Genomic DNA, 68,051 nt, shown 5'->3' on the forward strand with positions numbered 1-68,051 from the left:
AGTGTGGTCCGTTATTTCAACAGACAGCACCCGGACCAAAAATACAATCCTGTGAATGAGCCCCAATCCTGGCAAGAAATCAGACATGAATTGCAGCAGCTGCTTACTGATGGTCTCCTGGCCAATCTCCTGCCAGCTTCCAGGATTTAAACCACAGAGAGGAAGCAGTCAGCAGATTGTGTGCTGTGATGAGGGCCTTTATGAGAGGGTGTAAAGATGGCAGCTGTGATGACCAGGGTAAGTGGAAGTGTAGCACCCTGAGGATTCGGCTGCTACAGGGGTATTGCACCTCAACCCAGAGGTGTGATATTCCACTCCCGGGTAAGGATGGAGTGTGGATCTGAGCTCGGTAGGCTGCATGCACTACACACATCCCATTTCCGAGGAACAGGCCGACGGTACTCCCACTTAGAAATGTGCAGGTACGACCGAGTCTGTTCCTGGCTGGAGTGGGAGGGGGGTGGTACATCCCAAGTAGTGTAGGGGCAGATAGGGGGAGCAGCCTGGGTAAAGATAGGAGCTCATTGGGTGCTGGTCACCTGAGCTCACACATAGAGGGTGTATATAAGGTGGGCACCATCAGAGAACAGGGTCAGTCAGTCAGTCAGTCAGCCTTTGCAGAGGAGTCAGAGGAAGAGGAGCAGAGAAGCCCTAGAGAGAGAGAGAGAGGAGAAAGAAGGAAAGACCCAGTGAGGGGACAAAGAGAGGACTCTGAGAGCCCAAATTCAAGCTACGGGTGAAGAGTCGGCATCAGGGTACCGGAACCCAAGCTGGTGGGGGCAAAAACACACCCCAGCCAGAGACTGGAGGCCGTGGGCAGCGTCTGCCACGGCCACCCACCACATCCACCACGAAGGCATACCACGTGGAGGGTCAGGGAACCCAAGGCCAAGGGTCACCCAACAGAAGGCCCGAGGGAGCTGGACCTGGGTGGATCAATAGTGGGGACGGCCAGAGAAAGGACAGAAGGAGAGCTCAGGGTCACGCTCCGGACTCGCTTGGGGGTTGGCTGGATCCAGGACCTGGTGGACGCAGCACGGCTCGGGAGGTCACTTGAAGCTGGAGTGACCGGAACATCAGCAGTGAGTAAATACCCTAAACTGCACAACCCGACTCTGTCGTCCTTTAACACCTATGCTGCACCACCACAACCCCCATCCTCTGCACCTGACCCCCTGAGGCTATACCCCACCCGTTGGGGGTTATACCACCAAAAGCTGCACCTACACCATCAGCCTCAGCGGACCCTGCTGCAGCGGCGGCCATAGTGACCGCAATACAACGGGTGGCGTAGTCGACAATAAAGAACTTTATAACATCTGTAGGACTGCCACATACAACTGAGTTTGACACCCTGGGCACGGACCGGGTCACAGCCACTCGGAAGACTACAACTCCCATCTGATCCGGCTCCGGATATTCCCCCTAAAGAATATGGCCCAGGGGGCGCGTCAACTTTGGCGTAGTCGGCAGGATCTCGTGCCCGCAACACCCGGGTACTGCGTGCCTGAAGAAAAGAACGAATTTACCTCAAAAAGAAGTCTCCTGTCGGTTCCGGAGGGTCCATGCCATCGGACTCCATCACAGGTCGATTCCAGCCGGTTGTCCGCCATTAACAGCGTTTTCCCGCCATCTGCAGAGTTTCCCGCCACTGGGAAGCGATTCCCGCCATTTCCAAAGGTTTCCCGCCTTGGAAGAGCGGACGCCATTATGGGCGTGCCAGAGGGTGGTGAGAGGCCGCCTCCCATCGTGGGCCAGGACCGAAAATGGCGCCAAAAGTGGAAACCGCCCCCACCAACAGAGACTGTGATGCTAGAGGTGTCTGTCAGCGTGAAAGAACAGCCCCTGGAGCTGACAGTCACCAAGTGGCCCCGGGACCGCCCTCGAAGGGGGAGGAGACGAAAGAAGAGAACAAAGATGGGTGCCGCCTGGAGCAGTCTGGAGCGAGCGCACCCGGAGGCAAGAAGCCTGGAGAAGAATATCGGAGGAGCTTACCCGGAGATGGCGAGAAAGCAGAGCAGCACCGGCCCGTTGGCCAGGAGCCTGCTAGAAACAGAAGAGGGAGAGCAGAGCAGCACCGGCCCGCTGGCCAGGAGCCTGCTGGAAACAACTGTAGAAGAGCAGAGCAGCACCGACCCGTTGGTCAGGAGCCTGCTGGAAACAACGACCCCACTAGGCCTAGTGGAGGTCCTAGCACAGCTCCCCCGAGTCCGGGAGTGTGCACAGACCGCTCTGGAGGGCCTCGCAAGGAGGATGGCCCGGGTGCAGCGAGAGACGTTGGCGGAGTGGAGCCGAGAGATGGCCCAGCAGACCGAGACCCGTCAGCGGAGCACGCCACCCAAGACGAGGAGACCGACCGCCTCTGAGGATGGCGCGGGAGGACTGAAGGCCGGAGACGGCGCCGAGAAGGGAGCCGAACGAGTGGAGGCAGGTAAAGGGGACGTCTATACCCCAAACCGGGAAACCGCGAACCTGCCCCAGCTCCCCGTCGCAGAGCCCGAAGTCTATCCTGCCGTGCCCGTCGCTGCAACGTCACCGCCGCAGACTAGGCCTCAAACGGGAGCCGCGACCCCTGTGACGTCACACGCCTCGACCCCGAGCGTGACCAAGCAGGAAGTACCACCAGCCTGGTCGCAAGGCCTAGTACCCCCGGGCGCCGCAATACCAACAGCGCCCCCTACCTCCGCGGAGCCCCCGGCCTGGTCGCAGGGCCAAGTAGCCCAGGGCGCCGCCGTCCTTACGGTGCCCTTCACCTTCCAGATACCCCAGGCCTGGCCGCAAGGCCCGGGCAACCCGGACGCCAACACCACCGCGCCCATAAGACCTAAAGTGCCGCATCTGGGAGAGGACCTGTACGCCCAGCATACGTGCCTGGATGGGCAGCCATTTATATGGCCACCGGAGTTTCACCATCCCCGACTCCGGAGAGAGAGACCCCTGGATGAACCCCTGATCCCGGCTCCAAAGCCCGTAAAGAGGATCTCGCCCCCGCTAGCAGAAGCGCAGTTCGAGTGGGACCCCACCGGAGAAGATCTCATGGGGTTCACTCAAGAGACTCGGGCAGCTGCAGCGGAGCGTGCTGAGTGCTGCCGCCAACAGCTCGAGGACTTTGAGAGGGAGCGGAGAGAGAGGCGGATCCGGGAACAGCAAGCTCAAGTAAGGAGCGCGGAGCAGAAGAGCCGGGCCAGGAGAGACCCCCGTGCAGCGCATAGTCCCCGCACCACCGGGACTGTGATAAAGTTTAATATGCAGCATGGGTGGGGCTTCATCCGAGACCACCGCACCCTAGGCGACGTCTTCGTGACCAGGAGAGACGTTGAGTCCCACCTACCGGAGGGACACAGAGGTCGTGACCTTTACATCGGGGACGAGGTCACCTTCACCCGGCACAAGTGTGCCAAAGGACCCTACGCCCTCCATGTGCATCGTCTGACGGAGGAAGAGCTGCGGTGTGAAGAGGAAGAACAAGAGGACCCGGACGGGTCTGAAACTAGAGTTAGAGGTAACCATAAAGAAAGAGCAGGAGGACGCCGTCGCTAAGTACAGCGAAGCAGAAGCTGTATATAGTTGCCCGTCGGGGCACCATGAACTGAAACTGAAACTGTAACTGTTGCTAATATAGTCCCCGTTGGGACCAGCAAGTGTGAACTGTTACCCGATTAACCCCTAAATCCCACTGACCGAGGACTGAGAGCGGTCATTCCTCCCCAATACCTGGCCGAGGACTGAGAGCGGCCACCTTCCCTTTTTGTATATAGTTGCGCGTCCTAAAGCGCCCCTACCGGTTTTATAGGAAAACCAGTTTTCTAGAAAGACTGTCGCACTTTACCCGGTCACACGTTGCACAGTGACCGGAGGAGGAGCCAGAGGCGACAAGAATGTTTTATAAGAAAGAATGTTTTATCTGCTAATATATGTAGTTTTATATGTCTTATATGTTTATGCAAAAATTTGTATGTTTTTGGTGTTATGTCTTACAGCCCGAGGACGTGCTGTGATTTACCAGGGGGGAATGTAGCACCCTGAGGATTCGGCTGCTACAGGGGTATTGCACCTCAACCCAGAGGTGTGATATTCCACTCCCGGGTAAGGATGGAGTGTGGATCTGAGCTCGGTAGGCTGCATGCACTACACACATCCCATTTCCGAGGAACAGGCCGACGGTACTCCCACTTAGAAATGTGCAGGTACGACCGAGTCTGTTCCTGGCTGGAGTGGGAGGGGGGTGGTACATCCCAAGTAGTGTAGGGGCAGATAGGGGGAGCAGCCTGGGTAAAGATAGGAGCTCATTGGGTGCTGGTCACCTGAGCTCACACATAGAGGGTGTATATAAGGTGGGCACCATCAGAGAACAGGGTCAGTCAGTCAGTCAGTCAGCCTTTGCAGAGGAGTCAGAGGAAGAGGAGCAGAGAAGCCCTAGAGAGAGAGAGAGAGGAGAAAGAAGGAAAGACCCAGTGAGGGGACAAAGAGAGGACTCTGAGAGCCCAAATTCAAGCTACGGGTGAAGAGTCGGCAACAGGGTACCGGAACCCAAGCTGGTGGGGGCAAAAACACACCCCAGCCAGAGACCGGAGGCCGTGGGCAGCGTCTGCCACGGCCACCCACCACATCCACCACGAAGGCATACCACGTGGAGGGTCAGGGAACCCAAGGCCAAGGGTCACCCAACAGAAGGCCCGAGGGAGCTGGACCTGGGTGGATCAATAGTGGGGACGGCCAGAGAAAGGACAGAAGGAGAGCTCAGGGTCACGCTCCGGACTCGCTTGGGGGTTGGCTGGATCCAGGACCTGGTGGACGCAGCACGGCTCGGGAGGTCACTTGAAGCTGGAGTGACCGGAACATCAGCAGTGAGTAAATACCCTAAACTGCACAACCCGACTCTGTCGTCCTTTAACACCTATGCTGCACCACCACAACCCCCATCCTCTGCACCTGACCCCCTGAGGCTATACCCCACCCGTTGGGGGTTATACCACCAAAAGCTGCACCTACACCATCAGCCTCAGCGGACCCTGCTGCAGCGGCGGCCATAGTGACCGCAATACAACGGGTGGCGTAGTCGACAATAAAGAACTTTATAACATCTGTAGGACTGCCACATACAACTGAGTTTGACACCCTGGGCACGGACCGGGTCACAGCCACTCGGAAGACTACAACTCCCATCTGATCCGGCTCCGGATATTCCCCCTAAAGAATATGGCCCAGGGGGCGCGTCAGAAGGGCTCTGGCGGGTGCAAGGGTTAAGTTACTTGCATGTTGTCTGGTTATAGGTAAATTCCACTTTTACATTGTGCTGCTGTTTTATGAGATTTGCATTGCTGGGTTCTTCATGGTTTATGTGGAGGCATGTCATTGTATGATTTTCCAATTTTCTTTTTTTTGTCTTATTGCTGAAACTAGAACTTGGCTTCTTCACTCTTTTTAGGCCATTTAAAAAAAAAAAACCCTTGTTGCTTACTGAAATTCCTGCTGTGACTTTGCTGCTTGCCTACAGGACTGAGTACTGGGCTAGCTGAGGCCTAACCCTGACAGCACATGTAACTCCTTTAGTGATATGGGTTAGGATTAGTGATGAGCGAGCACAAAAATGCTAGGGTCGAGCAAATGGGAATACTCAGGTGCTCGACCCGAGCAACGAGCCCAATGTAAGTCTATGGGAAACTCGAACATTTTTCAGGCGGCTCCCCCCCGGCGGTCTGCAGAGGGCCTAAAAATTGCCCAAATCGATGGGAACAGTGCTCAAATGACATGGGGAAGACCCCTGGAAGCATTTCTGACTCCCAGGTCACTGGTGTCTACAACGCTGTCAGAGAATTACACCACTTTTACGGACTCACAATAAAACATACAAAAACAAAACCAAAATGGATTTTCCTGGGAAATATATTAAGGAACATCCTTTCCAGGGTAATGATTGTATATAAGGCAAAATAAATAACAAAAAATACTCCTCCACACCTTGGGCTATGTTCACACGTAGCGTTTTTGATGCGTTTTTGCACTTTAGCATTGCTTTCAACAAAGACAAATGCATTCACTGGGAAATGTAATTTTAACATTTTACAACCTTATCTGGCCATGTGGTGTATGACACATCATCAGACACATGCATACAGTGCTGAAAAGACATGGGAACAGCATGGGGAAGACCTCTGGAAGCATTTCTGACTCCCAGGTCACTGCCTAAAAGTGTGGCCATCATAAGTGATCCTTGGCACATGCGAAGATGCCTCCCGCCATGCACCTGTCGTTGCAGACTTGCAACAATCACTGTCCACGTCCTTGTCCCAGTGCAGCGTTCAGTTGTCCCTACCCCATTCCTTGGAATGCAAGCACAAGTATGCAGCCACCCACCCACCCACAGGCTGCAATACTATACTGCCAAATTTTTCACAGCTGCTTGCACTTGAAATTGTGGCCTTTTAGGCTCGTGGAGGCGGAAGCTTTTGATAACCTCATGCAGGAGGCGGCCGGGTGTCCATACTCCTCTCCCCAGCCGCCACTGTTTCTCCCGGTGTCGTCTCCTCCTTCCACAAGCACGGTTACCACAACATTACCCGTGCCCTCCCCAGTGCACTTACTGGGAAGGACCGCCTAACCACAAACACGTGGACAGGTGAATGTGGCCAGGGAAGGTACGGAGCCAGTCCACAGCTTTTTCTGCTGAGTTGTATTTCACCACAGCCATGTTCTTTAGCTTGGTGAAAGGACTTGGGAAACCATATCTACCCAGCTGTCATTTCTCCCAAGAAGTCCTTTAAAGCTGCTTTCACTTGAAATGTGGCCTTTTAGGCTCGTGAAGGCGGAAGCTTTTCATAACCTCAAACTCGGTCCCCAGCCGCCACTGTTTCTCCCGGGGTCGTCTCCATCTTCCACAAGCACGGGTCCCACAACATTACCCGTGCCCTCCCCAGTGCACTTACTGGGAAGGACCGCCTAACCACAAACACGTGGACAGGTGAATGTGGCCAGGGACAGTACAGAGCCAGTCCACAGCTTTTTTTGCTGAGAGCTGTATTTAGCTCGGTGAAAGGACTGGCATAGAGGGAAATCGAATTTAAAGACACATAGAGCAGGGCCACAATAAAGACAAATTCCCATAAGAAAAGAGAGAGTTTGCTATACAGTTATAGGGTATGCAGTGAGTCCAACGGCTGACCAATTTTAGGAAAAACCCCACTAAGAATTTAAAGACACATGGAGCAGGGCCACAGTAACAAGGTACGACATGTTCCCATTAGAAAGGAGAGGGTCTGCTATACAGTTATAGGGTATACAGTGAGTCCAACGGCTGACCAATTTTAGGAAAAACCCCACTAAGAATTTAAAGACACACGGAGCAGGGCCATAGTAACGACAAATTCCCATTAGAAAAGAGAGAGTCTCCCATAGTGTTGGCCTATGCAGTGAATGCAAGGGCTGCCAAAAATTTGGAGGCACTTCAATGCCCCTTGGAAGAGACGTGGAGGAGGGCCTCATAAAAAAAAAATGTTTCCATTAGAAAGGGGCGGGCCTCCTATACTTGTAATGCCCATGCACTAAGTGTATGGGCTGACAAACATTTACCCCTGGGGGGGTATACATGAACATACTGTATAAAAAAATTTTTTAACGGGCATCATAAACACCCTCTAAGAAAATTATGTGGGTGTTGCATCACGGACCACGGTCACCATGGAGATATGGTGGTGGAGGATGAGGAGAAGGAGGAGGAAAAGAACAAATAGCCAAAATCAGGAAGCGTATACCCATGTGTGGGTGTGAAAAGGTGCATGGGAATACACCTCCCAAGAAAAGACACTGGATTTGAGTTTCTTATGCTGCTATCATTCGGTGTTGTTGAGAAGCCTGGCCCAATCCAGCCCTTGTTCATTTTTATAAGAGTCAGCCTGTCAGCATTTTCAGTTGACAGGCAGATAATTGATTTTTGGGCCTTCTGTGTAACTGCCAGGTACCACTGACCTAGATGCTGTACCGAAATCTCGCACATCAATCTGCTCATCTCTAGTGTCTAGCAGTGGCTGTCCCTATTGACTACACGTAAACCCTCAGTCATACTGATCATTCTATTATAATGGGAAGTCGGAAAAGATAAGTGTTGGCAGGACAAGTGTCTTATCAATAGCCAACTCATGTCTATGGCCACCTTAGCATCCGGAAAGCCATTCTCCAACCTACCATAAAAATGGAGGATAGGTAAAGGCTGTTAGAGCCTCAGCTAAACCTCACGTAAAAGAAGTCATGTAACAGTTATTTTAAAATAATAATGTAAATAAAACACAAGTCCGGATAAATGTCATTTTCCAAAACTTTATTTAGCATTGACTTTTTAATTAAAATCATTAAAGTATAAACTCTATTTTAAATGTAAAAAAAGCTGCAGGGGCAACAGTTTTTCTTCTGAAACTCCTTTGTGGTCAAGTTGTTCTGCTGTCAAAGGCCCTGCTTGTTCTTGGTCTTCCCCATCGTGCAAATTCTGAAGACCAGGATTGCTCCTCGGGGTCAGGCTTTTGTTGACCAGTCATGAGGTCAGAATGCCATGGAGATATATAGCCTTCAGTTTAGGAAAGCAAGAGGGGAATAAGATGAATGTGATGTACAGACAAGACAGAGCTAAAAAAACAATATGTATGAAATAATATGTGACGTTGCAAGTTGCACAAAAACTGGGCCACAATGACCAAAGTGCAGTAGCATTTAAGAGCTTACAAAATGCATGTTTTAAAGAGAAGCTGTCATTTGACATTAATATGATTTTTTTTTCCAAAACAACTTCAGGGAAACAAAATCATTTAGACCAGGTAAAATATTTCCATATTTATGGCAAGTGAGAGATCCTCTTTAAAGAAGAACTCCCGACAAACATATTATCTTGTAAACCTTTCTAGATACAGGGAAGGAAATAATTATTTGATTAATTGCTGTTTTTGTAAGTTTGCCCACTGACAAAGACATGAACAGTCTATAATTTTAAGGGTAGGTTAATTTTAACATTGAGAGATAGAATATCCCCCCAAAAAATCAAGAAAATCACATTGTATAAATTAGATACATTTATTTGCATTTTGCAGTGAGAAATAAGTATTTGATCCCCTACAAACCATTATGAGTTCTGGCTCCTACAGACTAGTTAGACGCTCCTAATCAACTTGTTACCTGCATTAAAGACAGCTGTCTTATATAGTCACCTGTATAAAAGACTCCTGTCCACAGACTCAATTAATCCGTCAGACTCTAACCTCTACAACATGGACAAGACCAAAGAGCTTTCTAAGGATGTCAGGGACAAGATCATAGACCTGCACAAAGCTGGAATGGGCTAAAAAAACAAAAGTAAGACGCTGGGTAAGAAGAAGACAACTGTTGGTGCAATAGTAAGAAAATGGAAGAAGTACAAAATGACTGTCAATCGACATCGATCTGGGGCACCATGCAAAATCTCACCTCGTGGGGTAGCCTTCATCATGAGGAAGGTGAGAGATCAGCATAAAACTACAGAGGGGGAACTTGTTAATGATCTCAAGGTAGCTGGGACCACAGTCACCAAGAAAACCATTGGTCGGGCGAGTACAGAGTATCTTCAGCATGCTCGGTGATATGTTTGAATCACTCCCATGTGCATGATTTGCGACTGTTTGACAGCTTTAATACATGTGAAGAATGCTTGTTTCTTAAGCATTCCTCACATGTATTAAAACTGTCAAAGAAGCACGCTGAAGATACTTGGTACTCGCCCGAGCATACTCGTCGAAAGGGTTAACTGAACATACTCGCTCATCACAAGTGCAGGCCCACCTGAAGTTCGCCAATGAACAACTGTATGATTCTGTGAGTTATTGGGAGAAGGTGCTGTGGTCAGATGAGACAAAAATTGAGCTCTTTGGTATTAACTCAACTCGCTGTTTTTGGAGGAAGAGAAATGCTGCCTATGACCCAAAGAACACCATCCCCACTGTCAAGCATGGAGGTGGAAACATTATGTTTTGGGGGTGTTTCTTTGCTAAGGGCACAGGACTACTTCACCGCATCAATGGGAGAATGGATGGAGCCATGTACCGTAAAATCCTGAGTGACAACCTCCTTCCCTCCACCAGGACATTAAAAATTGGTCGGGGCAGGGTCTTCCAGCAAGACAATGACCCAAAACATACAGCCAAGGCAACAAAGGAGTGGAGGGAGTTGAAACTCCGAGTTGCCAATCGACAGCCTCAAAATCTGAATGATTTAGAGATGATCTGCAAAGAGGAGTGGACCAAAATTCCTCCTGACATGTGCGCAACCCTCATCATCAACTACAAAAAAAGTCTGACTTCTGTGCTTGCCAACAAAGGTTTTGCCACCAAGTATTAAGTGTTGTTTTCCAGAGAAATCAAATACTTATTTCTCACTGCAAAATGCAAATAAATTTATCTAATTTATACAATGTGATTTTCTTGATTTTTTGGGGGGATATTCTATCTCTCAATGTTAAAATTAACCTACATGCGGCCCGGCGTCTCTTTGCCACCAAAACACACGGCCTGGCATCGCGTGCCACCAGAGCACACGGCTCAACTCCCACGTGCCAACAAAACACGTAGCCTGGTTTCCGCTTGTCGCCGAAGCATATGACCCAGCATCTGTATGCCACTGAAGCATATGGCCACATAATCGAATGTCACTGAAACATATGGCCCCGTGTCCATGTGCCACCAAAGTACATGGACCAACATCCACATGCCACCGAAGCTCATTGACCGACATCTGCCTGACACCGAAGCACATGGCTAAATGTTTGCAGCACAGTTAAATCCACTGATAGAGAATATAATGTCATGCTATGGGTCATCTATGTACGTATATAAGAATATGACAAGCTATCAAAATATGAAATTATAACCAAACTGTAGATAATAATACAACCGCTAACATACAGTATGTTATCAGAAAATGAATTACTGGAGAGCTTACCCTCCAGGTCACACTCATTGGCAATTGGTCTGCCTCTGATTTTTTTTTCCACCAAAGCACAAGGCCTGACATCCGAGTACAAACGAAGCACACTGCCCAAAGTCCATGTGCTATTGAAGCACAAAGTCCGACGTCCGCGGGCCACCGAAGCACAAAGAACAGCGTCCATGTGCCATAGAAGCACAAGGTCCTCGAGTTTGAGTCCCACTGAAGCACAGGGCTCGGCATCCGGGTGCCACCGAAGCACACGGCCCCACGTCCAGGTACCACCGAAGCACACAATCCCGTGTACAGGTGCCACCGAAGAACACGGCCCGGCATCTGGTTGACACCAAGGTGCATGGCCCCGCGTACATGTGCCATTGAAGCACAAGGCACCGCGTACGGGTGTTAGAACTCTCCTGTTAGGTTTTTTCTATCTTGCTGGTCACATGACCTTTTTTGCCTATTTAGTCCTGCTCCACCCTCCTGGCCTTGCTGGACTTCATTGTAATTTCTACTCTTAAGCTAGCTTGGTGCTTAGTTACCTTTCTCAGTCAGTTTTCCTAGGTCTTCGGACCTTTGTTCTATGTTGTGTGTTTGTCTTTTACTGCTACAATTTCTGCTAGGAGGTGTCCAACTTTATCCCAGTCCCTAGTTCTTGTAGGGATCCCTTTCTTGCATCTATAGGTCTTCGTACAGACTAGCGAGGACTTTAGCGGGTCTGATCGCAGGATCAGGTTCCCCGTTACATCGTAGGGATCTAGCTTATTTCTATTGTAGGGACAGATCTCCTTTCTTTCCTTAGTACTTGTAGCAGATCATAACAGTAAGTCCAGCCCAAAATTATCTCTAAGGAAAGACTTCCAGTTTCCATCATGGTGTCGGTTCAGGATTTGGCTCAACGCCTGCAGGGACTCTCTCTGGAGGTGGCCGAGCTCCAACAACACGTGAGTAGCTGTTCTGGAGCACATTTTGTGGAGCCAAAGGTACGTTTGCCTGATTTATTTTTTGGTGATCAACAAGAATTTTTTTCCTTTAAAAATGCTTGTTTGTTGTATTTTCATTTGAGACCCAGATCCTCTGGTGATGAATCACAGCGCATAGGGTTCATAATGTCACTTTTGCGCAAGGAGCCTCAGGGATGGGCCTTTTCTCTCCAACCTAGTGATCCATGCTTTAGATCAGTGGATAGTTTTTTTTCTGCTTTGGGTTTGTTGTATGATGATCCTGATCGTGTCTCATCAGCTGAGACTGAATTGAGACGTTTGAGGCAGGGATCAGGTAATGTGGAAAAATATTGTTCTCACTTCCGTCGGTGGTCTGCCCAGGTGGGGTGGAATGATTCAGCTTTGAAAAGTTTGTTTCTTGCGGGGCTAGGTGATAGGGTTAAGGATTTGCTGATTGCTTATCCCACACCTGGAAACTTGCAGGAGGCAATGCAATTAGCTATACGGGTGGACAGGAGACTGCGTGCAAGGGTTAATGAGAGTAAATCCTCTGCCATGTCAGCTCCGAGTCTTGAGAGGGTCTGTACTGACATTGGAGAGCCGATGGAGATTGGGGCGATGGCACCCCGCTCTCAGGAAAAAGACCGCAGGTATTCTGAAGGTTTGTGCTTTTATTGCGGGAAATCTGACCATTTTATTAAGAACTGTGTGCAACGTATGAACAAAGAAAAAAAAAAGGTCATGTGACCAGCAAGATAGAAAAAAACTAACAGGAGAGTTCTAACAGTACCCCCTCTTCTATGAGGATCCTCCGGATCCCCTAGGCCCAGGCTTATCAGGAAACCTCTTGTGAAATGCTCTGACAAGTCTGGAAGCAGAAACATCATCCGCCCTCACCCATGAGTTATCCTCAGGTCCGAAACCCTTCCAAGCGACGAGATACTGCAAACTCCCTCTATACCGTCTAGAATTTAGGATGCGGGAAATTTCGTATTCCCCGTCCTCCACCACCGGAGGAACAGTGGTAGAGGCGTCACCATCCGACACACAAGCTCTTTTCAACAGAGAAACATGAAACACCGGATTAATCTTCCAGGAGGTAGGAACCTCCAACCTAACAGCAGATTGGTTAACTACCTGAAGCACCTTAAAGGGCCCTACAAACTTGGGACCCAATTTTTTAGAAGGAATCCTCAACCGCAGATTCTTAGAGGACAACCAAACCATGTCACCAATAGCAAACAAAACCTCTTGCCGTTTCCTATCAAAGTACCTCTTAGATTTTTTGTTAGCCTCCTGAAGATTACCACGCACATCCGTCCAAACTCTCTCCAAATCACCGGAAAAACTCTCCTCCTCAGGCACAGCCGATACCAATTTGGAGAATGACCCAAAAGACGGATGTCTCCCAGAACAACAAAAAAAGGCGAACAACCATACATCCTCTTCTGCTGGTTGTTCGTCTTTTTTTTGTTGTATTAAAACTGTCAAACAAGCACGCTGAAGATACTTGGTACTCGCCCGAGCATACTCGTCGAAAGGGTTAACTGAACATACTCGCTCATCACAAGTGCAGGCCCATCTGAAGTTTGCCAATGAACAACTGGATGATTCTGTGAGTTATTGGGAGAAGGTGCTGTGGTCAGATGAGACAAAAATTGAGCTCTTTGGCATTGTATAAATTAGATACATTTATTTGCATTTTGCAGTGAGAAATAAGTATTTGATCCCCTACAAACCATTATGAGTTCTGGCTCCTACAGACTAGTTAGACGCTCCTAATCAACTTGTTACCTGCATTAAAGACAGCTGTCTTATATAGTCACCTGTATAAAAGACTCCTGTCCACAGACTCAATTAATCCGTCAGACTCTAACCTCTACAACATGGACAAGACCAAAGAGCTTTCTAAGGATGTCAGGGACAATATCATAGACCTGCACAAAGCTGGAATGGGCTAAAAAAACAAAAGTAAGACGCTGGGTAAGAAGAAGACAACTGTTGGTGCAATAGTAAGAAAATGGAAGAAGTACAAAATGACTGTCAATCGACATCGATCTGGGGCACCATGCAAAATCTCACCTCGTGGGGTAGCCTTCATCATGAGGAAGGTGAGAGATCAGCATAAAACTACAGAGGGGGAACTTGTTAATGATCTCAAGGTAGCTGGGACCACAGTCACCAAGAAAACCATTGGTCGGGCGAGTACAGAGTATCTTCAGCATGCTCGGTGATATGTTTGAATCACTCCCATGTGCATGATTTGCGACTGTTTGACAGCTTTAATACATGTGAAGAATGCTTGTTTCTTAAGCATTCCTCACATGTATTAAAACTGTCAAAGAAGCACGCTGAAGATACTTGGTACTCGCCCGAGCATACTCGTCGAAAGGGTTAACTGAACATACTCGCTCATCACAAGTGCAGGCCCATCTGAAGTTTGCCAATGAACAACTGGATGATTCTGTGAGTTATTGGGAGAAGGTGCTGTGGTCAGATGAGACAAAAATTGAGCTCTTTGGTATTAACTCAACTCGCTGTTTTTGGAGGAAGAGAAATGCTGCCTATGACCCAAAGAACACCATCCCCACTGTCAAGCATGGAGGTGGAAACATTATGTTTTGGGGGTGTTTCTTTGCTAAGGGCACAGGACTACTTCACCGCATCAATGGGAGAATGGATGGAGCCATGTACCGTAAAATCCTGAGTGACAACCTCCTTCCCTCCACCAGGACATTAAAAATGGGTCGGAGCAGGGTCTTCCAGCAAGACAATGACCCAAAACATACAGCAAAGGCAACAAAGGAGTGGAGGTAGTTGAAACTCCGAGTTGCCAATCGACAGCCTCAAAATCTGAATGATTTAGAGATGATCTACAAAGAGGAGTGGACCAAAATTCCTCCTGACATGTGCGCAACCCTCATCATCAACTACGAAAAAAGTCTGACTTCTGTGCTTGCCAACAAAGGTTTTGCCACCAAGTATTAAGTGTTGTTTTCCAGAGGAATCAAATACTTATTTCTCACTGCAAAATGCAAATACATTTATCTAATATATACAATGTGATTTTCTTGATTTTCTTGGGGGATATTCTATCTCTCAATGTTAAAATTAACCTACCCTTAAAATTATAGACTGTTCATGTCTTTGTCAGTGGGCAAACGTACAAAAACAGCAAGGGATCAAATAATTACTTCCTTCACTGTATGTATGCTATGTAGTATTATCGTGTTACAATACTTACTGATCACCTTCTACCCCAGTTTTCAGTGCCGCCTAGGTTCATTAAAAGCTGTTAGAATTTTTTTGCGCACCGCCAAATCTTTGTTCAATTAGTCCATAACCCCAATCTTATGAAACCTTTTCTTCATCCCAATTGAGCTTAATGGCATATGGCTGAAAGAGATCTTCCCCATCAGAATCACCCTACATATAAACTTCAGGGAATCCAACAATGGCTAAAAATTTCTGACCATCACATCACACCACATTCACCTTTCCATCTTCCGGTAATCAACTTGACAGCCGGCAGCCTACACTGCCCTTTTAGCGAGTCCACTTGTATTCCTATATAGGACAGTCTTGAAAATGGAAAATATTTTTTTCGTGAATTCCATTAATAATTTCTCTTCTGCTTCCTCACTACCTGTCTAAGTCTGTCTTCGCTGCCAAGACTTAGGTTAAAAAAAACAAAAAACATCCACGTACTCTCCTTCCCTGATGCTCTTACTACAAATGTATAAGTGGATGACAATGAACATACCCTGCGCTGTGACTAGTATCTCACTGTTCTGAGCTTTCAGCCATGTAGTGATCACCTCTTTCTTATAACACTTCTCAGCTTTCAAACACTTTATTAACGTGTTAAACATATTTCCTTCCTTACTGCATGCATCTTCATCTGACAATACAGCCCCATCCAATGAATTAGAATAAGACTTACTTGGCTACTGCGGTGCTGCTTGGATTGTGTCCTTGCTGTGACTTGCTCTTGTTTGGCCACTGTTTGCTGCGTGAGACCTCCATGTCCCGGCCACCTCTTATCGTCTAGTGTCCACATCTTGTTGCACCTTGTCGCTGCTTTGATCTCTGCAACAGACACTGTGCGAGTATGCGTTCACATGTGATTTCACTGAGGACGCAACAAATTCCTGCCCACGCCAATTACTCCCTGTACGTGGCCTGTGCTGTGACTACTCACCTAATCCTGGATGCTGTCCATGCTTCCCAACCTAAATTTATCCTGGCCTCTGTTCCTTACATCTCCTAGTTCTGAGTCCATGATCTGCTCCTGCTATATACTGGTTATGTCCAAGGCCTATTTCTAGTTATAGCTTGTGGTCATGAACCTGATCCCGGCTGTGTCCCTGGTCCATGATCCTGCATGCAGCTCTTTGCTGTGTCCTAGTTATCCGTCACTCTGCTTACAGCTCCACATCTGGTACTTAAAGGGGTTTTCCAATGAACAAAAGTTCATTTTAATCAATACATCTTGGAATAATAATAATTTCCACAATTGGATGTGTTTACATAAAATGTTCCTGTGCTAAGATAATCTTATAAATGTGCCCCTGCTGTGTACTGTGTAATGACCCGACTTCTGTGTGCCACTGAAGCACATGGCCCAAACAGATGCCACATAAGCACATGGTCTGATGTCCACATGCTGCTGAAGCATGCGGCCCGGTGTCTCTTTGCCACCAAAACACACGGCCTGGCATCTGCGTGCCGCCAGAGCACACGGCTCAACTTCCACATGCCAACAAAGCACGTAGCCCGGTTTCCGCTTGTCATCGAAGCATATGACCCAGCATCCGTATGCCACTGAAGCATATGGCCACGTAATCGAATGTCACTGAAACACACGGCCCTGTGTCCATGTGCCACCAAAGTACACGGACCAACATCCACGTGCCACCCTAACACATTGACCGACATCTGCCTGACACCGAAGCACATGGCTAAATGTTTGCAGCACAGGTAGAGAATATAATGCCATGCTATGGGTCATCTATGTACGCATATAAGAATATGACAAGCTATCAAAATATGAAATTACACCCAAACTATAGATAATAATACAACCACTAACATACAGCATGTTATCTGAAAATGTATTACTGGAGAGTTTACCCTCCAGGTCACACTCATTGGCAATTGGTCTGCCTCTGTTTTTTTTTCCACCAAAGCACAAGACCTGACATCCGGGTACAAATGAAGCACACTGCCCAAAGTCCATGTGCTATCAAAGCACAAAGTCCGACGTCCGCGGGCCACCGAAGCACAAAGAACAGCGTCCACGTGCCACAGAAGCACAAGGTCCTCGAGTTTGAGTCCCACTGAAGCACAGGGCTCGGCATCCGGGTGCCACCGACGCACACGGCCCCACGTCCGGGTGCCACCAAAGCACACAATCCCGTGTACGGGTGCCACCGAAGAACACGGGCCCGGCATCCGGTTGCCACCAAGGCGCACGGCCCTGCGTACATATGCCATTGAAGCACAAGGCACCGCGTACGGGTGCCCCGACACACACGGTCCCGCTTACAGGTGCCATTGAAGCACATGTCCCGGCATCTGTGTGTCACCGAAGCACACGGCCCTGCGTATGGGTGTCATTGAAGCACATGGCCCTGCTTTGGGGTGCCACCGAAGCACACGGCCCCACCTCACGGTGCCAAGGAAGCACACGGCCTCGCGTCTGGGTGCCACTTAAGCACACGGCCTCCCTGTACGGGTGCTACTGAAGCACACAGACCCGCGTCTGTGTGCCACCGAAGCACTCTGCCCCGCCTCCGGGTGCCATCGAAGCACATGGCCCCGTGTCTAGGTGCTACCGAACACACAGACCCGCGTCCGGGTGCCACCGAATCACACGGCCCCGCTTCTCGGTGCTACCGAAGCACAAAGCTTGGCGTCCAGGTACCACCGAAGAACACGGCTCCACGTACGAGTGCCCCTGAAGCACATGGCCCTGCGTCTAGGTGCCACCTAAGAACACAGACCCGCGTCCGTGTGCCACCGAAGCACATGGCTCCTCGTCCGGGTGCCACCGAAGCACATGGCCCGTGTCTAGGTGCCACCAAAGCACACAGACCCACGTCCGTGTGCCACCGAAGCACATGGCCCCGCTTCTCGGTGCCACCGAAGCACAAAGACCGGCGTCCGGTACCTCCCAAGCACACTGCTCAATGTACGACTGCCACTTTAGCTCTCTGCCCCGCGTCTGAGTGCCACCGAAGCATACGACCCCCTGAATGGGTGCCACTGAAGCACACAGCCCCACATAAGAGTGCCATTGAAGCACATGCCCCTGTGTCTGGGTACCACCGAAGCACACAGACCCACGTCCATGTGCCAAATAAGCACAGGGCCCTGCGTACTGGTGCCACGGAAGAACATGGCTCCTGCTTCTCGGTGCTACTGAAGCACAAAGACCAGAGTCCGGGTACCTCCGAAGAACACAGCTCCACGTACGATTGCTCATGAAGAACACGGTTTCGTGTTTGGGTACCACCGAAGCACACGGCCCCGTTGAATGGGTGCCACCGAAGCACACAAACCTGCGTCCGGGTGCCACCGAAGCACACGACCTCCCTGTACAGGTGCCACCGAAGCACACGGCCCCACATGCGAGTGCCACCGAAGCACACAGACCCGTGTTTGGGTGCCACCGAATCACACAGACCAGCGTCCGGGTGCCACCGAAGCACATGGCCCTGCTTCTCGGTGCTATCGCAGCACAAAGACTGGCGTCCGTGTACCACCGAAGCACACAACTCCACATACGAGTGCCCCTGAAGCACATGGCCTGGTGTCTGGGTGCCACCGTAGCACACAGACCCGCATCCGGGTGCCACCGAAGCACATGGCCCCGGTGTCTAGGTGCCACCGTAGCACACAGACCCATGTCTAGGTGCCACTGAAGCACACAGACCAACGTTCATGTGCCACCGAAGAACATGGCTCCTCGCCCGGTTTCCAGCGAAGCACATGACCCCGTTTCTCGGTGCTACCGAAGCACAAAGACCGGCGTCCGGGTACCTCCAAAGCACAAGACTCCACGTACCAGTGCACATGAAGAACACGGCCTCGTGTCTGGGTGCCACCGAAGTACAGGGCCCCGTTGAATGGGTGCCACTGAAGCACACAAACCTGCATCCGGGTGCCCCCGAAGCACACAACCTCCCTGTACAGGTGCCACCGAAGCACACAGATCAGCGTCCAGGTGCCACCGTAGCACAAGTCCCCGCTTCTCGGTGCTACCGAAGCACACAGACCGGCGTCTGGATACAACCGAAGCACAGGGCTCCGAATACGAGTGCACCTGAAGCACAAGGCCTTGAGTCTGCTTGCCACCGAAACACACAGACCCACATCCATGTGCCACCGAAGCAAATGGCCCATGTCTAGGTGCCAACGAAGCACACAGACCCGTGTCCGGGTGCCACCAAAGCACACGGCCCCACGTCCGGATGCCGCCAAAGCACACAGCTCACATACGGGTGCCACCGAAGCACACAGACCTGAGTCCGGGTGCAACCGAAGCACACGGCCCCACGTCCGGGTGCTGCCAAAGCACACGGCCCCGCATCTAGGTGCCAAAGAAGCACACAGACCCGTGTCCATGTGCCACCGAAGCACTCTGCCCATGCGTCCGGGTGCCACCGAAGCACACAGACCTGCAATCGGGTGCCACCGAAGCACACAGACCCGTGTCCATGTGCCACCGAAGCACTCTGCCCCTTGTCTAGGTGCCACCAAAGCACACAGACCTGCAATCGGGTGCCACCGAAGCACACGGCCCCGCTTCCGGGTGCCATCGAAGAACACAGCCCCACATACGAGTGCCAATGAAACACAAGCCCCGTGTCTGGGTGCCACCGAAGCACATGGCCCCACATCTGGGTGCCACCAAATCACACAAACCCGCGTCCATGTGCCACCGATGCACTCTGCCCCGCGTCCGGGTGCCACCGAAGCACATGGCACCATCTCTAGGTGCCACCAAAGCTCACATAGCCATGTCTGGGTGCCACCGAAGCACACAGACTAACGTCCATGTGCCACCGAAGCACATGGCCCCACGTCCGGGTGGCACCGAAGCACATGACCCCGCTTCTCAGTGCTACCGAAGCACAAAGAACTGCGTCTGGGTACCTTTGAAGTACACGGCTCCATGTATGAGGGCCCCTGAAGCACACGGGCTCGTGTCTGGGTGCCACTGAAGCACACAGACACGCGTCCGTGTGCCACCAAAGCACTCTGCCCCGCGTCCGGGTGCCACGGAAGCACATGGCCCTGTGTCTAGGTGCCACCGAAGCACACAGACCCGCGTCCGTGTATACCACCGAAGCACACAGACCCCAGTCTGGGTGCCACCGAAGCACATGGCCCCGTGTCTAGGTGCCACCGTAGCGCACACACCCATGTCTGGGTGCCAGAGAAGCACACAGACCAACGTCTATGTGCCACCAAAGCATATGACCCCGCGTCCGGTTTCCACCGAAGCACACGGCCCTGCTTCTCGGTGTTACCGAAGCACAAAGACCGGCGTCCGGGTACCTCCGAAGTACACGGCTCCACAAACGAGTGCCCCTGAAGCACACGGCCTCGTGTCTGGGTGCCACCAAACCACTCAGCCCCGCGTCCGGGTGCCAACGAAGCACATGGCCCCGTCTCTAGGTGCCTCCATAGCAGACAGACCCGTGTCTGGGTGCCACCGAAGCACACAGACTAACGTACATGTGCCACCGAAGCACATGGCCCCACGTCCAGTTTCCACCGAAGCACATGGCCCCGCTTCTTGGTGCTACCGAAGCACAAAGACCGGCGTCCGGGTATTTCCGAAGCACACGGCCCCACATACGAGTGCCACAAAAGCACACGGCCCCACGTCTGGGTGCCACCGAAGCACATGACACCGCTTCTCAGTGCTACCGAAGCACAAAGAACGGCGTCCGCGTACCTCCGAAGTACACGGCTCCACGTACGAGGGCCCCTGAAGCACATGGCCTCGTGTCTGGGTGCCACCGAAGCACACAGACCCGCGTCCATGTGCCACCATAGCACTCTGCCCCGCGTCCGGGTGCCACCGAAGCACACGGCCCCACATATGAGTGCCACCGAAGCACACGGCCTCGTATCTGGGTGCCACCAAAGCACATGGCCTGGTGTCTAGGTGCCACCGTAACACACAGACCCGTGTCTGGGTGCCACCGCAGCACACAGACCAACGTCCATGTGCCACCGAAGCACATGGCCCCTCGTCCGGTTTCCACCAAAGCACATGGCCACGCTTCTCGGTGCTACCGGAGCACAAAGGCCGGCGTCCGGGTACCTCCGCAACACATGGCTCCACGTACGAGTGCCCCTGAAGCACACGGCTTCGTGTGTGGGTGCCACCGAAGCACTCAGACCCATGTCTGTGTGCCACCGAAGCACATGGCCCCTAGTCTGGCTTCCACCGAAGCACATGGCCCCACTTCTCAGTGCTACCGATGCACAAAGACCCACTGAACAGGTACCATCGAAGGACACAGCCCAGCATACGAGTGCCACCGAAGCACATGCCTCCGTGTCTGGGTGCCACCGAAGCACACAGACTCGCTTCCGTGTGCCAACTAAGCACGTGACCCAGCGTCCGGGTGCCCCCGAAGCACATGGTCCCGTGTCTAGGTGCCACCGAAGCACACACACCCGTGTTAGAGTGCCATCAAAGCACACGGCCTACCTGTATGGGTGCCACAGAAGCACATGGCCCTGCATCCGTGTGCCACCGAAGCACATGGCTCCGCTATTCAGTGCTACCGAAGCACAAACACCAGTGTCCGGGTACCACCGAAGCACACGGCTCCAAGTATCAATGCCCCTGAAGCACACGGCCTCGTGTCTGGGTGACACTGAAGCACACAGTCCCACATCCATGTGCCATCGAAGCACATGGCCCCATGTCTAGGTGCCACCAAAGCGCACAGACTCGTGTCAGGGTGCCACCAAAGCACAAGGCCCCGTGTCTGGATGCCAACGAAGCACACGGCTTCACATGCGAGTTCCACCGAAGCACACGGCCCCGTGTCTGGGTGCCACCGAAGCACAAAGACCCACGTCCGTGTGCCACTGTAGCACTCTGCCCCGCCTCCGGGTGCCACCGAATCACACGGCCCCGTGTCTGGGTGCCACCGAAGCACACAGACCCGCATCCGTGTGCCATCGAAGCACATGACCTTGCGTCGGGGTGCCACCGAAGCCACATGGCCCCATGTCTAGTTGCCACCAAAGCACTCAGACCCGCATCCGGGTGCCGCCAAAGAATACAGTTCCATGCACGAGTGCCCCTGAAGCACACGGCCTCATGTCTGGGTGCCACCAAAGCACACAGACCCACGTCCGTGTACCACCGAAGCACACAGACCCCAGTCCGGGTGCCACCAAAGCACAGGGCCCTGTGTCTAGGTGCCACCATAGCACTTAGACCCATGTCTGGGTGCCACCGAAGCACACAGACCAACATCCATGTGCCACCAAAGAACATGGCCTCGCGTCCGGTTTCCATTGAAGCACATGGCCCTGCTTCTCGGTGCTACCGAAGCACAGAGTCGGCGTCCGGGTACCTCCGCAGTACACGGCTCCACGTACGAGTGCCCCTGAAGCACACGGCCTCGTGTCTAGCTGCCACTGAAGCACACAGACCCGTGTCCGTGTGCCACCGAAGCACATGGCCCCACTTCTCGGTGCTACCGAAGCACAAAGATCGGCATCCGGATACCACCGAAGTACACGGCTTCACGTACGAGTGCCCCTGAAGCACACGGCCTTGTGTCTGGGTGCAACCGAAACACACAGACCCGTGTCCGTGTGCCATCGAAGCACTCTGTCCCGCGTCCGGGTGCCACCAAATCACATGGCCCCCGTGTCTAGGTGCTACCGAAGCACACAGACACGCGTCCGGGTGCCACCGAATCACATCGCCCCGCTTCTCGGTGCTACCGAAGCACAAAGCTTGGCGTCCAGGTACCACCGAAGAACACGGCTCCACGTACAAGTGCCCCTGAAGCACAAGGCCGCGCATCTAGGTGCCACCTAAGCACACAGACCCGCGTCCTTGTGGCACCGAAGCACATAGCCCCTCGTCCGGGTGCCACCGAAGCACATGACCCCCTGAATGGGTGTCACCGAAGCACACAGTGCCACATGAGTGCCATTGAAGCACACGCCCCCGTGTTTGGGTGCCACCGAAGCATACAGACCCTCGTTAATGTGCCAAATAAGCACAGGGCCCTGCGTACGGGTTCCACCGAAGCACATGGCTACCGCTTCTCAGTGCTACCGAAGCACAAAGACCGTCGTCCGGGAACCTCCGAAGCACACGGCTCTAAAGACGAGTGCCCATGAAGAACACGGCCTAGTGTCTGGGTGCCACCGAAACACACGGCCCCGTTGAGTGGGTGCCACCGAAGCACACAAACCTGCGTCCGGGGGCCACCGAAGCACACGACCTCCCTGTACAGGTGCCACCGAAGCACACGGCCCCACGTACGAGTGCCACCGAAGCACACAGACTAGCGTCCGGGTGCCACCGAAGCACAAGGCCCCGCTTCTCGGTGCTACCGAAGCACAAAGACTGGCGTCTGGGTACCACCGAAGCACACGGCTCCGCGTACGAGTGCCCCTGAAGCACAAGGCCTTGTATCTGCGTGCCACCGAAACACACAGACCCGTGTCCGTGTGCCACCGAAGCACACAGACCCGTGTCTGGGTGCCACCGAAGCACACAAACCCGCGTCCGAGTGCCACCGAAGCACATGGCCCCGCTTCTCAGTGCTACCGAAACACAAAGACCGACGTCCGGGTACCAACGAAGCACACGGATCCGCGTACAAGTGCCCCTGAAACACACGGCCTCATGTGGGTGCCACAGAAGCATACAGACCCCCGTTAATGTGCCAACGAAGCACTCTGCCCCGCGTCCAGGTGCCACCGAAGCACATGGCTCCGTGTCTAGGTGCCCCTGAAGGACACAGCCTCGCGTCCAGGTGCCACTGAAGCACACGGCCCACATACGAGGGCCACCGAAGCACATGGCCCCGTGTCTGGATGCAACTGAAGCACACAGACCCGTGTTCGGGTGCCACCGAAGCACATGGCCCTGCGTATAGGTACCACCGAAGCACACGGTCCGGAGTCTGGGTGCCACCGAAGCACATGACCCCACGTCTGGGAACCATAGAAGCACAAGGCCCCGCATACGGGTGCCACCGAAGCACACGGCCCCTGGTTTGGGTGCCACTTAAGCACACGGCCCCGGTTACTGATGCCACCGAAGCACACGACCTCCCTGTACAGGTGCCACCGAAGCACACGGCCCCACGTACGAGTGCCACCGAAGCACACAGACTAGCGTCCGGGTGCCACCGAAGCACAAGGCCCCGCTTCTCGGTGCTACCGAAGCACAAAGACTGGCGTCTGGGTACCACCGAAGCACACGGCTCCGCGTACGAGTGCCCCTGAAGCACAAGGCCTTGTATCTGCGTGCCACCGAAACACACAGACCCGTGTCCGTGTGCCACCGAAGCACACAGACCCGTGTCTGGGTGCCACCGAAGCACACAAACCCGCGTCCGAGTGCCACCGAAGCACATGGCCCCGCTTCTCAGTGCTACCGAAGCACAAAGACCGACGTCCGGGTACCAACGAAGCACACGGATCCGCGTACAAGTGCCCCTGAAACACACGGCCTCATGTGGGTGCCACCGAAGCATACAGACCCCCGTTAATGTGCCAACGAAGCACTCTGCCCCGCGTCCAGGTGCCACCGAAGCACATGGCTCCGTGTCTAGGTGCCCCTGAAGGACACAGCCTCGCGTCCAGGTGCCACTGAAGCACACGGCCCACATACGAGGGCCACCGAAGCACATGGCCCCGTGTCTGGATGCAACTGAAGCACACAGACCCGTGTTCGGGTGCCACCGAAGCACATGGCCCTGCGTATAGGTACCACCGAAGCACACGGTCCGGAGTCTGGGTGCCACCGAAGCACATGACCCCACGTCTGGGAACCATAGAAGCACAAGGCCCCGCATACGGGTGCCACCGAAGCACACGGCCCCTGGTTTGGGTGCCACTTAAGCACACGGCCCCGGTTACTGATGCCACCGAAGCACACGGTCCTGTACACGGATGCCACCAAAGCATTTGCCCCCAAGTACAGGTGCCACCGGAGCACACATCCCAGCATAAGAGTGCCACCGAAGCACGTGACCCCGCGTCCGGGTGACCCCGAAGCACATGGTCCCGTGTCTAGGTGCCACCGAAGCACACAAACCCGCATTAGGATGCCATCAAAGCAGACGGCCTACCTGTACGGGTGCCACCGAAGCACATGGCCCCACATGCGAGTGCCACTGAAGCACAAGGACCCGTGTCTGGTTGACACCGAAGCACACTGACCCACATCCATGTGCCACAGAAGCACATGGCCCTGCACCCGTGTGCCACCGAAGCACATGGCCCCGCTTATTGGTGCTACCGAAGCACAAACACCGGCGTCCTGGTACCACCGAAGCACACGGCTCCAAGTATGAATGTCCCTCATGTCTGGGTGACACCGAAGCACAGACCCACATCCATGTGCCATCGAAGCACATGGCCCCATGTCTAGGTGCCACCAAAGCACACAAACACGCGTCCGGGTGCCACCGAAGCACACGGCCCCGTGTCCGGGTGCCACCGAAGAACACGGCTTCACATGCTAGTACCACCAAAGCACACGGCCCCGTGTCTGGGTGCCACCGAAGAACACAGACCAGCATCCGTGTGCCACTGTATCACTCTGCCCCACCTCCGGGTGCCACCGAAGCTCATGACCCCACATACAAGTGCCACCAAAGCACACGGCCCAGTGTCTGGGTGCCACCGAAGCACATGGCCCCATGTTTAGGTGCCACCGAAGCAAACAGACCCGCATCTGGGTGCCACCAAAGAATACAGTTCCATGTACGAGTGACCTTGAAGCACACGGCCTCATGTCTGTATGCCACCGAAGCACACAGACCCATGTCTGTGTACCACCCAAGCACACAGACCACAGTCCGGGTGCCACCAAAGCACATGGCCCCGTGTCTAGGTGCCACCGTAGCGCTTAGACCCGTGTCTAGGTCCGCTTTCCACTGAAGCACATGGTCTAGCTTCTCAGTGCTACCGAAGCACAAAGCCGGCGTCCGGGTACATCCGCAGTACACGGCTCCACGTACGAGTGCCCCTGAAGCACACGGCCTCGTGTCTAGCTGCCACCGAAGCACACAGACCCGTGTCCGTGTGCTATCGAAGCACATGGCCCCGCTTCTCGGTGCTACCGAAGCACAAAGATCGGCGTCTGGGTACCTCGGAAGTACACGGCTTCACCTACGAGTGCCCCTGAAGCACACGGCTGTAACGGGTCTGGGAGGTGGAACCTCTGTGCAACTATACAAGGGGGCAGTCCATGTAAGGAAGCGGGTGGCTCCCAGGGAAGACGGGCAGGTAGTCACGGCAAGTGACAGGGACAGTCTCTGGGTAGAGGGGCAGGTAGTCACGGCAAGTGACAGGGACAGTCTCTGGGTAAAAGGACGGGTACTCACGGCAAGTGACAGGGACAGTCTCTGGGTAGAAGGACAGCAGGCAGGTGGCTGGTGAGCGCTCCCAGGTGAGCGGGCGAGAGTCTCTGGACGGGCAGGTGGTCACGGCAAGTGACAGCAGAGCCTCCAGGTAGGCTAGCAGACAGGTAGCAGGTGAGCGCTCCCAGGTGAGCAGGCAAGAGTCTCTGGACAGGCAGGTGGTCACGGCAAGTGACGGCAGAGCCTCCAGGTAGGCTAGCAGACAGGTAGCAGATGAGCGCTCCCAGGTGAGCAGGCGAGAGTCTCTGGACTGGCAGGTGGTCACGGCAAGTGACGGCGGCGCCTCCAGGTAGGCTAGCAGGCAGGTAGCAGATGAGCGCTCCCAGGTGAGCGAGCAGGCTGGTCCATAGACAGACTGACAGGTGTAGGAAAGCAGACCGTCGGACCGCAGGCTTGCAAGCAGGTAAACGGATATCAGGCAGGTATCAAGCAGGAATCAGGCAGGTAACTGGCAGGTAACAAGCAGGAATCTGGCAGGTGACTGGCAGGAAACAAGCATGAATCTGGCAGGTGACTGGCTGGTAACTGGTAACGGGACCTGAGGGCTGAAGCAGAGTGAAGGCTTTGCAACAACATTGCTCGGGCACCTCCATTTTGGAGGAGGTGCCTTAAATATGGGAGGTCCTCCGGCAATTGGCCCGGGGACTCCTTAGGACGGCGCGCGCGGTCCCTTTAAGAGAGGGGGAGCGCGCGCCCTAAGCACACTGCCGGGGAAGGAGCGCGTGCCGGAAGCAGCGGGGAGAGAAGCGCTGGAGGACGCCGCGCCAGGAGCGGGGAGGTGAGAGGGACGGCGTCTCTGCCTAGTACGGGGCAGAGACGCCGATGCTACAGTACCCCCCCCTTTAGGCCCCCTCTTTTTTTGGCCAGAAAGAAATTTTTCAAGGAGAAGCGGGGCGTTGATGTTCTCCCTGGGTTCCCAAGTTCTCTCCTCAGGACCAAATCCCTTCCAATCTACCAGAAAAAAGGTCTTTCCTCTTACCCTCTTGGAGGCCAGAATACTCTCTACCTCAAAGACGTCATCAGCGGAAACCGGAGCAGGAGGGGCACCTGGATTATTGGAAAAAGAGTTAAAGACAACGGGTTTGAGGAGAGATACGTGGAAGGAGTTGGGAATCCGTAGGGTGGCCGGGAGTTTTAATTTGTAGGCCACAGGGTTAATTTGCCTGAGGACTTCGAAGGGACCGATGAATCGAGGGCCCAGCTTGAAGGAGGGTACTTTGAGCCGCACATGTTTGGACGAGAGCCAAACCTTGTCTCCCGGACGGAATTGAGGCGGATCCAGACGTCTCTTATCAGCATATCTCTTCATCCGCTCAGAGGACAGAAGAAGAGCGGACCTGGTACTCTCCCAAATAGTAGAAAATTCGCTGACAAGAGACTCCGCAGCAGGGTTGTCCACAGAAACGGAGACAGGGAGCGGAATCCGGAGGTGCTGGCCATAGACAATAAAGAACGGGGACTTGGAAGAGGATTCGCTCTCGTGGTTATTATAAGAGAACTCGGCCCAAGGAAGGAGGTCCACCCAATCAGAATGGTGGGCATTAACAAAGTGCCGGAGATAGCTGGTAAGGATCTGATTGATCCGCTCCACTTGACCATTGGACTGAGGGTGGTAAGCGGAGGAGAAGTCCAGGGTGACGTCCAGCAGTTTACATGTGGCTCTCCAGAAGCGTGAGGTAAACTGAACCCCTCGATCCGACACGATGTGGAGGGGTAGGCCATGGAGACGGAAGATATGGCGAATAAAGTCCTTAGCCAGCTCAGGTGCAGACGGAAGACCAGGCAGGGGAATGAAGTGGGCCATTTTAGAGAAGCGGTCTGCGACCACCCAAATGACAGTACACCCGGCAAAGACAGGAAGATCGGTAATGAAGTCCATAGCGATGTGTTGCCACGGGGCAACAGGTATGGGAAGCGGCAGGAGATGACCAGCTGGTAAGTGTCTGGGAATTTTGTTGCGGCCACAAGATGAACAGGCAGAGACGAAGTCTACCACATCCTTACGCAGGGTAGACCACCAGTAATGCCCGGAAATGAGTAGGGAGGTCTTCTTTTGGCCGGCATGGCCAGCTAGTTTAGAAGAATGACCCCAGCGAAGAACCCTCTCACGGTCTGGAAGTGCCACGAACGTCTTGCCGGGTGGAAGACGAGTCAAATCCAAGGGGGCCACATTCATCACCTTGGAGGGGTCGATAATGTGCATAGGCTCCTCCTCTTGGTCGGAGGACAAGAAGGATCAGGACAAGGCATCAGCTTTGACATTTTTGTCCGCCGGGCGGAAATGAAGGATGAAATCGAAGCGGGCAAAGAACAAAGACCACCGGGCTTGACGTGGATTAAGTCTCTGGGCATTTTGGAGATATGCCAGGTTCTTGTGATCCGTATAGATGATCACCGGGTATAGAGCCCCTTCAAGCAGGTAACGCCACTCCTCCAGCGCCAATTTAACGGCAAGCAGTTCTCAGTCTCCTATGGAGTAATTGCGCTCAGAGGAGAAGATTTTAGAGAAAAAGCCGCAGGTTACCATTCTCCCGGAGGAAGACTTCTGGGTGAGCACCGCTCCGGCTCCAGAGGAGGAGGCATCAACCTCCAGGTAGAACTGTTTGTTGCAGTCCGGACGGTGCAGCACAGGGGCAGAGGAGAAGGCTTGTTTCAGGGAAAGGAAGGCCTCCTCAGCTTCGGATGACCATACCTTGGGATTTGCTCCCTTACGGGTGAGCGCAGATATGGGCGCAGTCCGTGACGAGAAGTGAGGAATGAAGAGACGATAGTAATTAGCGAAGCCCAGGAATCGCTGTATCGCCTTCAAGCCCTCCGGACGGGGCCACTTTAGGACAGCAGAGAGCTTCTCGGGATCCATTCGCAAGCCTGTCTGGGAGATAACATAGCCCAAGAAAGGAAGAGAGGTCTGCTCAAAAAGGCACTTCTCGTATTTAGCATAGAGGTGGTTCTGCCTGAGCCTAAGCAGGACCTGACGAACATCCCTCCGGTGTGTGGGAAGATCCGGAGAGAAGACCAAGATGTCGTCCAGGTATACCACCACGCAGGAGTAAAGAAGGTCACGGAAGATGTCGTTGACCAGTTCTTGGAAGACGGCGGGAGCATTGCAGAGACCGAAGGGCATCACACGGTACTCATAGTGTCCGTCCCGGGTATTAAATGCTGTTTTCCACTCGTCTCCCTGACGGATACGGACCAGGTTATAAGCTCCACGTAGATCCAGCTTGGAGAAGATCCTAGCGCCTTTAAGACGATCAAATAACTCAGAGATGAGCGGAAGGGGGTATTTATTTTTAACCGTGATCTGATTGAGTCCTCTATAGTCAATACAGGGGCGTAGCGAGCCGTCTTTCTTTTTGACGAAGAAGAATCCGGCTCCAGCCGGGGAGGTAGATTTCCGAATAAATCCCCTAGCCAGATTCTCTTCAATGTACTCAGACATGGCCCGGGTCTCGGCTGCAGACAACGGGTAGATACGCCCACGGGGAGGAGTGGCGCCAGGTACCAGGTCGATCGGGCAGTCATATGGCCTATGGGGTGGCAACGTCTCTGCTTCCTTCTTACCGAAGACGTCCGCATAGGGCCAGTAAAGAGCCGGGAGACCTGGTAAATTAGCTGGAGTAGGCGGAGGGCGAACTGGGCGGACCGGAACCAGGCAGGTCCTATGGCAATCTGGACCCCATCGGAGTACTTCACCGGATCGCCAGTTCAATACGGGTTCGTGTGTCTGGAGCCAAGGTAGACCTAGCAACAGGGAGTGAGAAAGTCCGGACAACACATGGAATGAGATTTCCTCAGAGTGCAGCATTCCCACCTGCAGGGTTATGGGTTCAGTGACGAGCAGGATGGTCTCCGAGAGAAGTCTTCCATCCACGGAGGCGACTGATAATGGTTCAGCCAGGGACTTGGTGGGAATACGGTATCTCTCTACCAGAGACTGGGAGATGAGGTTTCCAGCAGCTCCAGAATCCAGGTGGGCAAGTTCAAAGTGACGGTTTTCTCCCCAAGCAATAGAGACCGGTAAAGTCAGAGACGGAGAGGGCTTACTTTTGTCTAGGACGACCTCTCCGAGCGGTCCTAGACACTGGCGTTTCCCGGCTTCTCCGGGCAGGAACGGATGAAGTGCTCCATACTGCCACAATAGAAACAGATTCCCTCGGCTCGGCGAGATTCTTGGCGAGATTTGACCATCTTGGTCTGGTCGATCTGCATAGGTTCAGGCGAGGGCGCCCGCGGAGTGACTGATTGAGAGGCAGGTCTCAGGGAAGTAGGAGCAGAGCAAGAAAAGTCTTTCTCCCAGGTAGTCTCTTTGGCACGTTCTTGGAACCGAATGCCAATCCGGGTAGCTAGTGACACCAGGTCATCCAGAGTGGTAGGAATGTCCCGACCAGCTAACTCGTCCTTAATTCGACCGGAAAGACCCTCCCAGAAGACGGACACCAGAGCCTCATTTTCCCAGGCAAGCTCAGAAGCGAGGGTGCGGAACCGTATGGCATATTGGCCCACGGTGAGACTCCCTTGGCGGAGACGTAGCAGTGAGGAGGCAGAAGAGGTTTTCCGTCCAGGTTCATCGAAGACTTTCCGGAAAGCAGCGAGGAAAGACGGCAGGTCGGACACCAGGGGATCCCCTCTCTCCCACAGGGGATTTAGCCATGCCAGTGCCTCCCCAGTAAGATGGGACATGATGAAGGCCACCTTGGCTCGGTCGGAGATGAACTGGTATGCCAATAGCTCAAAGTGCAGGGTGCACTGGTTTATGAAACCCCGAGCTAAAGTAGGTTCACCGGCAAAGCGTGGAGGTGCCAGAAGCCGAGGTCCATAGTCGGGTACCAAGAAGGGACTGGATTGCGGTACCGCAGGAATGGGCATGGCTGGACCAGAGGTAGACATAGACAAGTCACACAATGCGCCTAGACGAGAGTTAACGGACCGTAGATAGGACAGTACCACCTCCTGCTGAGTTTTCTGACGTAAGACTTCCTGGTGCAGATCGGAGATCTGGGGGCCACCGGGTTCCATGGCCCGAGCAAACTGTAACGGGTCTGGGAGGTGGAACCTCTGTGCAACTATACAAGGGGGCAGTCCATGTAAGGAAGCGGGTGGCTCCCAGGGAAGACGGGCAGGTAGTCACGGCAAGTGACAGGGACAGTCTCTGGGTAGAGGGGCAGGTAGTCACGGCAAGTGACAGGGACAGTCTCTGGGTAAAAGGACGGGTACTCACGGCAAGTGACAGGGACAGTCTCTGGGTAGAAGGACAGCAGGCAGGTGGCTGGTGAGCGCTCCCAGGTGAGCGGGCGAGAGTCTCTGGACGGGCAGGTGGTCACGGCAAGTGACGGCAGAGCCTCCAGGTAGGCTAGCAGACAGGTAGCAGGTGAGCGCTCCCAGGTGAGCAGGCAAGAGTCTCTGGACAGGCAGGTGGTCACGGCAAGTGACGGCAGAGCCTCCAGGTAGGCTAGCAGACAGGTAGCAGATGAGCGCTCCCAGGTGAGCAGGCGAGAGTCTCTGGACTGGCAGGTGGTCACGGCAAGTGACGGCGGAGCCTCCAGGTAGGCTAGCAGGCAGGTAGCAGATGAGCGCTCCCAGGTGAGTGAGCAGGCTGGTCCATAGACAGACTGACAGGTGTAGGAAAGCAGACCGTCGGACCGCAGGCTTGCAAGCAGGTAAATGGATATCAGGCAGGTATCAAGCAGGAATCAGGCAGGTAACTGGCAGGTAACAAGCAGGAATCTGGCAGGTGACTGGCAGGAAACAAGCAGGAATCTGGCAGGTGACTAGCTGGTAACTGGTAACGGGACCTGAGGGCTGAAGCACAGTGAAGGCTTTGCAACAACATTGCTCGGGCACCTCCATTTTGGAGGAGGTGCCTTAAATATGGGAGGTCCTCCGGCAATTGGCCCGGGGACTCCTTAGGACGGCGCGCGCGGTCCCTTTAAGAGAGGGGGAGCGCGCGCGCGCACTAAGCACACTGCCAGGGAAGGAGCGCGTGCCGGAAGCAGCGGGGAGAGAAGCGCTGGAGGACGCCGCGCCAGGAGCGGGGAGGTGAGAGGGACGGCGTCTCTGCCTAGTATGGGGCAGAGACGCCGATGCTACAACGGCCTTGTGTCTGGGTGCAACCGAAACACACAGACCAGTGTCCATGTGCCACCGAATCACACCGCCCTGCTTCTCGGTGCTACCGTAGCACAAAGCTTGGCGTCCAGGTACCACCGAAGAACACGGCTCCACGTACGAGTGCACCTGAAGCACAAGGCCACACATCTAGGTGCCACCTAAGCACACAGACCCGCGTCCTTGTGCCACCGAAGCACATAGCCGCTCGTCCGGGTGCCACCGAAGTACACGACCCCCTGAATGGGTGTCACCGAAGCACACAGCCCCACATGAGTGCCATTGAAGCACACGCCCCCTTGTTTGGGTGCCACCGAAGCACACAGACCCACGTCTGTGTGCCAAATAAGAGAGCCCTGCGTACGGATTCCACTGAAGCACATGGCTACCGCTTCTCGGTGCTACCGAAGCACAAAGACCGGCGTCCGGGTACCTTCGAAGCACACGGCTCTACGTACGAGTGCCCATGAAGCACACGGCCCCGTTGCAAGGGTGTCATCGAAGCACACAAACCTGCGTCCAGGTGCCACCGAAGCACACGACCTCCCTGTACAGCTGCCACCGAAGCACATGGCCCCACGTACGAGTGCCACCGAAGCATACAGACCCATGTCTGGGTGCCACCGAAGCACACAGATTCGCGTCCGGGTGCCACCGAAGCACAAGGCCCCGCTTCTCGGTGCTACCGAAGCACAAAGACCGGCGTCCGGGTGCCACCGAAGCACACGGCCCCGTGTTTGGGTGCCACTTAAGCACACGTCCCCGGTTACTGATGCCACTGAAGCACACGGTCCTGCATACGGATGCCACTGAAGCATTTGTCCCCAAGTACAGGTGCCACCGAAGCACATGGCCCTGCGTCTGGGTGCCACCGAAGCACACGGTCCCGCATACGGATGCCACCAAAGCACATAGCCCCGAGTACGGGTGTCACCGAAGCACACAGTCCAGCTTCTCAGCGCCACCGAAGCACACGGACCGGCGGATGCCACTGTGCCACCGAAGCACATGGCTCCACATACGGGTGCCACCGAAACACACGGCCTGGCATCCGGGTGCCACCGAAGCACATGGCCCCACATACGCGTGCCACGAAGCACATGGCCATGCATCCAGGTGCCACCGAAGCACACGGCCCTGTGTCCGGGTGCCTACAAAGAACAAGCCCCGTGTACCGGTGCCACCGAAGCACAGGGCTCCATATCTGAGTGCCCCAAAGCATACGGTCCTGTGTCCAGGTGCCACTGAAGCACAAGACCCGGTGTCCACGTGCCACTGAAGCACAAGGCCCGATGTCTGGATGTCGCTGAAGCACACGGCCTGGCATTTATTTGCCATCAAAGCACATGCATCACCTTCCGCATTCCAGTGAAGCACCAAGCCCGACATCCACATGCCACCGACGCACATGGACCGATGTCCGTGTGACACCAAAGCATCTACTGGTACAGAATATAATATCATGATATAGGTCATCTACGTATATAAGAATATATATATATTCCTCCTATACCCTGTTTACAATGCTTTTGTTGGACAGAAAAAATGCATCAACAATTTGATTAGTAATGTAATAATGGCAATGGAGAACAGATGGGCATGTTAGCATTTATACTGGATTCCTGACAGATGCCACACAGACTAACGATTAGATTTGTTAATCCAAGGGAAATACACTATTGTGTTTCTGTTGACTTGTTATGTATGAGCATTTCTGTTACTGGTCAAGGGCAGACCAGTATTTGTATAACCCTGATTGTTGTCTTTTATTAGTCTGTGGAACAATTAATGTTGATTACGCTTTGTGTGGACACTGTGGCTTGTTGACTCCCAAGACAGGAGGACAAACTATGCAAATTCATTAAATGCTCAAACATTGAGACCTGAGCGCTGCCCTTTCCCCCAAACCGGTGAATGTGTACTTGCATGGAGAACTGTGACTATTTTAAGGGACATGTGCTTCTGTAGGAGAGACATGGGACAGAGATTGAAATAGACTTGGAACATCAGCTTGGTAGTATGGCTTTACCTAAAGAGACCCAGATTTGGATTCTACATGATTCTAGCCTAAGGGTATATAGCCCTGACTGGAAAGATACGGATCTGCTCCATTAACCATCAGAGAGCCCATGGATACATTTGTGGAGACCAGGTTGGGACGATGAAGTCACCTGGCCCCATGGATATGTTGTTTGGGGTTGCCAGGAGGGACCCATTGGTCGCCTGGAACTCATGGAGACATTCGTAAAAGCCAGATTGGGACTCACCAGTCATCTGGCCCCATGGAAACTCTCAGAGAGGCCAGGGTGGGACCCTCAGGTCTCTTGACCTTGTACCTTGATGGACTACTAACTTCCTAAGCTTGCCGCTACCTTCTCTATGTGGGGGTCCGCCAGTAGCCGGGGCCAACTGATTGAGGTAGTTGACCCTGGAAGTCTCAAAGTCGCAGCTGTTCTATCCCTGGCAGGCGGAGCGGAAGGGTGAGACTGTGTAATGTTGTACCATCTTGGGTATTTGCTGGGACTGTTCTATGTGTTTATTGTCCTATTTTGTGGTTCAATAAAGTATTGCCACGCTGTTTTACCCTCACCCCTGTGTTGTCTGAGTAGCATTACGCCCACTGAAGACCCCGGAACTTCACACCATACATTAAATGTTGAATAACAGTTGCTTAACTCCTTAAATGCCGTGGTGAAAAACAAGCATGGTATCTAAGTTGATAGACATAGGGAGGATCTCCTTTTCTCTCAGTATCTCTAAAATGCGCAATAATGGAGTATTCAGAAGTAGAAAAAAAATAAAGTGAAAACAACAAAAATAACTTTTTTTACATTAAAACGTGTTTTGACAAAAAAATCACAAGCAAAAAAATATAAACCTACGGTAATTTATATTGCAGCATCTGTAACTACCCAAACTATAAAGCCATCACATTATTTATCCTGACTGAAAAATGGCATAATAATAATAACACCACAATTGCTATTATTGATCATTTTGGCCTCACCCTAAAAAAAATCCACCAGAATATATTACCTATACTGCATTATAAACTCTGTACAGTTATATAAATAACCAAATGGAAAAGTTCATACCAGTCATCACCCCCCATGGATGAAGCGGAGAACGCTCTGGTGGTCTGCATCAGATCCGGAAGTGATGATTTCGCCATCCGGATGTTACTTGATCTCTGATTCACTGCACAGGTCAGGAAAGATCTAATGACACACTGGTTCAGACGCCTGTCCGGCCAATCTCAGGCTTCAGCATCGGTCACATCTGGGCGGCTTAGTCATCGTTTCTATCTAGAGTGAGTATAGCAGGGGGACGCACATTTGTTTGTTATTTTTAAAAGATCAACGCCAAAGAAAAAATATTGGATAACTCATTTAAAAGTAAAATAATGGTAGCTCTCAGAAAATGTAGACAGAAAAAATATTTTTATTTTTACAAAGTGATTTTATTGAGCAAAGCTTGAAAGCTTCAAAACCTTCTAAATTAGGTAAAGTGCTAAAAATAAAATAAATAACATTTTTTTTGTCACAAAATGCAGCTTTTTTTATTCATCTTTCCTACAAATAAATGGAATTAAAAAGTGATCAAAATGTTGTCTGTACCCTAAAATAGTACCACTTCTTTTTCCCTTTCCAGATTTCTGATGCACTTGTACGACGTACGTGGGGTGATTGTGTACGTGGCCCACTCGTTACAGGGTGGGTGCTGGCTGTGTTATACAGATGGCACCGGCCTCTAAACAGCAGCTGCTGAAAATAGCACCGATTGTTACTGTCAATTTATGATAGCGGCATTTAAATACCGTATATTCCGGCGTATAAGACGACCCCCCTACTTTCCTGTTAAAATATCGAGTTTAGGATATATTCACCGTATAAGACTACCCCTTTTCCAACGCATACCAAACACCGGTAAAAATTAAAAAAAAAACAGATTTGAATTTAACATGGTCCTTTTTTAATTTAAATTCTTATGACATGCAGGTATATAGCAGGAAAACTGTCACTCATAAACATATTAAAATAGGGGGGACCCCACGTCATTTTTTGGGGGGGTCCCCCATTCTAATAGCTAGTAAAGGCTAGGTATTCAGCTGGGGGCTGATATTAGTAGCCTGGGAAGCTCCGTGGGTATTACCCCCTTCCCAGGCTTCAAACATCTGCCCCAGCCGTCTGCTTAACCTCCGCTAGAGACTATAATGATGGTGGATCCCACGCCAATTTTCTTTTTAAAAAATCCTTTATTTTAACACTAAATGACAATTGAGGGGTTAATAAAGATGCAGTCCCTAAATTATTATTAATTTTGTAATTAATTTTTCCCAAAAATGTTGACGTGGGCTTCGCCATATTTTTGTGTCCAGCCAGGTACAGCAGGCAGGAACGGGCTGCCCCCAACCACCAGCTGCCTATTTGTACCTGGCCGGACACAACAATATAGGGAAGCCCTTTTTTTTTTAATTATTTCATGAAATAATTTAAAAAAAAAGACGTGGGGCTTCGCCCTATTTTTGTGTCCAGCCAGGTACAACTAGGCAGCTGGGGACTGGAATCTGCAGCGCAGGGAGACCCAAGCTTTCTGGGCCCCCCCCGCTGCAAATTGCAGTCCGCAGCCACCCCGGAAAATGGCGCGTTCATAGAAGCGCCATCTTCTGGCGCTGTACCCAACTCATCCAGGGCCCTGGTGCGGTGGCTCACTGGGTAATAAAGGGGTTAGGGCCAGCTTGGCATTATCAGCTGGCCCTAAGCCCGAAATTCATGGGGTCACGCCAATATTAGACATGACCACCATGAATTTCTAGTAAAGTAATTAAAAAAAACACAACACCCAGAATAAAGTCCTTTAATTGAAATAAAGACACAATTCTTTATTGTTCTAAATTAAACCATACTTACCGTCACGCCCATTCCAGCTGAAGCCAACGATCTCCTGCAATAAAAGTAAAATAATAAAGCAACCTCATCCTTACCTTTCCATGGTTCCCAGGACCGGTCCAGCTCTGCTACATTCACATGACATGCTGCACTGCAGCAGAACGCTGCCATCCATCCTGTCATCCCGCAGACACTGAGAAGCGCAGGCATACTTCCACTCCTCAGTGTCTGGCTGTGACGGCATCCAGATGAGCCGAGGTCATGTCCAATGAACTCGGCTCACCTCATGCACGTCACTGACAGCGTGGGAAAATTCTCCTGCTCCCCGCATGCGCAGTAGAAGTTTCCCACGCTGTCAGTGACGGACGTCCAGGAGGTGAGCTGAGTTCATTGTCGGCTCATCTGGATGCCGTCACAGCGAGACACTGAGGAGCGCAAGCATGCCTGCGCTTCTCAGTGTCTGCGGGATGACAGGCTGGATGGCAGCGTTCTGCTGCGGTCCAGCCTGTCATCTCGATGTAGCAGAGCTGGAGCTGTCCTGGGAACCATGGAAAGGTAAGGATGAGGTTGCTTTATTATTTTTCTTTTATTGCAGGAGATCGTTGGCTTCAGCTGGAATGGGCGTGATGGTAAGTATGGTTTAATTTAGAACAATAAAGGATTGTGTCTTTATTTCAATTAAAGGACTTTATTCTGGGTGTTTGTGTTTTTTTTAACTTTGACTATGGGGTTAGTAATGGGGGTGTCTTATAGACGCCTCTCCATTACTAACCTGGGCTTGATGTCAGCTGGCATTATAAGCTGACATCAACCCCAACCCTATTACCCCCTGCCACCGCACCAGGGCAGCGTGGAAGAGCGAGGCTAAGTGCCAGAATTGGCGCATCCTATGGATGCGCCATTTCTGGGGCGGCTGACGGCTGGTGTTTCTAGCCTGGGAGGGGGCCAATATTCATGGCTCCCTTCCTGGGCTATTAATATCAGCCACCAGCTGTCTGCCTAGCCTTTGCTAGCTATTAAATTAGGGGGGACCCCACGTCATTTTTTTTGGGGGGTCCCCCATTTTAATAGCTAGTAAAGGCTAGGTATTCAGCTGGGGGCTGATATTAGTAGCCTGGGAAGCTCCGTGGGTATTACCCCCTTCCCAGGCTTCAAACATCTGCTCCAGCTGTCTGCTTAACCTCCGCTAGAGCCTAAAATTAAGGGGAACCCCACGCCAATTTTTTTTTAAATAAATCCTTTATTTTAACACTAGATGACAAGTACAGTAACCAACACTATCACTGTACTTCATATATATGTGACTGACATGTTTCTATCTATCTAATCTATGTGTGAAGCTCTATTCTGTCTGTTATAAATTGTCGGGTACCGCTGCTGAATTGCCGGCCGGCTTTTTTAAAGAGACGGTGCATGAAAACACTATTATTTTTTTTGATAAATCCTTTACGCTAAATGACAAGTACAGTAAGCAACATTGTCACTGTACTTCATATATATGTGACTGACATGTTTCTATCTATCTAATCTATGTGTGAAGCTCTATTCTTTCTATTCTAAATTGTCGGGTGCCGGCTTATGCCGCTGCTGAATTGCCGGCTTTTCATATATTGTCACAGAAGCGATGGGAACTTCCCTGCTCCGGACACAGCGCAGCGCTTCTGTGACAAGTGAAAGCTGTCGGCACAGAAGCCCTGCGCTGTGTCCGGAGCTGGGAATACGCAGCGATGTGTCCGTTTCAGCACAGAAGCGCTGACTGTCTGGACCTACCGCCGCCGTATTTTAACTCCCTCCACCTTATATTAACTCCCACATGGCAGGGATACGGCCACGGCAGCTTATTAACACCCCCAGAGTATCCCCGCATGTCAATTTCTGAAAGTTCAAAAGCATTACCGGCGTATAAGACGACCCCAGACTAGACAGAAGATTTTTCAGTCTTCAAAAGTCGTCTTATACGCCGGAATATACGGTAATACTGGTGGATAAAACAAGACTGAGCACAAGACCTTCACAGCCGTCTACACATCATAGGGGAGATCTCATGACACCTTCTCTCCATCTACCTGATGATCCTGAGGAACATTGGGATCTTCTTGCTTACAGTCCTGTGGAAGAAGAGGACGGGGACATCTCTCTGGTGTTGTCCTCTTACTGGATAGATCTGGAGGAAACATACAGGGACTGAATTCATTCTTTCCATACGATAGTTATAGGCCGTGTGTATTTAGTCCTCCTGTCTATTACCTGGTGATGTGAGGGGCTGGGGAACCTCCATCATGACGTCCTTGTACAGATCTTTGCATCCTTCTAAATACTCCCACTCCTCCATGGAGAAATAGATGGCGACATCCTGACACCTTATAGGAACCTGACACATACAATGATACCGTCATCCCCCGATCCCTTCATAGCGTTACTGTATATATAATGTCCCAGCATTCCCAGCAGTGTCACCTCTCCAGTCAGCAGCTCAATCATCTTGTAGGTGAGTTCTAGGATCTGGTCATTGATGTTCTTATGTATCAGGGGGTGAGATGGAGGTCCCGTGATTGGGCGCTTGGGTCTTCCCCATCCCTCAGACACAGGGTCCTGACATCGCTCACTAGAGGTCTTCTTCACTACTGTGTAATCCTGGTTATGGAGAGACACATTAATAAATCTCCCTCCAGACATTTCCAGAGTCCTCACCTCTCCAGTTCTGTCCATCTGTTATTCCCATAGATAAGAATGATGTAATGTGAAGTCATCAGAATCTCTCACCTCTCCAGTAAGCCGGAAGAGGATCTGACCAGCCCCCGCTTCCCCAGTCCCACTAACAGGAGCTCTATGGAATGCTCTCTCCGTCTGCAACAAACGTTCCAAAATCCATGATCTTTTCATTACTAACAAACTTTCCTTCCTTGGCATCACTGAAAAGTGGCTCAACCCCTCTGACCCGTCCTCTCTAGCTGCACTTTCGTACGGTGGATTCCATCTTTCTCACACACCCCGCTCCAACACCAAGCATGGTGGAGTAGTAGGTTTTCTCCTGTCAGATAACCGCTCTTTCACCCAAATCCCACTGCCACCTTCCGTTGCTCTCCCCTCTTTTGAGGTGCATTCTGTTCGCATCTACTCCCCCTCCACCTCACCGTCATTTACCGCCCCCCAGGACCAGCCACCATTTTTTCAGCCACTTCACCACCTGGCTACTTCATTTCCTTTCCGCTGACATCCCCATCATTGGTGATTTCATCATCCCCATTGACACTTCCCACTCATCTGCCTCTAAGCTTCTATCCCTCACTTCCTCCTTCGGCCTTGCTCAATGGTCTTCAGCCCCCACCCACATAGATGGCCACACACTGGACCTCATCTTCACCCGCCTCTGTTTCCTATCTAACTTCTCTAACTCACACCTCTCTCTCTGTCTGACCACAATCTACTTACATTCTCCTCCCTCTCCTCTCCAGGTGCCAATCCTTACTCCACAAACTTGCAGACCATCGCAGAAATCTCAAACACCTTGACCTACATTCACTCTCTGAATCCCTCCTCCCTCTTACAGACATAAGTTCATTACACGATGCAGATGCAGCTGCCACTTTATATACTGTCATACTGTCTGTTCAGCGTCGATGGCCTGAGGACAGGGAGGAGCAGGAGCAGGAGGAGGAGGAAGAGGAGGAGAGCATGGTCAGTCGTCCTCTTGGTGAGGACATGGAAGTCTTGCCTCTTTGCAGTATGGCACACATGGCTGAGTTTATGTTATGCTGCCTTTCTCGTGACCCTCGCGTTCTCAAAATTTTTGGTAACAGTCATTACTGGTTGGTGACACTTCTATATCCACGCTACAAGGAGGACTTTCTAGCTCTTATTCATGAGGCGGACATGTCTACAAAAATGGGGCAGTACCAGGATGCCCTTGTTGCAGAACTATTAAAAAAATTCCCATCTGAAAACGCTGGCGGCAGAGAGCACAGTTCGTTGGACAACCAAGGAGTACAGGCGAGGGAGACACAATTCATGTTTCGACGGACTACACCGTCGATAAAGCAGCCACAGCCGGTGACTGAGTAAAATCTGTGACTTCTCTGCATTTAGTGGTCACTACTCACCTGGGTAGTCATATGTCGGAATCTCCTCCTTACACCGCTCATCACCCCTCACATATGTCTCTGTAGTATTAGTATGGGTCAGATCTTCACCCTGAAACAAATATTGTAAAAGTCACAGACAGATGGAGAAGTCCCATCTATGATCAGCTCTAATCCTGCCATCTCCACTGTTCTCATTACACAAGTATAAAACAAATAATACTGGTGGATAAAACAAGACTGAGCACAAGACCTTCACAGCCGTCTACACATCATAGCGGAGATCTCATGACACCTTCTCTCCATCTACCTGATGATCCTGAGGAACATTGGGATCTTCTTGTTTACAGTCCTGTGGAAGAAGAGGACGGGGACATCTCTCTGGTGTTGTCCTCTTACTGGATAGATCTGGAGGAAACACATACAGGGACTGAATTCATTCTTTACATACAGATAATTATAGGCCGTGTGTATTTAGTCCTGTCTATTACCTGGTGATGTGAGGGGCTGGGGAACCTCCATCATGAAGTCCATGTACAGATATTTGTGTCCTTCTAAATACTCCCACTCCTCCATGGAGAAATAGACAGCGACATCCTGACACCTTATAGGAACCTGACACATACAATTATACCGTCATCTCCTCGATCCCTGCATAGCGTTACTGTATAATGTCCCAGCATTCCCAGCAATGTCACCTCTCCAGTCAGAAGCTCAATCATCTTGTAGGTGAGTTCTAGGATCTTCTGGTCATTGATGTCCTCATGTATCAGGGGGTGAGGTGAAAGCTCAGTGATTGGGCTCAGGGGTCTTTCCCAGCTCTCAGACACAGGGTCCTGACAGCGCTCCCTAGAGGTCTTCTTCACTACTGTGTAATCCTGGTTATGGAGAGACACATTAATAAATCTCACTACAGACATTTCCAGAGTCCTCACCTCTCCAGTTCTGTCCATCTGTTATTCCCATAGTTAAGAATGATGTAATGTGACGTCATCAGAATCTCTCACCTCTCCAGTAAGCCGGAAGAGGATCTCTAGGGTGAGGCGTAATATCCTCTCCGCCATCTTGTCTCTGCCCAGATCCATCTTTGATAGGTAAATCAGGAAAATTCTCTCATATAGAAGATTTTCACTGAGAGGATCCGACACTGTAGAGAGAAGATGATGAGCTGATGAAACAGCATAAAAATCCTGTATAATAATACAATTACTGCAGATAATAAGGGAAACATGAGATTTATTATTTTAAAGTATTTAGTTTTCTTCTATACATCAAACTAATAAAACCTATATATTTTAGGCCACAGACAACAAGCAGTTTCTTCCTCGGAGTCGGCAGCTGAATACGTTTCTCATAGACTCATCGTCCATAACGCTAATTCTCGAATCATTTACCAACACTGGAATCGGTAATGGATTCCACATTCCTCTATTCCTCCTCATCCAGTGAGGAAGGACCCCCAACAAGGCGCCTTAGGACCTAGGCAATCCCTACCGCAATTGATCCCATATGGCCTGCACCCCTGAAAATTATCAGCCTGTTATTCTGGATTTCACCGGAAGCTGAGGAATCAAATTTGCTGTTACACGCCTCACTGAAATTGACTTTTTCAAATTCTTTTTCAGAGAGGAAATAGTAAATCTTATGGTGGCCCAGACAAATTTGTATGCCCATCAATTTTTTACCAAAAATCCCACGTCAGCATATGCCAGGTGGACCCCTGTAAATGCAGCAGAGATTAGGACATTTTGAAGCATGGTTCTGCATATGGGCATAGTTAGAAAACCAGAGATTCGGCAATACTGGAGTACTGATATTCTCTACAGCACACCGGTATTCTGTTTGGCTATGAAAAAAATGTTTGCATTAGGCCCCAGCCCCACTATCAGTATTTGGTCAGTATTCGGTCAGTATTATTTCTCAGGAGTTGGAGCCAAAACCAGGTGAGGAACAATCCAAGAAAAGGTATAATAGGAACAAGTCACCAATTCTGCATTTATCTCCCACTCCTGGTTTTGGCTCCCACTCCTGAGAAAAAATACTGACCGAATACGGATAGTGGGGCCATGGCCTTATAGTGATAATGCGCTATGTCCTCCTGAGACGATCCTAACTTTGATCGTCTATACACAATTCGGCCAGTAGTTGACCACTTCAGCAGAAAATTTGCTGAGGCGTACAACCCCCAAAGGGACATCTCTATAGATGAATCTCTGGTTCATTTCAAAGGGCGGTTAAATTTCCGACAATACACTGTGTGCAGAATTATTAGGCAAGTTGTATTTTAGAGGATTATTTTTATTATTGATCAACAACTATGTTCTCAATCAACCCAAAAGACTCATAAATATCCAAGCTTAATAGTTTTGGAAGTTGGAGTGGGATTTTTTTAGATTTGGCTATTTTAGGAGGATATCTGTTTGTGCAGGTAACTATTACTGTGCAGAATTATTAGGCAACTTAATAAAAACCAAATATAATCCCATCTCACTTGTTTATTTTCACCAGGTAAACCAATATCAGTGCACAAAATATAGAAATAAACATTTCTGACATGCAAAAACAAAAACCAAAACAATTAGTGATCAATATAGCCACCTTTCTTTATGATGACACTCAACAGCCTTCCATCCATAGATTCTGTCAGTTGCTTGATCTGTTTTCGATCAACATTGTGTGCAGCAGCCACCACAGCCTCCCAGACACTGTTCCGAGAGGTGTACTGTTTTCCCTCCTTGTAGATCTCAAATTTTATGATGGACCACAGGTTCTCTATGGGATTCAGATCAGGTGAACAAGGGGGCCATGTCATTATTTTTTCTTCTTTTAGACCTTTACTGGCCAGCCACGCTGTGGAGTAGTTGAATGCATGTGATGGAGCATTGTCCTGCATGAAAATCATCTTTTTCTTGAACGATACCGACTTCTTCCTGTACCACTGCTTGAAGAAGTTGTCTTCCAGAAACTGTCAGTAGGTCTGGGAGTTGAGCTTCACTCCATCCTCAACCCGAAAAGGTCCCACAAGTTCATCTTTGATGATACCAGTACCCCACCTCCACCTTGGTGGCGTCTGAGTCGGAGTAAAGCTCTCTGCCCTTTAGAGATCCAGCCTCTGGCCCATACATCTGGCCCATCAAGAGTCACTCTCATTTCATCAGTCCATAAAACCTTTGAAAAATCAGTCTTAAGATATTTCTTGGCCCATTCTTGATGTTTTATCTTATGTTTCTTGTTCAAAGGTGGTTGTTTTTCAGCCTTCCTTACCTTGGCCATGTCCCTGAGTATCGCACACTTTGTGCTTTTTGATACTCCAGTAACGTTGCAGCTCTGAAATATGGCGAAGCTGGTGGTGGATGGCATCTTGTCAGCTTCACGCTTGATTTTCCTCAATTCATGGGCAATTATTTTGCGCCTGTTTTGGCCAACACGCTTCTTGCGACCCTGTTGTCTATTTGCCATGAAACGCTTGATTGTTCGCTGATAACGCTTCAAAAGTTTGGAAATTTCAAGACTGCTGCATCCCTCTGCAAGACAGCTCACAATTTTGGACTTTTCAGAGCCCGTAAAATCTCTCTTCTGACCCATTTTGCCAAAGGAAAGGAAGTTGCCTAATAATTAATCACACCTTATATAGGGTGTTGATGTCATTAGACAACACCCCTCCTCATTACAGAGATGCACATCACCAGATTTACTTAATTGGTAGTTGGCTCTCAAGACTATGCAGCTTGGAGTAGGACAACATGTATAAAAAGTATCGAAGTGATCAAAATAAGCATTTGCCTAATAATTCTGCACGCGGTGTACTTGCCCAGTAAGAGGGCTAGGTACGGAGTTAAACTATAAAAGATGTGCGAGAGTACCACAGGGTACACCCACAGATTTAGGGTCTAAGAAGGAAAGGACGTCCAAATTAACAAGTGGGATAATTGTGTGGGAATTGATGCACCCACTAATGGAGAAGGGTTATCCCCTCCACATTGATACATTTTTACACCAGCATCCTACTCTTCAAGACCCTCTCTGTCAGAGGTACAGTTGCATGCGGCACCGAGTGAAAAAAAACAGACAGGCCTCTCTAAGCTGCTAATTGGGCAATTGCCGAAAAAGGGAGAAATAATTAAGCTACTCAACCAGTATAGGTGCTTCATAATAATTATTGTACAGTAAAAATCATCTGATTAGGTGCACTTGTGGACTACAGAGTAAGGGGACAAAATCGCTAGAAAACATCAGAACCACGGACTGAAAAAAAAAATGATCAAAAAAATCCCAAATGACAGAGTATCATATAAAAGATAAAGTCTTTGTTAAGGCATGTATAAAATCTACACAATACAGGTAATTGGAAATGGCGACAGAGATCGTGACATGCACATGAAAAAAGGATGTGCGTATCACCCAGAGATCACACAGGAAATATTTGTATAGTACAGATAATTATAAACATCAAAGCTCGCTCCATCTGCAACAAGTGTTCCTACATCCATGATCTTTTCATTACTAACAAACTTTCCTTACTCGGCATCACTGAAACGTGGCTCAACCCCTCTGACACGGCCTCTCCAGCTGCACTTTCGTACGGTGGATTCCATCTTTCTTACACACCCCGCTCCAACACCAAGCATGGTGGAAGAGTAGGTTTTCTCCTGTCAGATTACCGCTCCATTACCCAAATCCCACTGCCACCCTCCGTTACTCTCCCCTCCTTTCAGGTGCATTCTGTGTGCATCTACTCCCCCTCCAACCGGCCACCACTTTCTTTGACCACTTCACCACCTGGCTGCTTCATTTCCTTTCCGCTGACATCCCCACTATCATCATGGGTGACTTCAACATCCCCGTTGACACTTCCAACTCATCTGCCTCTAAGCTTCTATCCCTCACTTCCTCCTTCGGCCTTGCTCAATGGCCTTCTGCCCCCACTCACAAAGATGGACACACACTAGGCCTCATCTTCACCCACCTCTGTTCCCTAACTTCTCTAACTCACCTCTCCCCCTGTCTGACCACAACCTACTTACATTCTCTTCCCTCTCCTCTCCAGGTGAACAATCCTTACTCCACAAACTTGCAGACCTTCGCAGAAATCTCAAACACCTTGACCTACATTCACTCTCAGAATCCCTCCTCCCTCTTACAGGCATAAGTTCATTACACGATGCAGATGCTGCTGCCACTTTATATATTACTACTACAACAGCTGCAGCTCTGAACTCAGTCGACCCTGTCACTCTAAATGTGAGTGCAACACAGAGAGTCACGCCAGGTGTGAGTGCAACACAGAGGGGAAAGGGAAAGGGAACCCAGACACTAGGGAAAGGGGGAAGAGCTGACCTCCTAATCTGGACTAGCATCACCCTGTCTCCCCCTACCACCCTATACAGCCTCCACTGCTGTCGCCGATCACGTGCCTCACCCTACTATCCATGGTGTAAGGCTATAGCTGGGGGTGGAAGGAGATGCGCACTAGTCAACCTCCGCTAGCACTCTAAAGACAAAAAAGGGAAGACAACACAAGGGAATAACAACTTAGCTTAGAAGAAACTCCAAAAGGGCAAACGGCCTAAAGACTCCAGAAAGGACGTGATGCTACTTCAGCCAAGTTCCAAGTAGAAATGAGTATAACCGGCGACGCCCACCTAGGCACACCAGGTAAAAATACACCCAGACTAAAGGGAGGTAGTCGCTGGGTCCTAAACACAGCCTCCTATCTAGGCAGCTGTCTGCATTGCCAAACGTGGAGATCTCCTGCAAACCACTGCAGGGCGACTGTCACCTCTGACACACCCGTGACAGACCCCCCACACATACCACAGCTCGCATACTCAATAGGCAACCCTGGCACACCAACCTGACTAAAGAACTACGAAGGGCCTCAAGGGTTGCCGAGCAGAGATGGAAAAGGTCCCACTCCAATGAGCATTTCATTGCATTAAAATAGTCCCTCAATTCTTTCAATTCCACACTTACTGCAGCAAAACAAACCTACTTCTCATCTCTCATATCCTCTCCCTGTCTCACAACCCTAAGCAGCTATTCAACACTTTTAATTCTCTCCTCCCTCTCCTCTCATATCAGCCGAAGACTTTGCCTCATTCTTCAAGCAGAAGATTGACACCATCAGACAAAGCTTTTGCCTAAAGACCCCACAGCCCCTCCTCCTATCTACTCAACCCTTCTCCTCCAAAACCAGCTTCTTCACCATTACGGATGATCAAGTTTCCTTTTTACTCCTCGCCACCTGCGAACTTGACCCAATACGTCCCACCTCATCCCAAACCTCACCACAGTCTTCATCCCAAATCTAGCCCACCTTTTCAACCTGTCACAACTGGTATCTTCCCCTCATGTTTCAAACATGTCTCCATCACACCCATCCTCAAAAAGCCCTCCCTTGACCTATCCTCTGACTAGCTATTGACCCATACCACTTCTCCCCGATGCCTCAAAACTACTGGAACAACACGTCCATTCTGAACTGTCCTCCCACCTCTCCTCCTGCTCCCTCTTTGACCGCTTACAATTTGGCTTCCGACCGCACCATTCTACTGAAACTCCTCTGACTAAAGTCCCCAACGACCTACTAACTGCCAAATCCAAGCGACACTACTCTGTCCTCCTCCTCCTGGACCGGTCATCGGCCTTTGACACAGTGGACCATTCCCTTTTACCACAGACTCTCTTATGTCTTGGCATCACAGACTTGGCCCTATCTTGGAGCTCTTCATACCTAACAGACCGGACATTGTGTCTTCCACTTACACACCACCTCCTCATCTGACCCCCTATCTGTCCGTGTCCGCCGAGGTTCAGTTCTAGGACCTCTGCTCTTCTCCATCTACACCTTCGGCCTGGGACAGCTCATAGAGTCCCATGGGTTTCAGTATCATCTCTATGCTGATGACACACAGATCTATCTCTCTGGATCTGATATCACCTGCTTACTCATCAGAATCCCACAATGTCTGTCCGCTATTTCATCCTTCTTCTCTGACAGATTTTTAAAACTTAACATGGATAAAACTGAATTCATCATCTTTCCACCATCTCACTCAACCCCCTCATCTGACGAATCCATCATAGTCAATGGCTGCTCACTCTCCCCAGTCCCGCAAGCTCGCTGCCTTGGGGTAACCCTGGACTCTGACCTCTCCTTCAAACCACATATCCAAGCCCTTTCCACTTCCTGCCAACTCCAACTCAAAACAATCTCCTGGATCCGCACATTCCTCAGCCATAAATCTGCAAAAACACTAGTGCACACCTTCATCATCTACCGCCTCGACTACTGCAACCTTCTGCTCTGTGGCCTCCCCTCTAACACTCTCGCACACATCCAATCTATCCTAAACTCTGCTGCCCGACTAACCCACCTGTCCCCCCGCTATTCCCCCCGGCCTCTCCTTTCTGTCAATCCCTTCACTGGCTCTCCATTACCCAGAGACTCTGGTTCAAAACCCTAACCATGGCATAAAAAGCCATCCACAACTTGTCTCCTCCATACATCTGTGACCTAGTCTCCTGGTACTTACCTGCACACAACCTCCGATTCTCACAAGATCTCCTTCTCTACTTCCCTCTTATCTCTTCTTCCCACAATCGCATACAAGATTTCTCCCGTGCATCCTCCCTACTCTGGAACTCTCTACCTCAACATATCAGACTCTCACCTACCGTGGAAACCTTCAAAAGGAACCTGAAGACCAACAAGCGTACAACCTGCAGTAACCACCACTCCACCATACTGCTGCACGACCAGTTCTACCCTCACCTACTGTATCCTCACCCATCCCTTATAGGTTGTGAGCCCTCGCTCAGGGTCCTCTTTCCTCTTGCACCAGTCACTGACTTTTATTGTTCAAAATTATTGTAATTGTTTTTGCTCTGTATACCCCTTTCACATGTAAAGTGCCATGGAATAAATGGTGCTATAATAAATAATAATGATAATAATAATAATAATAATTAAATCCTATTACCACACTCCCCTTCAGCATACAATCACATTAGGTGATGGACTCCCTGACATCTAGGGTGTGGAACTCCCTTTCCCCCTCATTTTTAGGGTTCTCGCAGAATGACGGTAAAACTATATCCTGTGATCTATGAAAAGAGGACACTACCTTTGGAAGGAAGGCAGGGTCCGGGGAAAGAATAACCCTATCTGATAGGATTTGAGTGAAGGGCTGATTTACTGATAGGGCCTGAATCTCTCCTACCCGCCTAGCTGATAAAACGGCACTCCTGGTGGCTATTACAAGTGTCAAATTTTTAAGAGAACAATCTGATATGGGCTCAAAGGGAGTCTTGGAAAGAGCTTTGAGTACTAGGTCTAAGTCCCAGGGGGCTGCTCTCGGTTTTGGAACAGATTCCGAGCGGCTAAGTGCTCTAAAGAATTTTACTATCAAGGGGTGGGACGAGAGGTCTCCTCCAAAAAGGGCCCCTAAAGCTGCAGAGTGAACCTTAAGGGTGCTCTTTTTAGCCCCATCTCCCAACCTTTTTGCAGGAATTCTAAAATCCCCACGTATGGTACCCCTTGTTTTTTTAAAGGATTTATTCCTGAAAAAATTAGAAATTTACTCCATATTCTATAATATATAGTTGACATTTTCTTCCTTGCTTTAACAAGTGTGGAAATCACTCTCCCCGAGCACCCTTTAGCTTTCAGAAGTTGCCGCTCAAGCACCAAGCTTCTTTACGTCTGGGTGGTGAATGGGACCCTGGGAAAGGAGGTCTGGAATCTCTGGGAGTACCCATGGAGTTGCCACCGATAGGCGACGAACCCAGGAAAACCATGTTCTCCTGGGCCAAAAGGGTGCCACTAGAATTATCTCGGCCCTCTCCATACGTACATCCCTGAGAACTGCTGGAATTAGATGTACAGGGGGAAAGGCATAGAGCAGGCCTACTGGCCATTTGAGGACAAGGGAGTCTACCCCCCAGGGGAGATCTTTTGGATCTAAGAAGAATTTGCGGACTTTTTTGTTCAGCTTGTGCGCAAAAAAATCTATTTTTGGAACCCCCCCAGAGACCTACTGTTTTCTGGAAGATTCCTGAGTTCACGGACCATTCGTCCTGATCTACCCTGTGACGACTCAGGAAGTCTGCTTTTATATTTTCTGACCCCTTTAAATAGCCTGCCGAGATGGAACTTAGAATTCCTTCCGCTAACAACATAATTTTTTGAGTTTCTGCCATAAGACCTTCTTATTTTGTTCCCCCCTGTTTGTTTATATAGGTCACTGCAGTTTTGTTGTCTAAGAGGATTCTTAGATGACGATCTTTTACAACTGGCAAGATTTGTCGTTAGGCTAATCCTATGGCTGCTAACTCTTTCCTGTTGGAATATGCATCTATCAAGTCTCGAGGCCATCTCCCTTGCAGGATGCTTCCCTCTACAAGGGCACCCCACACCCCAGGAACTTGCGTCCGTAGTGAGTATAAAGGGATTTTTTATTTCCCATGGGACTCTTTGCGATAGATTTGACTCGTTTGTCCACCACATCATTGATAGTTGAGTGTCCTTGGATATCATTTTTGGCGTGTTCAGGTTCCCTCCTGCTTTCTGTTCTACTCTCAGGATATCCCATTGGAGAGGTCTGAAATGACACCTTGCCCAAATTACTGTCGAGATGCATGCAGGAGGGACCCCAAGGTGGACATGGCCCTTCTTAGTGTAGTCTCTGGTTTGTTTATTAGTTCTAAAGCTAGTCTTTCTAGTCTTTCCCTTCTTTCTTCTGGAAGGAAGGACATTTGTTTTCTTGAATCCAACCAGGTGCCTAAGAAGGTTTGTTTTTGTTTTGGCTCGAGCCTTTAATTTTTTTTGAGTTTATCAGCCACCCTAAAGAGGCTAAGATACTTAAAACCTTTGTGACTGCCAGGTTGCATTCGGACTCTGATCTTCCTACCACAAGAAAGTCGTCCAGATACGGGATGAATAAAACGTCAGTTTCCCTTATGTGTGCTGACATTTCCCCCACTATTTTTGTAAAGACCCTTGGGGCCATGGAAAGTCCAAAAGGGGAGCACTTGGAACTGTAGAGGTGTCAGATGGCCTTTAATGTAGACCGCCACTCTTAGGAATCTTTGATGAACTTGAAAGATGGAAACATGATAATAGGCATCTTTCAGATCTATAGTGGCCATGAAGCACTTTGGGAATAGGAGTTTTATCACTGACTCGGTGTTTTCCATCTTGAACCGTTTGAGAACCAGAAACTTTTTGAGGTTCCTTAAGTTTATGATGGTCCTGTAAGACTGATCTGTTTTTTATCTTAGGAATACGGGGCTGTAAAACCCTTTTCCCACAGGATAGAACTCCTTTTTGGATTAGAGACATAACCTCCTGTTCCAGGATATCCTGTACCAAACCCGAAGGTTGGATTTTGGTGACAATATAAGCGTCTGGAGGGGAAGAAAGAAATTCTAATTTCAACCCCTCTAGTATTGTGTGCAGGACCCAGGGACTTAGGGAAATTCTTTCCCAGGCGGGGAAGAAGAGTTTTAATCTTCCACCTACCGGGGACCTGGCGTCATTGTCTTCTCGCTCTTTTTGGGAACCCGGACAAAAAACGATCCACCTGTGAGGTTTTTCCCCTGTTTCTTTCTGGTTCATTCCATTTCGAGTCTTTTGGCTTCGCCCCCACATTTCAGAACGTGCGGAAAGGCCTCTTGAATTTTGGTGCACTTAACTGGGGAAACTTTTTTAGAGTCTCCTGTTTTGTCCAGAATTTTGGCAAGAGAGGACCCAATAAGGTAATTCCCTTCGAAGGGAATACCAAAAAGCCTGGACTTTGAGTCGAAGTCGCCCTTCCAGTTTTTTAACCAGAGGGCTCTTCTGGCTGAATTTGACAGGGCACAGGTTCGGGCTGTTAGACGGACGGCGTCTCCTGAGTAGTCCGCAAGGAAGTCTGCCGCTTTGGCTAAATTGGGTATACAGGCTAGTATCTCGTCTTTGGGGCATTTATTCCGGATCTGGTCTTGTAATTGAGCTTAAAGATCTTGCAGTGCATGTTGCCACTATGTTCGATTTAAATTCTGCGGCCCCTGTCTCCCAAGCTCTTTTTAGAAAACTCTCTACTTTCCAATCAAGAGGGTCTTTTAGTCCAGCATCATCAAATGGGAGGGATGAGTTCCTGAAGACTTTGCAGACCGCCACATCTATCTTGGGTGCTTTGTCCCAGGTCTCTGAGTCCTCTGCTCCGAAAGCGTATTTTCTCTTCATCAGCTCGGGAATATAAGCCTTCCTGTCTGCTTTTTTCCATTCCCTTTGGATCAGCTGGGAGATGGTTTTGTGGACTGGAACCCTTTGAACGATTTTTTAATTTCACTTCTAATCATGCCCTGCATGATATCCATTAGTGAGGGAAACGCCGCTGACAAAGTTCTTTCTATACAATCCTTACAAAGTCGTTTGGTGTAAGCTGACTCTAGTTTATATTTGCATAATGCACATTCCTTATGTTTCAATTTGGCTTGAGTCTTCCTAGGTCTTCCCTAAAGGAAATGTATAGAAAAAGTGTACTTTTAACAAAGTTTTTTCCCCAGGGTTTCACCCCTGACTTACCTCACCTGACGCAGGACTACACAGGTCGGAGGGGCAGCTTCCATGGGTTCTACAGGTTGAGCTGTGTCCTCCATTCTTGGGATGCAGCACTGAATGGAGGTGGGGGGGAGCTTATGTCCTCTTCTTGCTCCCCCCCCCCCCCGTGATACGCCCCATGGTGTTCTCTGGTGAAGCACTATGCCCCTCGGGCCGTGCCCCCAGATGACGCCCCCGCTCTCGTCCCGGGGACGCACCAACCAAACCAAGCCGTGACCCCGGGACCACCGCTGGCCGGCTCCCAGCAAAGCATCGCGCCACCGGATGTGACGCAAGACGCAGGCGGGGATTCCGGGGAAGCACTCTGCCACAATAGACCGTTCCCCCGGAACTGACGTCACGCCGCCCCGGAGATGCTTGCATGCGACTCGCCGGCCGGCATCCGGAACAGCGCCGCATGCCCCACAGGAGCCAGGAAACCCGGACTGACAAGGGAGCAGTAGCGCCGAGGTGAATTTTCACTCCCTCGGCAGCGCCTGAGGAGCTGTAGGGTCTCTTCGAGGACAGGAAACCACTGAGGCATAGTAGAGGGCTCCGCCTTTCAAACCTGTAGTGGTTTCCTGCCCTCGGAGCGGTTCCCTCTCTCCATGGGTGCTGTCGTGGGGAATGGGAAAAAAGAAACAGAACTAATAAATTTTATATTTAATCCAAAAGAGAGGCAGTGTTTAGGAAAAATATACAGAGATTTTACAAAAGGAGACAATACAATACATATGCAGTTACACAAAATAATACGGATTAAAGAAGAAACTTACTATAAGATCAGAGACGATTCAATATAGCTGGGGGGGTGGGGGCACCCCACTTTGATGTGAACGTTATGGAACGTGATCCGTTGCTTATAGTCTCTCTCTATACCCCCTGGCAATGAATACTGATCCATCCCTCAGTGGATTCTTTTATGTCGAAGGGTGAAACCTGCAAACAAACCCCATGTGCTGCCTTCACATTTTTATTAAAATATCTGGCTTTTGTGATAACTTATCGCTGGTTGATCGTAGAGGCCCGAAAATTATACAATTTTTTCCGTTGTGAATTTACCTTCTGTTAGAGACCACACACGATATAGCTGTGGTATGCCAGGTTGTTACTATTGCGTCACAGCTCCCAGGAGGGGCTTACATCAACGGAAAAATAAGCATATTGTTCCTTAACTGACCCTGTCACTAAAAATATGGGCCCCATTATTATCGAACTTATGGAACTTTAGCTATTCCATATTTTGTCCGGCTGCAGAGCTCTGTTGAATTCCCGGGAACTAATCTTCCTTGGCTAGATGTACATTTATCACAAGTCTCTGTTAATTGGGTTCGCCACCACTCTCAGTACTGGCATCTGCTTACAAGCCACTTTGCCTGCGAGTGCTAATTGGGTTTGTAGCACCTTTTGTGCTACCATTTCTCCTAGCTACTTCTGCTGTGGGTGATAATTTGCATACAGACAGATGGTGGATTGTCAGCTCCTCTCCTCTGACAAATACTATAGGGGAGAAGGGGTGAAGAGAGGGTTGGGGGAAATTCTTAATATTTTCTTAATACATACATGAAAACCACCATAATACTTCCATGACAACCACCATAATACTCGCCTGTCGGATGTAATCCCATCAGCAGTCACTGATGTGACTGCTCTACAAGACAGCCGGCTACACACTTACAATCACACTGCGGTCAGCGGCGGTGCCATGAGATCACTTGGGTTCATCAGCTGAACTGAACTTTCTCCCGGCAACTCAGCTCTACACACTGCCTGTCACTTATTTATTTAGACACTGACTGTGTCAGTATGTAGCCGGCTGTCATGTAGAGCAGTCACATTAGTGACTGTTGATGTGGATTACGCCCGACAGGTGATTATTATGGTGTTTTTTTATTTGTTCTCATTTACAGCGGACAAGGGCATGAGGCATTAGGTAAGTATAACTGTGTTGCTTATTTTTATATAAATGTGTAAAATGGTGTCTGTCTCTCCCGCTTTTCTACAAACAGAATACAAAATGTACTGTGGGGACCCTTTTTCCTGAATCTGGTGTTCATGTCTATTGCCTGTATATTAAAATCTGTGACATTACAGCAGTACCTTCTCAACCATAAAAATTGCCCCTTGGGTTTTCCTTTTTTTAGGGGGATGGGGTGGTGGCTATCTCACTTCAATAGTTTATTAGTGCTTGTAGGATAATGGTAGATGAGGGTCCCTAGGGTCCGTCCAGTTCTTTCTAGATTAGTACATCCAGGAAAGGCAACTGGTTATAGCTAAACTCTGATGTAAATCTCAACTCTACTGATTTCCCTGACAAATTCAAGAAATTGTTCACTCGTCTTTGACCAGAGGATATATTAATGATACTTTTATCTATACCCCAGTATATGGATCCCACACTTATGATCATCCCTGAATATTGTGGTTTCCTCCCACCAGCCCAGGAATAGGTTAGCATATGAGGGGGCACAGGTGCTCCCCATCGCAGTACCCCTGAGCTGGTGGAAGTACTGCCTGTCAAAAAGAAAGAAGTTCTGAGTAAGAGTGAATTTTAGAAGATCCTCCATGAAGTCATTATGTCTGCTACACTGTATTGATCTCGATTTAAAGAAATGTCTTACTCCTCTGATACCATCCTCAGGCCGTATATTACTGTACAAAGCCTCGATATCTAGTAAGGCCGGCTGCTCCCCTACATGCATGTATACATGCTCGAGGGTATACATGGAGGGGAGCAGGCAAAGGGAAAACCAACTCCAGAGGGATTATTCCAACTGCAGGACCTCAGGCGGTACTGTGGGGGCATCATACATACTGCATAAGGGGCATAATGGGGGCATCATACATACTGCTTAAGGGGCACAATGGGGGTATTACACTGTGTGGGGGCATTATACATACTGCATAAGGGGCATAATGGGGGCATTACACTGTGTGGGGGCATCATACATACTGAATAAGGGGCATAATGGGGCATTACACTGTGTGGAGGCATTATATATACTGCATAAGGGCCATAATGGGGGCATTACACTGTGTGGGTCTTCATACATACTGCATAAGGGGCATAATGGGGGCATTACACTGTGTGGGGGCATCATACATACTGCATAAGGGTCATAATGGGGGCATTACACTGTGTGGGGGCATCATACATACTGCATAAGGGGCATAATGGGGGCATTACATTGTGGGGGCATCATACATGTAGCATCGGCGTCTCTGCCCTCTGCCAGGCAGAGACGCCGTCCCCCTTACCGCCGCGGTCCTGCTCCGGCGTCTTCCGGCCTCCCTGCAGCTGCTGCTGGTGCACGCAGCTTCCCTGGTTCTGTGCTTAGGAAGCGCGCGCCATCCTAAAAATTCCCTGGCCAATGTCCGGAGGACTTTCCCTATAGAAGGTACCTCCACCAATATGGAAATCCCCGTGTAAGGTTGTTGCTTTGTGTTAATTACTTAGCTTCAGCCCTCAGGTCCGCTGCAAGTCAGTCCTGTCCGCCAGCCTGTTCTACAGTCCAGTCCACCAGTCTTACTACTATCCAGCCCGCCAGTCTGTCTATGGGCTCTGCCCACCTGCTTACCTGGAAGCACCGGCCTGTTACCTGCCGTGCACGCCAGCCAGCATTACCTGGAAGCATCTGCCTGTTACCTGCCGTGCCCGCCAGCCTGCTTACCTGGAAGCACCCGCCTGTTACCTGCGCTGCCCATCTGCCTGCTTACATGGAAGAACCTGCCAACTATCTGTTGTGCCCGCCAGCCTGCTTACCTGCAAGCACCTGCCAGCTATCTGTTGTGCCCGCCTGCCTGCTTACCTGGAAGCACCCGCCAGTTACCTGTTGTGCCCACCTGCTGGTCTACCCGGACCACCCGTCAGCCTGCGTGCCGAGCTCATCCGCTGTACCGGTCAGTTCCTGCCTTCTGACCCGTGGGAGTCACCTGCTCTCATACAAGGTCGGTCCCAGAGTGGCACCTGGTCCCTCTGCTCGGTTCCTCCCTGGTTCACGAAGTCGACTGAGCTGCCGTGCAACCTTGGTCGGGCCGAGTAGATACTTAGTCACGCCCCTCTGGTCCCTCCTTGCAGCGCAGCACAGAGGTTCCACCACTCGGATCCGTAACAGTTTGCATGGGCCATGGAACCAGGTGGCCCCGAGGCTCCTTCGCTCTCTGACCTGTACCAGGAGGTTTCTCGTCAGAGATCCCAACAGGAAATTATCCTGACCTACCTGCGGTCTGTCAACTTCCGCCTGGACACGCTGCCCACCCCATCTGTGTCCTTCTCGAGTCGAGCGGCAGCCGCTCCAGCGGCGCCTCAGCCTACTGGTGCCATGGCATTCAGCTCTGGACCCCGGCTCTCTGCGCCTCCACATTTTGGTGGTGACCCCGTCTTATGTCGGGGTTTTCTGAACCAGTGCACGCTGTACTTTGAACTCCTAGCACATCAGTTTCCCTCCGACCAGGCCAAGGTGGCGTTCATCATGTCTCACCTCACCGGGGAAGCATTGGCATGGCTAAACCCTCTATGGGAGAGAGGGGATCCCCTGGTGTCCGATCTTCCGGCTTTCCTCACTGCCTTCCGGAAGGTCTTCGATGAGCCCGGACGAAGGACTTCCACTGCCTCCTCACTGCTCCGTCTCCAAGGGAGTCTCACCGTGGGCCAGTATGCCATACAGTTCCGTACCCTCGCATCTGAGCTTGCCTGGAACAACGAGGCCCTGGTGTCCACCTTCTGGGAGGGTCTTTTCGGACGGATCAAGGACGAGCTAGCCGGCCGGGACATTCCTTCCACCCTGGACGACCTGGTGTCTCTAGCTACCCGGATTGACAACCGTTTCTTGGAAAGAGTTAAGGAGACTACCCGGGAGAGAAGGATTTCCTCGTCTCGCTCCTGTATTCCAGAAACCCACCTCCAGGCCAGCAATTCCTCGGGCACGCTGAACCAAACCCATGCAGATTGACCGGACCAAGATGGTCAAGTCTCGCCAAGAGACGCGCCGAGCCGAGGGGAGCTGTTTCTACTGTGGCAGTAAGGAGCATCTGATCCTTTCCTGTTCGGTGAAGCCAGGAAACTCCAGTGTCTAGGACCGCTTGGAGAGGTCGTCCTAGGCAAGAGTAAATCCTCTCCGTCCTTGACTTTATCCGTTTCTATTTCCAGTGGTGAGACCAGCTTCTTTGAGACCTCCCACCTGGATTCCGGAGCCGCTGGGAATCTCATTTCTCAGGCCCTTGTGGAGAAGTATCAGATTCCTACCAAACCTCTGGCCGAACCATTGGCAGTCGCTTCTGTGGATGGGAGACTCCTTCCGGTGACCATCTTGTTCGTCACACAGCCTGTAACCCTTCAGGTGGGAATGCTGCACTCGGAGAGGATCTCCTTCCATGTGCTATCCGGACTCTCTCACTCCCTTTTGCTAGGTCTACCCTGGCTACAGAAAAATGAACCCGTCCTGAATTGGCGATCTGGTGAGGTGCTCCGTTGGGGGAAGGATTGCCATGAGACCTGCCTGGTTCCGGTTCGCCCGGCTCGATCTCCGTCTAATCCGTGTTAAAGATCCGGGTGGTGGAACCTCTGTGCTGCGGTGCAAGGAGGGGCCAGAGGGGCGTGACTAAGTATCAACTTGGTCCGAACAAGGTCGCAAGGCGGCTCAATCGACTCCGTGAACCAGGGAGGAACCGAGCAGAGGGACCAGGTGCCACTCTGGGACCGACCTTGTATGAGAGCAGGTGACTCCCACGGGTCAGAAGGCAGGAACTGACCGGTACAGCGGATAAGCTTCGGCTGGCAGGCTGACGGGTGGTCTGGGTAGATAAGCAGGTGGGCACACAGGTATCTGGCGGGTGCTACCAGGTAAGCAGGCAGGCGGGCAAAACAGATAGTTGGCAGGTGCTTCCAGGTAAGCATGCAGGCGGGCACGGCAGGTAACAGGCGGGTGCTTCCAGGTAAGCAGGCTGGCGGGCACGGCAGGTAACAGGCAGGTGCTTCCAGGTAATGCTGGCTGGCGGGCACGGCAGGTAACAGGCCGGTGCTTCCAGGTAAGCGGGTGGGTGGAGCCCACAGACAGACTGGCAGACAGGACTGACTTGCAGGTGACCTGAGGGCTGAAGCAAGTAAGTAACTCAAAGCAACAACCTTGCACGGGCACCTCCATATTGGAGGAGGTGCCTTCACGGAGTCGACTGAGCCGCCGTGCGACCTTGGTCGGGCCGAGTAGATACTTAGTCACGCCCCTCTGGTCCCTCCTTGCACCGCAGCACACTGTGTGGGGCATTACACTGTGGGGGGCATCATACATACTGTATAAGGGGTATAATGGGGGCATTACACTGTGGGGGTCCTGTACTCTGAGAACAATACGTTTCCTCCCTTCCTGTCTCCATAGTTGGGTCGTATGTATCTATTACAGGAAACAGAACAGAAACCTTATGATTCTTATAAAGACCCCAAAAGAGCCTCCGTGCTGAAGGGGTTAATGCCCCCTGCGCCCAGTAATGGGGTCTCCACATACCTCCACCACATATATGGCTGTTGTGTGCGCACAGGAGCTGTGATGAGGTCACAGGAGGGGAGGAGTCAGGGGTCACATGATCAGGGGCCTCAGTGGATGCAGGACTCTGCTGTGCTGGTTGTCATGGTGCTGGATGAGCTGAAGTTTATGTGTGGGGTCAGGAGGGGTTTACAGTGTGGATGTAGCAGAGCCGCGTGTGTACGAGGTGTACGGAGCGGAGCCGTGTGTGTACGAGGCGTACGGAGCAGAGCCGCGTGTGTACGAGGCGTACGGAGCAGAGCCGCGTGTGTACGAGGCGTACGGAGCAGAGCCGCGTGTGTACGAGGTGTACGGAGCAGAGCCGCGCGTGTACGAGGCGTACGGAGCAGAGCCGCGTGTGTACGAGGCGTACGGAGCGGAGCCGCGCGTGTACGAGGTGTACTGAGCGGAGCCGCGCGTGTACGAGGTGTACGGAGCAGAGCCGCGCGTGTACGAGGTGTACGGAGCGGAGCCGCGTGTGTACGAGGTGTACGGAGCAGAGCCGCGCGTGTACGAGGTGTACGGAGCTGAGCCGCGCGTGTACGAGGTGTACGGAGCGGAGCCGCGCGTGTACGAGGTGTACGGAGCGGAGCCGCGCGTGTACGAGGTGTACGGAGCGGAGCCGCGCGTGTATGAGGTGTACGGAGCGGAGCCGCGCGTGTACGAGGTGTACGGAGCGGAGCCGCGCGTGTACGAGGTGTACGGAGCGGAGCCGCGCGTGTACGAGGTGTACAAAGCAGAGCCGCGTGTGTACGGAGCAGAGCCGCGCGTGTACGAGGTGTACGGAGCGGAGCCGCGTGTGTACGAGGGGTACGGAGCGGAGCCGCGCGTGTACGAGGTGTACGGAGCGGAGCCGCGCGTGTACGAGGTGTACGGAGCGGAGCCGCGCGTGTACGTGGTGTACGGAGCGGAGCCGCGCGTGTACGAGGTGTACGGAGCAGAGCCGCGCGTGTACGAGGTGTGCGGAGCGGAGCCGCGCGTGTGCGAGGTGTACGGAGCGGAGCCGCGCGTGTACGAGGTGTACGGAGCGGAGCCGTGCGTGTACGAGGTGTACGGAGCGGAGCCGCGCGTGTACGAGGTGTACGGAGCGGAGCCGCGCGTGTACGAGGTGTACGGAGCGGAGCCGCGCGTGTACGAGGTGTACGGAGCGGAGCCGCGCGTGTACGAGGTGTATGGAGCGGAACCGCGCGTGTACGAAGCAGAGCCGCGTGTGTACGAGGTGTACGGAGCGGAGCCGCGCGTGTACGAGGTGTACGGAGCAGAGCCGCGCGTGTACGAGGTGTATGGAGCAGAGCCGCGCGTGTACGAGATGTACGGAGCAGAGCCGCGTGTACGAGGTGTACGGAGCAGAGCCGCGTGTACGAGGTGTAGGGAGCGGAGCCGCGCGTGTACGAGGTGTACGGAGCAAAGCCGCGCGTGTACGAGGTGTACGGAGCGGAGCCGCGCGTGTACGAGGTGTACTGAGCGGAGCCGCGCGTGTACGAGGTGTACGGAGCGGAGCCGCGCGTGTACGAGGTGTACGGAGGGGAGCCGCGCGTGTACGAGGTGTACGGAGCGGAGCCGCGCGTGTACGAGGTGTACGGAGCAGAGCCGCGCGTGTACGAGGTGTACGGAGCAGAGCCGCGTGTGTACGGAGCAGAGCCGCGCGTGTACGAGGTGTACGGAGCGGAGCCGCGTGTGTACGAGGGGTACGGAGCGGAGCCGCGCGTGTACGAGGTGTACGGAGCGGAGCCGCACGTGTACGAGGTGTACGGAGCGGAGCCGCGCGTGTACGAGGTGTACGGAGCGGAGCCGCGCGTGTACGAGGTGTACGGAGCGGAGCCGCGCGTGTGCGAGGTGTACGGAGCGGAGCCGCGCGTGTACGAGGTGTACGGAGCGGAGCCGCGCGTGTACGAGGTGTACGGAGCGGAGCCGCGCGTGTACGAGGTGTACAGAGCGGAGCCGCGCGTGTACGAGGTGTACGGAGCGGAGCCGCGCGTGTACGAGGTGTACGGAGCAGAGCCGCGCGTGTACGAGGTGTATGGAGCGGAACTGCGCGTGTACGAAGCAGAGCCGCGTGTGTACGAGGTGTACGGAGCGGAGCCGCGCGTGTACGAGGTGTACGGAGCAGAGCCGCGTGTATGAGGTGTACGGAGCGGAGTCGCGCGTGTACGAGGTGTATGGAGCAGAGCTGCGCGTGTACGAGATGTACGGAGCAGAGCCGCGTGTACGAGGTGTACGGAGCAGAGCCGCGCGTGTACGAGGTGTACGGAGCAAAGCCGCGCGTGTACGAGGTGTACGGAGCAAAGCCGCGCGTGTACGAGGTGTACGGAGCGGAGCCGCGCGTGTACGAGGTGTACTGAGCGGAGCCGCGCGTGTACGAGGTGTACGGAGCGGAGCCGCGCGTGTACGAGGTGTACGGAGCGGAGCCGCGCGTGTACGAGGTGTACGGAGCAGAGCCGCGCGTGTACGAGGTGTATGAAGCGGAACCGCGCGTGTACGAAGCAGAGCCGTGTGTGTACGGAGCGGAGCCGCGCGTGTACGAGGTGTACGGAGCAGAGCCGCGTGTATGAGGTGTACGGAGCGGAGTCGCGCGTGTACGAGGTGTATGGAGCAGAGCCGCGCGTGTACGAGATGTACGGAGCAGAGCCGCGTGTACGAGGTGTACGGAGCAGAGCCGCGTGTACGAGGTGTAGGGAGCGGAGCCGCGCGTGTACGAGGTGTACGGAGCAAAGCCGCGCGTGTACGAGGTGTACGGAGCAAAGCCGCGCGTGTACGAGGTGTACGGAGCGGAGCCGCGCGTGTACGAGGTGTACTGAGCGGAGCCGCGCGTGTACGAGGTGTACGGAGCGGAGCCGCGCGTGTACGAGGTGTACGGAGCGGAGCCGCGCGTGTACGAGGTGTACGGAGCAGAGCCGCGCGTGTACGAGGTGTACGGAGCAGAGCCGCGTGTGTACGGAGCAGAGCCGCGCGTGTACGAGGTGTACGGAGCGGAGCCGCGTGTGTACGAGGGGTACGGAGCGGAGCCGCGCGTGTACGAGGTGTACGGAGCGGAGCCGCACGTGTACGAGGTGTACGGAGCGGAGCCGCGCGTGTACGAGGTGTACGGAGCGGAGCCGCGCGTGTACGAGGTGTACGGAGCGGAGCCGCGCGTGTGCGAGGTGTGCGGAGCGGAGCCGCGCGTGTGCGAGGTGTACGGAGCGGAGCCGCGCGTGTACGAGGTGTACGGAGCGGAGCCGTGCGTGTACGAGGTGTACGGAGCGGAGCCGCGCGTGTACGAGGTGTACGGAGCGGAGCCGCGCGTGTACGAGGTGTACGGAGCAGAGCCGCGCGTGTACGAGGTGTATGGAGAGGAACCGCGCGTGTACGAAGCAGAGCCGCGTGTGTACGAGGTGTACGGAGCGGAGCCGCGCGTGTACGAGGTGTACGGAGCAGATCCGCGTGTATGAGGTGTACGGAGCGGAGTCGCGCGTGTACGAGGTGTATGGAGCAGAGCCGCGCGTGTACGAGATGTACGGAGCAGAGCCGCGTGTACGGAGCAGAGCCGCGTGTACGAGGTGTAGGGAGCGGAGCCGCGCGTGTACGAGGTGTACGGAGCAAAGCCGCGCGTGTACGAGGTGTACGGAGCGGAGCCGCGCGTGTACGAGGTGTACGGAGCGAAGCCGCGCGTGTACGAGGTGTACGGAGCGGAGCCGCGTGTACGAGGTGTAGGGAGCGGAGCCGCGCGTGTACGAGGTGTACGGAGCAAAGCCGCGCGTGTACGAGGTGTACTGAGCGGAGCCGCGCGTGTACGAGGTGTACGGAGCGAAGCCGCGCGTGTACGAGGTGTACGGAGCGGAGCCGCGCGTGTACGAGGTGTACGGAGCGGAGCCACGCGTGTACGAGGTGTACGGAGCGGAGCCGCGCGTGTACGAGGTGTACGGAGCAGAGCCGCGCGTGTACGAGGTGTACGGAGCAGAGCCGCGTGTTCACGGAGCAGAGCCGTGCGTGTACGAGGTGTACGGAGCGGAGCCGCGTGTGTACGAGGGGTACGGAGCGGAGCCGCGCGTGTACGAGGTGTACGGAGCGGAGCCGCACGTGTACGAGGTGTACGGAGCGGAGCCGCGCGTGTACGAGGTGTACGGAGCGGAGCCGCGCGTGTGCGAGGTGTGCGGAGCGGAGCCGCGCGTGTGCGAGGTGTACGGAGCGGAGCCGCGCGTGTACGAGGTTTACGGAGTGGAGCCGTGCGTGTACGAGGTGTACGGAGCGGAGCCGCGCGTGTACGAGGTGTACGGAGCGGAGCCGCGCGTGTACGAGGTGTACGGAGCGGAGCCGCGCGTGTACGAGGTGTACGGAGCAGAGCCGCGCGTGTACGAGGTGTATGGAGCGGAACCGCGCGTGTACGAAGCAGAGCCGCGTGTATGAGGTGTACGGAGCGGAGTCGCGCGTGTACGAGGTGTATGGAGCAGAGCCGCGCGTGTACGAGATGTACGGAGCAGAGCCGCGTGTACAAGTTGTACGGAGCAGAGCCGCGTGTACGAGGTGTAGGGAGCGGAGCCGCGCGTGTACGAGGTGTACGGAGCAAAGCCGCGCGTGTACGAGGTGTACGGAGCGGAGCCGCGCCTGTACGAGGTGTACTGAGCGGAACCGCGCGTGTACGAGGTGTACGGAGCGGAGCCGCGCGTGTACGAGGTGTACGGAGCGGAGCCGCGCGTGTACGAGGTGTACGGAGCAGAGCCGCGCGTGTACGAGGTGTACGGAGCAGAGCCGCGCGTGTACGGAGCAGAGCCGCGCGTGTACGAGGTGTACGGAGCGGAGCCGCGTGTGTACGAGGGGTACGGAGCGGAGCCGCGCGTGTACGAGGTGTACGGAGCGGAGCCGCACGTGTACGAGGTGTACGGAGCGGAGCCGCGCGTGTACGAGGTGTACGGAGCGGAGCCGCGCGTGTACGAGGTGTACGGAGCGGAGCCGCGCGTGTGCGAGGTGTGCGGAGCGGAGCCGCGCGTGTGCGAGGTGTACGGAGTGGAGCCGCGCGTGTACGAGGTGTACGGAGCGGAGCCGCGCGTGTACGAGGTGTACGGAGCGGAGCCGCGCGTGTACGAGGTGTACGGAGCGGAGCCGCGCGTGTACGAGGTGTATGGAGCGGAGCCGCGCGTGTACGAGGTGTATGGAGCGGAACCGCGCGTGTACGAAGCAGAGCCGCGTGTGTACGAGGTGTACGGAGCAGAGCCGCGTGTATGAGGTGTACGGAGCGGAGTCGCGCGTGTACGAGGTGTATGGAGCAGAGCCGCACGTGTACGAGATGTACGGAGCAGAGCCGCGTGTACGAGGTGTACGGAGCAGAGCCGCGTGTACGAGGTGTAGGGAGCGGAGCCGCGCGTGTACGAGGTGTACGGAGCAAAGCCGCGCGTGTACGAGGTGTACGGAGCAGAGCCGCGCGTGTACGAGGTGTACTGAGCGGAGCCGCGCGTGTACGAGGTGTACGGAGCGGAGCCGCGCGTGTACGAGGTGTACGGAGCGGAGCCGCGCGTGTACGAGGTGTACGGAGCGGAGCCGTGTTTGTACGAGGTGTACGGAGCGGAGCCGTGCGTGTACGAGGTGTACGGAGCGGAGCCGCGCGTGTACGGAGCGGAGCCGCGCGTGTACGAGGTGTACGGAGCGGAGCTGTGTTTGTACGAGGTGTACGGAGCGGAGTCGCGCGTGTACGAGGTGTACGGAGCGGAGCCGCGCGTGTACGAGGTGTACGGAGCGGAGTCGCGCGTGTACGAGGTGTACGGAGTGGAGCCGCGCATGTACGAGGTGTACGGAGCGGAGTCGCGCGTGTACGAGGTGTACGGAGCGGAGCCGCGCGTGTACGAGGTGTACGGAGCGGAGTCGCGCGTGTACGAGGTGTACGGAGCGGAGCCGCGCGTGTACGAGGTGTACGGAGCTGAGCCGCGCGTGTACGAGGTGTACGGAGCTTAGCCGCACGTGTACGAGGTGTACGGAGCTGAGCCGCACGTGTACGAGGTGTACGGAGCTGAGCCGCACGTGTACGACGTGTACGGAGAGGAGCCGCATGTGTACGAGGTGTACGGAGCGGAGCCGCACGTGTACGAAGTGTACGGAGCTGAGCCGCGTGTGTACGAGGTGTACGGAGCTGAGCCGCGCGTGTACGAGGTGTACGGAGCGGAGCCGCGTGTGATCGAGGTGTACGGAGAGGAGCCGCGTGTGTACGGAGCTGAGCCGCGTGTCTACGAGGTGTACGGAGCGGAGCCCTGCATGTACGAGGTGTACTGAGCGGAGCCGCGCGTGTACGAGGTGTACGGAGCGAAGCCGCGCGTGTACGAGGTGTACGGAGCGGAGCCGCGCGTGTACGAGGTGTACGGAGCGGAGCCGCGCGTGTACGAGGTGTACGGAGCGGAGCCGCGCGTGTACGAGGTGTACGGAGCAGAGCCGCGCGTGTACGAGGTGTACGGAGCAGAGCCGCGTGTTCACGGAGCAGAGCCGCGCGTGTACGAGGTGTACGGAGCGGAGCCGCGTGTGTACGAGGGGTACGGAGCGGAGCCGCGCGTGTACGAGGTGTACGGAGCGGAGCCGCACGTGTACGAGGTGTACGGAGCGGAGCCGCGCGTGTACGAGGTGTACGGAGCGGAGCCGCGCGTGTGCGAGGTGTGCGGAGCGGAGCCGCGCGTGTGCGAGGTGTACGGAGCGGAGCCGCGCGTGTACGAGGTGTACGGAGTGGAGCCGCGCGTGTACGAGGTGTACGGAGCGGAGCCGCGCGTGTACGAGGTGTACGGAGCGGAGCCGCGCGTGTACGAGGTGTACGGAGCAGAGCCGCGCGTGTACGAGGTGTATGGAGCGGAACCGCGCGTGTACGAAGCAGAGCCGCGTGTATGAGGTGTACGGAGCGGAGTCGCGCGTGTACGAGGTGTATGGAGCAGAGCCGCGCGTGTACGAGATGTACGGAGCAGAGCCGCGTGTACGAGGTGTACGGAGCAGAGCCGCGTGTACGAGGTGTAGGGAGCGGAGCCGCGCGTGTACGAGGTGTACGGAGCAAAGCCGCGCGTGTACGAGGTGTACGGAGCGGAGCCGCGCCTGTACGAGGTGTACTGAGCGGAACCGCGCGTGTACGAGGTGTACGGAGCGGAGCCGCGCGTGTACGAGGTGTACGGAGCGGAGCCGCGCGTGTACGAGGTGTACGGAGCAGAGCCGCGCGTGTACGAGGTGTACGGAGCAGAGCCGCGTGTGTACGGAGCAGAGCCGCACGTGTACGAGGTGTACGGAGCGGAGCCGCGTGTGTACGAGGGGTACGGAGCGGAGCCGCGCGTGTACGAGGTGTACGGAGCGGAGCCGCACGTGTACGAGGTGTACGGAGCGGAGCCGCGCGTGTACGAGGTGTACGGAGCGGAGCCGCGCGTGTACGAGGTGTACGGAGCGGAGCCGCGCGTGTGCGAGGTGTGCGGAGCGGAGCCGCGCGTGTACGAGGTGTACGGAGCGGAGCCGCGCGTGTACGAGGTGTACGGAGCAGAGCCGCGCGTGTACGAGGTGTATGGAGCGGAACCGCGCGTGTACGAAGCAGAGCCGCGTGTATGAGGTGTACGGAGCGGAGTCGCGCGTGTACGAGGTGTATGGAGCAGAGCCGCGCGTGTACGAGATGTACGGAGCAGAGCCGCGTGTACGAGGTGTACGGAGCAGAGCCGCGTGTACGAGGTGTAGGGAGCGGAGCCGCGCGTGTACGAGGTGTACGGAGCAAAGCCGCGCGTGTACGAGGTGTACGGAGCGGAGCCGCGCCTGTACGAGGTGTACTGAGCGGAACCGCGCGTGTACGAGGTGTACGGAGCGGAGCCGCGCGTGTACGAGGTGTACGGAGCGGAGCCGCGCGTGTACGAGGTGTACGGAGCAGAGCCGCGCGTGTACGAGGTGTACGGAGCAGAGCCGCGTGTGTACGGAGCAGAGCCGCACGTGTACGAGGTGTACGGAGCGGAGCCGCGTGTGTACGAGGGGTACGGAGCGGAGCCGCGCGTGTACGAGGTGTACGGAGCGGAGCCGCACGTGTACGAGGTGTACGGAGCGGAGCCGCGCGTGTACGAGGTGTACGGAGCGGAGCCGCGCGTGTACGAGGTGTACGGAGCGGAGCCGCGCGTGTGCGAGGTGTGCGGAGCGGAGCCGCGCGTGTGCGAGGTGTACGGAGCGGAGCCGCGCGTGTACGAGGTGTACGGAGCGGAGCCGCGCGTGTACGAGGTGTACGGAGCGGAGCCGCGCGTGTACGAGGTGTACGGAGCGGAGCCGCGCGTGTACGAGGTGTACGGACCAGAGCCGCGCGTGTACGAGGTGTATGGAGCGGAACCGCGCGTGTACGAAGCAGAGCCGCGTGTGTACGAGGTGTACGGAGCGGAG

General features: G+C 52.8%; 1 protein-coding gene across 1 annotated transcript; it reads right to left on the bottom strand.

Moving 5' to 3' along the window:
* Positions 1–39,575: 39,575 nt before the first annotated feature.
* LOC141220468 (gastrula zinc finger protein XlCGF66.1-like) lies at positions 39,576–59,757 on the bottom strand. Its single transcript, XM_073666387.1, has 5 exons — positions 59,697–59,757; positions 42,620–42,759; positions 42,311–42,490; positions 42,104–42,227; positions 39,576–39,697 (listed from the first exon to the last, which is right to left on the bottom strand). The coding sequence occupies exons 2-5, from the start codon at positions 42,695–42,697 to the stop codon at positions 39,576–39,578; spliced, it is 504 nt and encodes a 167-aa protein (XP_073522488.1). The 5' UTR covers positions 42,698–42,759; positions 59,697–59,757.
* Positions 59,758–68,051: the final 8,294 nt, after the last annotated feature.

Source organism: Phyllobates terribilis, unplaced genomic scaffold (genome assembly GCF_046119375.1).
Source record: "Phyllobates terribilis strain yellow unplaced genomic scaffold, ASM4611937v1 Scaffold_298__1_contigs__length_2340664, whole genome shotgun sequence".
Lineage (NCBI taxonomy): Eukaryota > Metazoa > Chordata > Amphibia > Anura > Dendrobatidae > Phyllobates > Phyllobates terribilis.

Bases quoted from the DNA above. Each gene is read 5' to 3' on its own strand.
- LOC141220468 (XM_073666387.1), bottom strand. From the start codon at position 42,697: ATGGATCTGGGCAGAGACAAGATGGCGGAGAGGATATTACGCCTCACC. The intron at 42,228-42,310 runs GTGACATTGCTG...TGTATGTGTCAG, and splicing joins TTGAGCTTCTGACTGGAGAG to GTTCCTATAAGGTGTCAGGA. The intron at 39,698-42,103 runs GTAATAGACAGG...TGTTTCCTCCAG, and splicing joins CCAGCCCCTCACATCACCAG to ATCTATCCAGTAAGAGGACA.